The sequence below is a fragment of the Sparus aurata genome, chromosome 5 (assembly GCF_900880675.1).
Source record: "Sparus aurata chromosome 5, fSpaAur1.1, whole genome shotgun sequence".
Classification (NCBI taxonomy): Eukaryota; Metazoa; Chordata; class Actinopteri; order Spariformes; family Sparidae; genus Sparus; species Sparus aurata.
In genome coordinates, this window is record NC_044191.1 from 8257585 (window position 1) to 8320782 (window position 63198).

Genomic DNA, 63198 nt, shown 5'->3' on the forward strand with positions numbered 1-63198 from the left:
TGTCCATTAATGTGTGATTAATGATTTGTATCATTCTGTGAATGGTTGTAACCATGAGCAGAGACAGATATGACAGACAGGACATCAATAACATGGCAGTTTAGCAGCATACGCGTTGTAATATTAGTAGACATTTGTAAATGACGAAGGTATCTGATTAATGCTGATCTTAAGGTTAAAATGCAGAAACCACTTCATATGATACTGCTCCTAATTTGCAACACAATAATTTGCAGATCAAAAGCACAATACACAGACTGAATTTGTAGGTTTTTAGGGGCCCCTGGAGGTTTGCAAGCCTCTTGGGTGTTGCCCATCATGCCCAGTAGTTAATCCATCTGTGAGAATGCAGACAAAAAGCTAAAATAAAGTCAACAAAGTATTGTAGAATTTCTGATGTCACTGATGTAACTACTGCAGCTCTATGTCAAGAGTCAAAGGCAACATTATATATCTTGCAATGCAACCTGTTGTTAGATAAGACATTAACTGTTAAGATGGCACATTTATTTGAAAAAAAAAAAAAAAAAAAAAAGGAAACAAGTAAATATTGTTTTGTAATTTTTTTTTTTTTTTAATAATTAAGTAAGCAATCGTTAAAAACTGTACCGGGGTAAATAATGATCTGTTAAATAATTTCTGTTGTTTCAATTAATTAATTAAACAAGGTTGACTGAATGACAGGACAGGAAAATCAAACGTTGCCAGTTTACCAATAAGATATGATGCTGTGTATTCATTACCATATACTTTAGACATGACAGCGTGTCAGTCAACAGGTGTTCATAGCAAACTGTAAACAAAGCCACTTCTGATTGACACTGCACTCTGTACGACTCTGTACGAACGACTCCATTATGCCATAATACTGCAATCCGTGTGTGTGTGTGTGTGTGTCGGTGTGAGTGTGTGTGTGTGTGTGAGCGAGTGTGTGTGTGTGTGTCTGTGTGTGTCCTTTGACAAATAGAGAATGAACAGTTTTATAAATGTAGACAGAGCGTGTTAAGTAGAACTGTAGCAAAAGATATTAAACAAGTACAATAAAAATGGTGTGAGCCATTTTACGAGTGACAAAAGATGCTTACTTTTACAGCATCCAGAGGACAAATTCCTGTGGCAATTGTAAGGAACAATTACTTAAATAATTGGGCCTTCAAAGAAAAGATTGATTGTCTAAAAGCTGTTTTCTGTGGAGAATCCATTAGGGGAAACCATTTTTCCTGGCTCCTTGACATAGTGTTTTTATTAATTTCTACTCGCAAAGATGCATGATTCTTTGGTTTTTTGCTGCTCTGTCGCTGGCCTGTATGATGAACTATGCTGCGTGAGGAAAAGTCATCAGATGAACAATTTAGATCCAACCTCTGATTTACTGTGGCTATATACATATACATTTCTCAAGCAAAAAAAAAAAAAAAAAAAAATCCTCTTTCAACCGATGCCCTGAAATAAATGTGTGCGGTACCACAGGATCTTCTGAGTTAACCGTGATGTCTTGACTGGAGAAAAACGGAGCGCGCCTTACTGTAAAAGTGTGTGTGTGTGTCGGGTGGGGGGGGGCTGTTTCTGACTGAAACAGTATGGCATCTTCTTTATATTCACAAAGCTTAATTAGCACCTATTCAGTACATGCTCTTCACACAGCGAGGAGAGGCGAGGGATGGGAGGCTGCTGAAGGTTATCTCCCAGACAAGCTGCTCGGAGACACCACAGCCTCATTCATAGTCGGCCACGAGGCGCGTCAGGCAGGTCGTGCCCCGTCATCTTAAACCTGATTTTATTCTGTCTCATTTTGAAGAATATATTTCCTCATCGAGATCCCATTTTTAGGCTATATGCGATAGGCTCTACCCTTGACTTTAATGTAATACTGTAAGTACCCAGATGATTGATTCAGCATCTCCAGTATGGTGTGATTAGGGGCTGGGGGAGGAGGTGGATGTTGTTAAAAACGTATCACGCTGGCGGGATGATAAGGCGTCTCCCTGAATGCTGTTAATGTGAGGGGGGCCTGTGGCCATCTTGAGTCCCCCTTCTGTTGTGCTGATGGGACGGAGCCACCGCCATCTGCTTCCCATCCTCCCTGTTCCCCCACCCATGGACGCGGCCGCTCTCCGATGCCCTTTCATCCAGCACGCTCGCATTGTCTTCCATCTCTCCTTGGAGGTCATGCGGTGTGCAAAGTACAATAGCCTATAGGCTGCAAAAGTGAAACCATGTCGGCCTTCAGATCCGGCATGGGTGAGAAATTAGGACCAAAAAAAAAAACATAAATATATTTACCTGCAGTAAACACGATGTTTTGAGTGGCACTGCTAATATTTAGGAAGCTGTGGTGAATTACTGGCCAATCCCGCTGCTCCATGCATCATCACATGACTCCATAAACCTTGGGGCTGATAGAAGTGATGGTGCGCATGGTAGAGTATTATGTAAATGCGACGAGAGGGAAGTGTATTCCAGGAAAAAAAAAAAAAATCGCTTTATTTATGTGTCCTACATCTCAACTTCTATTTCAATCATCAGCCCCCCTCCCTCTGAGAAGGGACCCGCAGCTTTGCTCCGGGGCAGTCTGGTCCTCGTGTGACTGACACCCTCCACTGCTGCCCCCCCACCGGGATGCTTCACACACAACCTGGGGGGCCCGTGTAGAATTAGCTTTAAAAGTAGGGCACAGATAATTGTCTGGACAAGAAAGTGTATCAGTGCTCTGTCATGTTCAAGTTCCTGCCACTCAGCCTCATAAGGCTAATCCTGGGGAACTACCTCGCGCTGTAGGGGCAGACTCGCTCTGCTTTTTGACTTATTTCTCTGCGCCGGAACATACATGTTAATGCACTCCTCAGCCCAAGGCAGCCGAATATAATTAATATGTATGAAAGGTGAGAAAGGGAAGAAAAAGAGGTGTTTTTGATTAATTGTTCCTCCGTGTTGGCTTAACCATATTAATAACCAGGAGGATTAAGAAGGTCAGGACTGACCTGGTAAACATTAAAATTTCATGGAACTACTACACATGGCTGACAGTAAAAAGACAGTAAGCATACACACGCAGGCTCTCACGCTGGCATGAATATAAATTACTCACACAGCGTAACACCAACCAAATCTGAAAAGTGTGCTGGGATGTCATTAATAATAAACAGGCAGGCTCCCATTTATTAGAATAGTGAAAAGTCATGTTTTCTCCGATGTGGCCTATTTTAAAAGTGCGTCTGTGGGAATAGAGGAAGCGCCGTGTGCTTGTGTCAGAGCAGGCTCTCCAGGTCCCCGCTGGGAGGAGGTATGGCTCGCAAGCAGCTGAACACACTCCTCGTTCTGGTGGGACAGCGCTGGGACAAATAGCAGAGGGAATATTTTTGCAGAAGCATCGCTCTGTCTGGATTTCCTTTACACTGTGTCTCCATTCTGCTTATCATGTAAAGATCTGGGATTTTATTAGCCATGAAAATGTTCCGTATATTTTTATGCTTTAAGCTATAAAATGTAATGAAAGGGGAACACCCCACGGTGCATAAAAATTGTTCAGATTTTAGCACTGGCACTGTAGGATCCAGCTGATACAAGGCCAAAGGGTCCATTTTTATCTTTTGATTCTCGCATTAACCTTCCATTAAAAATTATCTATGTTATCATCACCCTAGATTTAGCCTAATAAATTCCAGTTTTATGAGCCATCTTGGAGGAGAATTATCATGATGTTATAGTTTAAGTAACATATGTTCCAATTTACTGACATCTACTGGATTTGACACGGCATCAGCCATCCATTCACATCATCATCATCGTTTCATGGCATGAAATTCCCTGCAATAAGTCGCCTTTGGATTTTGGTGATCAAGCAGCACATGGAGCCAGAAATGAGCACAGGCTGCTGCAGAAACAGGAACAGGACCGGAGTGGAAATGAATGGGTTTTATGTTTATTATGATCACGCAACATAATGTAGAAGAGTCTCTTTAAATAAGAAAGGAGACAACCACTGCGCTGAATAATGCGCCTCATTTTCATTGTGAGAATCCAATTAATCTGTAATGCTGAATTCTTATGTTTAAGCACCTTATTAGCAGAAACTACAACGAAATTCAAAGTGATTAATGCTGGAATGTTGCTTGAAAATCTTTTTCCTTTGAACTGTATGGTTTTATTGTCTTTGCCGATGTACCGGACAGAAGCGAAGGAATAACTGTTGTATTCAGTGATTCATTTTACAAGTGGTAATTGATGCTTGATATATAACTAGAGTCAAATATTTTCTGAGGTCATGGGAGATGTTTGGAGTCTCTAAGGTGTTTATTGCCAGGTTTACCCGGTGGAGGTTGACAAATGCAGATGTAAATCTAATTTTTAAAGGTTAATGCTTTGGAGAATTCGGAGTCATAAAAAAGGGAGTTGTACTCATAAGTTTTCCTTTTCCTTCTGGAAAGCTGATAAACGCTTCCCACATGCTCATTGGAGTCTTACTTTCTGAGACAAAGGGAAGTCCTGTCTGAAAGAAAATGTTATTTTATTGTTTCTTGTGTTAATACGAGAGAAAGTGGCATTGTCTGAATCTGTTTAACGCCGTGCATCGTGCATGCAAAAGAAATGACTCTCTGCAGAGGTAAGAGAGAAGGCTTCTGTTCTGTTCTACTTGTTTTTGTTTTACAATGCATTGACGTCAGTAGAACGCTGTGGTACTGTAGAGAGATGAGTCATAGAAAATGTCACAAAATAAAACCGGAGTGATATCACTAAATGTCTGACACCTCCACACCGTGCGAGCGGTAGCCTTTCAGGGGGTCAGCCGAGGTCGGGTGGTGGGAGGGAGACTCTGGGGCAAAAAATGAAGCTTTTCTGGACAGCTGCTGCAATAACGTGAATAGATGTCTTCCCCTGCGCAATTAAACCCTCCCTGATTACGTCTCTCTGGCTATCGATTGGAAACTTTCACTTAATAACCACTAACATGGTCTCTTATCTTAACCTCAAGGTCTAGCCTTCAAGGAGTGACTGCGCCGAGATTTATGTCCGCTTCCTTATAGTGACTCCTCCGGGACATTGTGTCATTTCTGTATTCCAAAGCGTGGAGAGGTCTGTTGATTTGGGGTTAAACCACATTATTAAACACTGCGCTTTCCCGCTTTGCAGGTCGAGTCTTTTTTTGTAGAAGTGCAGCGAACAGGGCCGGGGGTATGAAATGGCTGGAGGTTGCTCCATAGCTTTCTTTGATTGTCATTGATTATAGGTTAGGTAGTAAAATAAGCAGCATTAAAATTGTATGACTTTAGTGCTCTTAAAATTACATTTCCAGTTATGTAGCTCCAGCTCACTGAGAGTGCTGCTCCGAAGAAGAATCCTACAGAGCTAATGCAGTCTCAGGGACTCTCACATAAATGCACCCAAAAATATCCTTTGTACTGCAGCACAGTTAACACCCACTGCTCTCTCTGCATGAAACCTGAATGTGCTTCGGTATTACATTTATTTCAATAAGCTACATGAAATCCACAGTATGCAGGACCAAATACGTCGTTTGATGTAGTTCTGAAGAAGTGTGGGATCTTGGGAGTTGTTGTCTTCAATGTTAAACAGCCACAATCGCTGGTGAAAATAGATCTAGTGACTCAGGTATGCCATCAGTGTATGAGTGTGTGTGAATGGGTGAATGGGGGTGGAGGTGTTGCAAGGCGCTTTGAGCGGTCAGCAGACTTCTTGTATTCACATTGCTCTAACCAAGGTAACTGAAGAGACGGGGATGCGGAAACATTTCTAAAAGTAATCCAGTGGGTTAACACAGGATCAGTAAAACACTCAGTAGAGCGCAGACCTCAACCAATTCAAAATTCAATTCAAGAGCGCATTTCTACAGAAGAACACCAAAAGTTTACGGGGTCGATCCTTCATCCAAGTTTCATTGAAATCTGTTAATCATTCGTGTAACCCTGCTGACGAACCAACAAACAGACACGGGAGGAAACATAATCTTCTTGGCAGAGGTAATTATTAGAATGCCCAAGATGGATTGAAATAGAGCGGTTAAGATGGGCTAGCTAGCCCGTTTACTGATTGGCAAAATGTTCATTCTTGCTCTATGCTGTAGCAATGTTGACGTGTTCCCAGATCTCAGCAGTCTTGTGATCACTATCAAAAGAAATAATGGCAAAAAGTGCAAACATTTGTCCCAAGTTAGTTTACTAAACTAAAATCATACTACAGACCAGCCAACTAGCTTATTTGATAGGAAGTGCTATCTAGCTAGGAATCTATCTATCTATCGCACTTTACAATACAGATGTGCTGTTCTAGCAGCTCCCATGTTCAAGAATTCTGTGAGTAACACTAAAACAAACTGAAGTGTTTCACAATAATCAGACCAATTTAAAGATGAAATCCACTACTTCCTACATTTTTGCCATTGAAGACCAGCAAAGATGGCGGAGAACGCAGCGTTGTGTTTCCCACGTCGCTGGCGATGTTTGGATCCAGCTGCGTGGTGAGGTGAAATGAGGGACAGTAATGTATTGTCAGGCAGGGGCTGCCGCAGAACTATAGTGGTAAAAAAAAGAATACATAGGCTACATTGATAAAATGGCAAAAGCACAGAGAAGGTGATTTATGCTTCTAATCTGTGACGTCCTGAGACTGAAATTGAAATTCTCCTGTATCCAGATAATTCCAAATATAAATTCACTGATGCACAGGAACTTTTTGTCAGCGTGTAATAAATAGATAGAACTGTGACAAAAGTGTGATGCCATCCGTGGCCAAATAAGAGGCCCACCTACACAAACTGAGAACTCATCTAGAGAAAATCCAGACATCACAGCATCATGCGCATTCAAAACGGGATGTCATCACTTGTATTTTGCTTTTTTGTCCTGTTGATGAACGTGATACAAGCCAGTACTTTGCTTTTAGTCGTGATGTAGTGATGAAGTAACAATGCAGAATTTCCGCTGCCTTTGAAACAATGGAAAATGCATTTTTTGGCTTATGAGAGAAAAAAGTCACAATGCGTGTAAATGTGCCCTGGGACCGCTCCAAGCCGCTGTTTGCTCCAGAAGCAACATTGACTTGTATAAGAAATTCACCCTTCACAGCTCACGCCTCTGAATCATACACCTGTTTGGTTTCAGCGTGCCAGTCTTCCTCACTCGCTCTCTGCTCAGCCATGTGAACACAGCGCAGGTTGTCCACAGTACTGCCCTCAGGCCCCGCAATGTGTTCATAGCCCGGCTGGCTGGCTGGCTGGGTGGGTGCACGAAGGGGAAGAGAGACGGCGGGAAGGAGGGGGAATTAAATAAATAATAGCATGGCCTTTCTCTGGGTGAGTAAGCAAAGAGGGAAGCAGAGTTTCCAAGTGGCAGACACGGTGCCCTTTTATTTTCCGGAGCTTAGAGCCCATGCTCTTCATGGTAAATACAAAGCTTAAGATGATATAGTGTGTTTGCTGAGTGCAGAAAAAGCTACGAGACGACCTGCACGATCGAGGAGAAGATCCACCTCCGCTAGGGTTTGCATTTATCGGAGAAGGGGGGCGAGACTCGAATGAATTGGAATGAAATCGGCGATGGTCATTCGGACATGTTGAACATAGCCGGGTATTATCTTTTGAAGTGTATATTTCAGATGGATGGATGGTTCATTTTCTGTGCTCTATGTCTGGTGTCTGATCTTCGGCTAACTGCTGCATTCATCAAAGGCCTAGTCAGACACACAGAGACAATAGCTAATGAGTAGAAGCTCCCAGTTGGGCTGATCTGGGCTTTGGTGCTCCAGACAATGCAACAACATCTGTGCTGCTGAGTGCTGGTGTGTGCTGACAGAAGCCTCCCCAGAGAGAGAGAGAGACACAGAGAGAGAGAGAGAGAGTGGGGGTGTTGGTGGTGTCTTCACATGTCCTGGACATACAGCCCTCCCTCCCTACACCCAAGCCCTCTCATCACCCATCTGTACTGGGTCCTGACACACAGAAAGGATTGGTGAAGTGAAACCAGGATCCATTTCTCACCCAGGCACGCCACTTGAACCAAACTCGAATCCAAAACCAAAGAAGCATTCGAAATGTCAAGAGTTTTGAGTTACCACTGGAGGAGGGAGAGGGATGATTTTCTCCCGAGTGAGGAGGAGGGAGGGGGGGGGGGAGGAAACAGGTGTGGACCTCCCTGTGGATAGAGCTCCTCAAGGGGAGGCTTAGCGATGACTGGGGCTGGATGGATGCCTCCCCACAGGGAGAGAGGTGCACATAATTCAGGGAAGATGCCGGCCTCTCCCGTACACAGAATTAGTTATGTTGAGTGGTGACGGGCCAAGCATGAACAATAAGACCCCTATTCGCGCTCGAGCGTTACAACGTTTACGGGGGTATCTCATTGTAAACATGCAGGTGGAGATAAAGCAGAACAGTCTGCAGACTCACTCCCACCAAGGCGGTGACCCGTCAGGAGGACAAGGTGTACCTGGTAATTAAAATGCAATCTCTGCTGCTGTGCCCCCCGGAGTGGCAGTGGCAGCGGACTCACCCAGGAGCCTGAGGGCGAGAGGTGCCACCTGCACTGCCACACCACCTGCGCCACCACTGCCTCCCTTCATTAAGCCTGGTATTTATACGAGCGTCTGCCCCCCCGCAACAGCCCTGGTCTTCATGGGCCCTGGTAAGGCAGCGCTTTATTAGAATTAATGTGGCACTTCAGAGGAGAGTGTCAGTGTGGCGCGTACCGGGGTGCCAGGAGAAAGAGTCCCCAGCTCTCCTCTGTCACATTGAATAAAGGCGCCACAGCCAGCCCAGAGCTGAGATGAGCGTGGACAGCACATGACAGAACTGTTTTCCAGGGCCAAGGGAAAGCAAAGTATTCTTTATTCAATCTGTTCTCATGTTTACAGGATGAGCTATTATATTGTACACGGAGAGGATCAAAGCCTGGAAGAGGACGTAATAGCGCGAGACAGAGCGTCGTGTCAAGCGATTAACAAAAAAAAAAAACGGACATCGGACAAAGCACGCCAGAGAACACATGTGACAGTTAAAGAAAATTAATATCAAACGGCCCCTACAGTCGGAGGGTTTGGCGGAGCCTCCCTGTCGTTCTGTTTTGAATGATGTAATTGTCAACTCGATAGATTTAATGCATCACACGGCTGACACCCAGCTTTCTCACTTTACATGTTGTATTTTTCTCACCCCTGCCATCGGCTTCAGAGGACAGCCAAGTCCCAGCTTCCTGGACTGATGGCGTAAGTATCACATTATTAATCCCAGCGCGTTCAAACAGCGAGCCATTCGTAACCAAAATAATCTAAAACAAGCATGATTTTAAAGTTCCCACATGAGTCATAGGACTATCTTTGGCAGGATTGCGACAAATTCTTTCGCACCTCCCTACATGCCAGGAAATCGAACAAAACTGCGGCGTTTAGATGCGTTTAGCATGTAATGTCTGCATGTTGTGTCGCCGCATTTAGAGGGGAGTTTGTAATAGTGCGCTTCAGACGTTGTTAGCAGTGTGTTTGGTCATTTTCTGCGAGGATAGATGGAGAAGGAGGGGTGGCAACACTGATGCTACTTGTAGTCAGGCAGCAGGGGAGGGCATTAAAACCTAGTTTGCATCACTCAGCGCCTCCAATTAAACACGAATAACCAGATACAAGTTCCTGTCTTCAGATGTGTTTTATGAGCTCCTGTGCAGCAGGGGAATTCTCCAGGATATACTGTATGTCTCCCTGCAGTTTGGCGATCTCCACTGCATGCCTCAGTTCATTAGTGTTAAAAATGGTAAGCATTTTAGAGCCAGATGTACTTTTTAAGTCTTATTAGCTTCAGATGATGTTGTTTAAGGGGCATATGAGGCTCCCAATTAAAGCTGCAGGAAACTAAAACAGAAGTTTCTCCAACGTTTTCCTTTTTTTTCTCTTTTTTTTCTTCGAGTTGGATGCAACTTTTTTCTAAGCCATGGGCCTAACTGTTAGCACCCTCCTTATCAAAGGCAGACATCAAAGGACTTCTGCAGCTTGTGCACACACAGCTATATTAATCCTAAAGACAAAATCATACGAGCTCAACTGGAAGAAAAAAAAAAAAAAAAAGAAGCAACAGTTCGATTCTGATTGCTGATGCCGTCCATCCCCAAAGCTGCTTGAAGGTAGCATTTGTGGCGATGTAAACAAGACTCAGCAGTGACTCTACAGTTCACCATGTCAACCTCCATTTACGAAAACAGTGTAATACATAAATTGAAACCATAACTTCTATTCCGAAAAATCTCATTTTGCTCACGCCGGGTCAAAGCTTGTTTCACTCCATTTATCAGCACGACTTTTGGAAAAAAAAGACTCAAAGAATCTTTCCCTAAATATGCCCACCTCCACCCCGACCACGACACGGCTCTTCTGGCTCCGTAATTTTGCCTTGGCCCGGTTCTAATGGGTTCATCCTGAGCCACGGCAGAGGCGAGAACAAAGCCCTTTAACATCTCCCAGCACGGGGAGGTGCAGCGAGGCCGGGCCATGCTGCACTCCCAATCCCCTTACAGTGCTGTCACTATTCATTCACGGTCTGCCCTTCCTCCTCGCGCCACAACCTCAACAGGGGCATCGCTCATGATAGAAAACAATGAGCATGATTTGTGAACTCTCGCCGTCTTTGTAATTTCATCAGTGTAATGGGATTATATTTCAAATCACCACTCCTTTGTTCATTACACATTTAAACTCCTCTGACAGACAAAAACTTAAATAAAATGTGCATGTCAACCCTGGTTGACTTTGCCCGCTCCCGCACTTGATTAGACAAACAGCGCACCGGGGCTGCGGAACGGGGGGAAATAATGTGCTCATTTATTCATTTTTCAGACAAGTCACAATAGATTTTTAACGACCAGTGTCTGACCTCCCTTAGGTACTTCTTGCTTAGGGGGGTTAATAAAGCTGAACGCTGTGGCGCCAAAGCACTACGGCGAGGAACAAGCGGAGAAGATGCCTGTGATGAAATAAAGACAGGACCAAATCAAGAGTCTCCGAATGCCCGGCTCCAACCCCGCCGAGAGGGGGAGAAGGTGGGGGTTGGTGGTGGTGGTGGTGTCGAGGGGGTGGGGGGCAAGGCTGGAGAAAAGAGACTGGTATTCCACTTAGATTCCAATTCCACAGGTCTCTGAGGGACAATTAAACCAAGAGAGGAAGAAGTACTCTCTTTTCTCAATGCACTGGGGCGTGCATATTAGACGCCGCAACCATGGTGATACACTCACACACAGAAGAGTCTGCCAAGATTTAAACCGGGAAGCTTGTAAAAGCCGCTCTGAAAAACTTCACGTTGACATTTTAGAACACAGAGAGATCTCTCTGAATAGTCCTCGGATTTAATGTCAAGTTGCGCGCAGTCAAAGGACGCTCTCCGAGTCGCAGCGGCGCTCGAAGACGTGCGTGTTCGGGATCGAGAAATTGCGTAATTTGCAGAGTTTTAAGTTGCATGTATTGCCAGCCTATTAAGTGTGCGCCCGTGCGGCTTTAGATGCGGTGTAGCTGGGGAAAGTGTCAAAAGTTTGAGCACACCAAACAAACACACACACACACACACATACACACAGCGAGCGAGCGAGAGAGAGAGAGAGGGAGCCCGTGCAGATGTGCTGCCACTAGACATCCATCTTGTTTTCCCGCTTAGCTCAGTGCTCTATTTGTCTGAATCTATGTCATTTTAGCTCACTCAGGTCAACGGCAATTCAACCTCCTCTTTCGTCTGAGGCACTTCAGAATCATAATGTGATGCATGTGGGATAGGAACCTGCTAAACACAGTCGCTGTCACTGCTCAGACATTGCTGGATATAAATGATATACGCTCGGCGCTTGCCATCTCCAGTCTGAGCCACACTGCATCCTGTTTGCACCTGTCTGTGATCACTAGTTGGTGCAGACGTTCTCTTCCACGCAGCCCGGAATAAATGTGGGCGGTGTACTTTTCTGCAACACTTGTGCTTTAGTTTAGGCACAAAACCCAGCCCATTGTCACTATGTGGCGAACACAGTAGCCTGGTCAGTAGTCTAGGCTTCAAAGATTGATGCTGTAATTACCCCGACAGTGTCACTTCTTGAAGCCCGGCTATAGTGCAGTAGTATGAAGAGCAAGAAAGTCAGAGTTGGGAGGTGGTTGAGTGGATTATTAATGAGACTCCCTCTGAACAGTTCACATCACTTATTTGAGAGTCATTTCATCAGTGATTTGATTTTATCACATTTTTTTAATGCAATGCAAGTAAATGAAAGTGCACATGATGTAAGTGTAGTGAGTTGCGTCAAAGAATGATCATTTCCTAACCCTAACCAAGTATTTATTTTGCCTTAACCTAACCAAGTGGGGTTTTTTTTTTTCTGTGTGTAAACCTAACCAAACCGTGACCATCTGACAACATTAATAACACAAGTAATCAGTTTGAGTTTAACTGGACATTTTATATTACGTATTTTTGCATAATTTGATCCCAGATTCTAAACAGATGTTGCATAAGACATATCAGTACGAACTTGTCCACAGAACCATTCTCGTAGTTTAAAGCTTAAAGGGACAGTGTGTAACGATTTAAGTAATTTATTAACTCAAATCAACGTCTTCGTTCATAAGTCCTCATTGGTGTACAATTACCTCTGCCAGCAATCTGACTTATCCTCCTGAGCGTAGAATTACCTATCTGAATATACATAGCACGGGCAAGCTCTATGGAGGCCGCCATGTCTTTCCGGTTTTAAAAAAACTACGGACTGCTGAGAGGGACACAAAACACTACGTGGTACTACGTAGTAAGGCTAAACGCGTTTTCACACTGAGAGGGAACCTCTAGTTTTGTAGCCTTAATAACTAACTACATCTTTACCTCGTTACTTGAATCAGTAGAAATACTCGACGCTGTTGGGAAAGAGTCCATATTTTGAAAATGAGTTTCTTGTCCATCAGGGCCACCGTAGCTTCCAGAACTTCTCCAACGTCTTCAGAACGGGAGGGGTGAGCAAAGTAGTGTTGCAACCTCACAGCTAGATGGCGCTAAATACTCGATATATTGCACACTGTCCCTTTAAGGCTACTGAGCAAGCTGCTAAATTTGACGACTTGTGAGTGAGAACGTGTTGAAAAAACACTTGGTTAGGGTAAGGAAAAGATCCTGTTTTGGCAAAAAAAAAAAAAAAAAAAAAAAACCTGTTATGGTCGCGACAGGCTGGCAGTTGTCTCCTTAAAAGTATTCAGTGGTTTCACACGGGAAGCCATCTCGACTGTAACTCCACCACCCTCCCCATCAAGTCAGGTAATAAACATGCGACCGTGATATCACAGATGTGTGGGAAAGGTCCGTATCGTACATATAACACATACAATTCTGAAAGTATCAGTTGTCTGCAGAAATGTCAACTTTAAACATTTCCTTCTGGTGGGCTGTGTTTCCTCCCTCTATGATCACCGCTTTGTGCAAACGTTCTCTCCCACACTCTTAGGTAGTGTTTGCGATGTGTCACGCCATTAGACTATAATCACACCTCCAGAAATGGCAGAAAAAGAAATAACTCTTAGTGATGTGGAAGAAGAAATGATAACAAAAGCATTTGCTCGGAACACTCAGTATTTCATATTTTTTTCTGGGCTCAGCCTTGTTTCTCTCCTTTCAGTCGGAGCAGCTCTCCGCTGGGCGCCTCTTGGGACCAGAGAAAATTACATCCTACCTGATAATTAGCAAAGTTCAGAGCAAACTAAAAATCTGCCCCACTCTCTTAGCTCCCCACCACTGGCAGCTTTCTCTTAGCAACTAATTAAGTCCGCCTCTGAGGTTTGCAGACAGCAATGGTGCTGGATGCTGCAACAGCAGAATTAAAAAACAAAAGGAAGAAGGATGGAAATGAAGAGTGAGAGTTCATTTTTTATTATGTTTTTTTTTTTTTTTTTTTTTTCTGTTTCATCTTTTTACACTGACGAATAAAATATGACAATGGTGTTCCTGGAGGGAGTATTATTATTTCACACATGGATGCTTTCTTCAAATAGAAATAACAGTGTTGGCCGCCATTACGCGCGGTAGCAAATAGCACGGCGCCCTCTGTCCATAATGTTCTTTAATTATTATAATGTCATCATCCATATCCGGCAATGTTGCATGAAAAAAGGAACAGCGGAGCACACCGGGTATTAAATGCAAATCACTAATCTCCCCACAGCTGAATGAAATCACACTGCACAGACAGCATTATTAGTGATGTTATCGTCACCGTTGCAAATCATATTTGAGACTTCTTATATGAGACTTAGTGTATACGGCTACAGAGTGAGGAGCGATGCATGTTTTTCCTTTTTAGTGTCATATTATTAATTTGTGGTAAAATAGTTTGAAAAGACCACTATTTTTCTCATTCTAGTCACATTTCTGCAAACCGCTGATAAGTTCATATTTGTACGTATCGTAGACTATGTGACATATTGACAATTCCACAAAACTTGTCATATCACACTCAGGTTATATTTTTATAACCTGGCTTTCACATGGAGAGGTGGAGGGGATGGTGCAGGAGTTACAGGCGGGGAGGTTGTCCAGCGCTTGACTTCTGACCAGGGTCCGCAGCGTTTTTAACATTAAGCGCGACACACCATGATATTTTTAAGGAAACGTCTGGGTATTTTCGCAGTAATTTGGGCCATCTCAAACTGTTTTTTGTGACAAACAAACAGGGTTTTTCTTTAACAGAGGATTCAGGATATCTCCGTGTTTGTGGCCATAAATTCTGGTGTTTTTAATGGAAATTCAGGATATCTCTAGCCTGGGGAATTTTTTTTACAGGAATTCTAAACATCACCAACCTTGTTTGTGGCAACTAAAACAGGTATCTGAAGCCAAAACTTTTTCTAATCCTAACCAAGTGGTTTCTGTGTCTAAACCTAGGTAACCAGGTAACAAGCATGGCGCTGTGGCAAGATAACGCCGGTGATTGAAAGTAAAGTTGTGACACAAAGAAAGGTACATTTTGTGGTTTGCAGAAACGTACATTGCCAACATTTACTCCGGAGAGTGGGTTGTATTTTTTTATTCCGCGTTCCCCCTAATCACCTCAGACCCAAACAGAGGTGTTGGCAAAAAGAACAAATATGAAATTAGAATTAGTAAGACTGTGACTCAAGTGCAACAAAAACAGAAGCTAATTGTAATCTGTCATAAACCTTGAGTTAAACACTTGAATACAAGTTGCTCATTAGAGACGCTTGAGCCAGTGGGCCACTGATGACTAGCAGTGTAAATGGAGTCGGCTTTAAAAGGCAACCCAACAGCCTCCCTGATAAGGCTCCTGGTTGCACTGAGACTGTTTGTGATGTGCAATCCATGAGAGACGGAGGAAGCAGGCAGGCAGGCAGTCATTATTTTCTCCACAATTACCTGAAGTCCTTGATAACGAGCAAAAAAAAATGCCATATAATTAGAAAAACACCAGCAACACCATTATTGTCAGGAGAACACAACAGTATAATGAAGCAATTATAAATGAGCAGCTTTGTGCTTGTCATTAATTTCTGCTTTTAAGGATGCGGAGATGAAGCATGGCTAAACGTCAGCGGCAGAGTGAGCTGAGAGGATGTTTAGGTGGGTTAGGCTACGAGGAGAGCACTCTGGGGTGTCCTGTGTGTGTAATTGTGTGCATGTGTGTGTGTGAGTGTGTGTGAGGGGCTGCGGCACAGACAGAAGTGCTGGTGATGAGTCCAGCCCGTCTCGGCGTGGACAAAATGTCCACTGGGGGACACTTTAAACACATTATAATAACCTTCTATCATGCAAGTGCAACCAAAGCATCCGGTCTGAAATGTGTGTTTACAAATGTGCCCAGATGAGGAGACGCGGGCTCCTCTGCGGCCGCAGACGGCTGAATATCACCGCGCCGCACTCGAGTTGTTTATTTTGTATCAAGTGGAAAGATGCTCAAATGAAAGGTAATGAGGAAAAGTACATGCTGGGCGAGGAGCATGCCCTTTTCACACATCATCACAGAGATTGATCTCTCCTTCCCTTCCTCTCACTCGTGTCTGGTCTCAATTGAGAGATACTACATTTGAAATTCATGCATATTTTCCTTTGAAATGTATACTGTGCTCCTGGTGCGGCCGCGCAATTAGCTAACGTGTTGCATTTCATTAAAAAAATTTCCTCCCAACCGCTGAGTGGATTAGAGACACGTCTTTTTATTAATGAGCCTTTTTCCCTCTTTGATTTCCCCGCATATTGAAATGAGTGGAGACAAGCTGAAATCCCAGCTTCCTCCTGATGTGTCAGGACTCCAGTGAGCTCGGCTGTTTGCCGCCTCAAAGGCATCAAACGGCAAAAAAGGTGAGCGAATCAGAAAGACGGTGAGTGAGTGAAGTCACTCCACCTGGTAGTACGACTCCGGAGCGTTTGTCCTCCTCAGTTAAAAAAAAAATGCCAGCTTATTAACACATCCCACAGCACTCTTCATCATATTGTCTTGAGAAGGCGATTGTATGGAAGGGGCAATTAGGACAGAGAAGCTGTGAGGTTGCCATTATTTTAGAATTTAATGACCACGCAATACGGAGCTAGATGTAGAAATGAGGGCTACAATACTACAATTATGCATAATCTGGCAGATCTTAGCGCACCCCCCACACTCCTCTTCCTTTCGCCTTGAATAAATTTACATGGAAATGCATCTCTGCCTAATTTATTCAGAAAAATTAGAATATACATTACAAATATTTCCATAGACGACATCAGCAACATGCGGTTAGGAATTTAATGACTTATTTCTTTGTATTCATGCTTATGGATTAGGTTGGGAGGGCACCTCCCGTCGGCAGGCTTTTGTGAGAAAACAGATGAATAATTAAACACAGGTGTATATATTGATATTTATATTCACCTATCATTTTTTTTCTCTCCCAGCTGCGGTGCCGTTCACTCCATGGGAAAAGAAAGCTTTCTGGCCCATAACCCAAGAGAGAATACACACTGTGTATGTGTGTGTATGTATGCGTATGTGTGTGTGTGTATATATGTATGCGGTGAAATCAAGTGTGTGTGCCACTTGTAGTGGCAAGATGCATGACTCTGGACACAGCCCAAAAGCAGAGATTATTGACATGGATGCTGCACCATTAATAAGCCGCTGTATCCTTTGTGTTCGGGGTCGCCACAGCTGCAGTTAACTATAACTTGTCAAGGCTGCTCCAGCCGCACAATGCGTACCTCATGCATCTCCTGTCAGCAGGCATAATTCCTGGATGCTGGCACGCCGCTGATTTCTGCATAAGTGATGCGAGCCTTCTAGTAGAGTTAGGAGCACGAGTCTTTTGCCATTGAGAGATGTTCATCATTCTTGATCTGGCTCTGTCAAGACCTGGTGTTTTAGTGCCTCTCACGATTAGGCAGAATTGACAGGCCAAGAAGGCAGTGAATAGCAAAAATGTGTGGAACTAAGGGGGTGTGGTGCAGGCTGTAGGGTGAAGTGGAGTGTGGCCGCCATTTAATCTGCAATTTATCAGTTTAGGCTGCACCATGTAATATCAGGGAGATTACATTCTGGAGGGAAGGAGCTATCTCTCCTCCATCCCCTCCTCCTCCTCCCCTATCTCCTCTCAAATGCCTCCTAATGCTGTCTGACGGCAGAACGCCGAGGACAAAGAGGGAGGACTGTCTTTATTGTCACCATTATTGTTTCTGAAACCCTTAATTAATATATAGTATTGTGGACTCCTCTGCGAGTAAGCAATGAAGTGGCGGTGACAGAGAGACGGAGCGTAAGAGGTTCGTTGCAGCGAGACAGGCTGCATCTTTTATAGAGGCTGTTTGTCATAAAGAGAAAAGTTGGTCCGGATTTAATATGCACAGGCACACAAACTGTACGTGCACTCACACACACACACACACGGCCATTGATGTCTGCACATGACCTCTGACAACACTGATCACGTTGGGCCAATAAATGCTTAATTGCCATTTTTCCGTTGGGCTGCTTTATTGATGTCATTTCAGAAGTGATTAATATGAAGTGTTAACTAGCTGTTGCTTTTAGCACTAAACAAAACCGAAGCGACGCGCAGAAATACACTGATTTCTTTGATTTTTTCCAACAAAAAATGAAACTGTGAAAAACAATTCCAAATACGCTATAATATGTCAAACTGCAATGACATTAGCGCGTGTAGAAGATGTGTAGAAGCGGACTTCGGCGCAGCGTTCTGGACTCAAGGATCAGAGTGTATCAATAGGAAGTCATTATTTTTGCAGCGGCAGAACATAGGTGTTTTGTTTGGCTTTTTCTGCACAAATACCATCCTCAAATTAATCCAAAATATTTTCTCAACATTAGTGTTTCTCGCACCGTGTTAAAAAAAAAAAAGGAGAAAAAAAAAAAAGGGCCATTAACAGGGTCACTCCATCTTTTAATATACACCAGTAGAGCGGCAGCATCTTTAGCACTCCAGTTTTTATCTCTCGTTCTGGGAGGGCAGAAACAGAAATATGAAGGCGCTGGCTTACAGGAAGGAAACCCATGGCAGCCTGATATTAAAATGGTTCAGGAGTCAAGTAGAACGAGTCAAGTAGCTCGAGGGCAAACAAAAGTGAGAGAAAGAGGAGGGAAGGAACAGGTCATTCTTAAAAGCTAATGGACTGTCAATGGTCATATTGTACTTTATCGAATATTATAAAATATGTCGGCTTCATGAGAAGACGGTGCTATAAGTCACTGGCTGTCTATTGACTTACAATGATAAAAAATTTTTTAACTGAACAGAATTAACATTTGAATAATTACAACCACAACAGATCGCTTTTGCGCGACATAATGTTGCTTTTCTCTTCAAAATCTGTTTTTATTTTTTAATCCGATTATTGGTACGCCTCCACACTCTCTCTCTCTTTTAAGTCTTTCTCCTCCGTCTTCCGGTGTGAAGTCTGTCTGCCAGCTGTTTGGATCAGAGCTCGGCGCTGCTGCAGCTTTCAGTGCTGTCCACCAGATGGACTGTAGCCTGAACACCAGACCATGCAGGACTCATACAAAACATGTTCCCCTGACTAGACGTACGGAGAGAAATCAGCCAAGACTCACGCAGCAACGTACACTTCAACCTTTGATACACTGTTTTTGTACATGCAAAATCTAGTGTTGTAGGATACGGAGTGCGCACACATACTGGGGCAATTTATTGCTTCATGATCACCAATAAAGCAGCCGTTATTAAGCACGCCTGCATCCCGAGGGTTATTTTCTAGACATTCCCCGGAGAAGGTACTGTATGACCCGCTACACTTATCTGCACAGCCTCTCTCCAGCGACAGAGAGCTTGATCCATCCTGAAAGGGGGATTGAACTCTCACAAGATGAAGACATGACATCTTCGGCTTACTTGATGTCAGTGATAGGACAGCTCACTTGTAGATCGGGCATGTTGCCAGCCAGCTCTCCCTGGGTCCTGAATGCTGTCTCTGAACAGAGGCCAACGACACAGATGACATCCGGGGAAGCCCCGTCACCTGTTGCTTAAGGACAGAATAATCAAAGTGGGTCATATTGGGACGCTGGCCTCAGAGCGTGTGCAGGAGGGCTGATGTGTTCATCTAACGCGTGTGTGTGTATGCCTGTGCGTGTGTGTTCCGAGGCTTGTCAGGGCAGTAGTCAGAGCTGAGCCCTGAAATCCACCCCAGTGACAGAGATCATCAGCATCAGCAGCGGATCTTCAGCCTGGATCATGTTCACCATGAGAGCTGTGCCAGGCACTGACACCACTGCACTGTCCAGTGGTACCAAAAGACACATCCTGCCAGCACGTCTCTGATTCTGAAAGGTTTAAATCGGCAAACGCGTAGAAGCAATGTGAACATTTAGCTCGGCAGAAAATCACAGGCCATTTTAACCCTTTGTTAGAATGGCGGCCATTTTTAACAAAGTCTGTCCAAATATGGGTCGACCAATATTGTCCTGTCACAGATATACACGTATCGGCCCAGAAGAAGATGGTTTGATTTTATTTGTTTTGCATCGCCGTATCAGTGTCAGCCTTGCCCCAAAAATCCAGTATCGGTCAGGCTCTATTTTTTCACCTTTATACTACATTTTAGTACCATATTTGAATGACCAGACTGCAGATCCCCAAAGCCTTGTCCACATTCCAATTTGACCATTGTCCTTGAATCTCTTGTTCCTTTCATTTTAGGATATGGCATCATAAATCCAAAATGGCGGAGGGAGGAGGAGATGGACGATAAGTGTATATTCTGCCCGTTTAGATTCCTCCAGTATTTTCAGACACAAAAAAAAGGATGTACAAGAACAGAAACAGGTGACACTTGACAGCCTGCCCACAGAGAGGTTCACAGAGCGTTTCTAACATTTCAACACTGAAAAATCCAGCTGCTTCGACAGGCCGTGGACATATACCTTTATATGGTGAGAATCATTTAGTTGAACCGTATGCCATACAGATGTTGGACAAATGATATACAAATAATGAACAATTAGGAAACCGTTCCATCATCAAAAACTAATGTGTCACATTGTATGTATAAATGACCCACAATGCAAATGTTTTTTTGTTGTTTTTCTATATGTTGTTCCTTGTAAGTCATTTGAAGGCTCTACTTTCATGTTCCTACACTGGGCAAGTAAACGTTGTCTTTTTCCTTCCTTTTTTTCACAAGAATGTCATTAAATATTCTCACAAGTTGTAACGTCTGAGTTAAAGGTTAAACTCGCTCCAAAGATAATTAATGTATGTACTAATATTCAGCTGACTCCAGTCAAACCTTTAATTGCTTTTTTAAAAAACTGCTATGGAGCATCATTTACTGACTACACAAACCACCAGTGGACCATCGCCTCGTTCACGCGGGGCATTCCGCACCTCAGCTTTCACCTCAGAATTTCAGCGACGTATCTAATGTCTATGTAAACAAAGTCGACCGAGCAGCGGCCTCTGTGGTGGGTCTGTTTGTTCATGAGTGGTCACAAACACGCTTTGGATGATCTGTTTAACATCTACAGAAAATAGGAAACAGTTGACCTGTTGGATCTCAACTTAGATGGTGAAATGTTACCGATCCTGTAAAATGTATTCAGGCTACATCTGTTCCCGAGTGTAAAAGTATTGTTTTTTCTTAAGGGTTTAACAGTTATCCCTGCACCACTTTTTATACGGCTGATGCCTTGTGACATCTATGTAACTCCTTCAAATTAAAACATATTAAAAAAATAAAAAAAAAAAAAAGAAAAAGACAGTTATTGGCATGATTTTTCGCTCGTTTACGAGTAAAAACAAACATGTGATTTAATAATTTATGTACGAAAGGGTTAACATAAACAACGCTATTGATTTACATGCATGCAGGTAAAATACATGTTATTGTTGCCCTTAAGGGACTTTTCTTTTTTTTTTCCCCCCCCCCTCACGATCCACACTTGACACTTCCCTAACAATACTGCTTAATTGCAACCCCGATGAAACATGCATGCTCAATCAGAGCGGGGCTTTACTGTCGAAATTTATGGAAATGCGTGAAAGAGGCCTGCGTTAGTTGTAGGGTACACCTGCACTTGTCAAGGTACTCAAGTACGCCGGGTAATTGGCTGTTGATTGCTGCCATTAACATGTGATGGCTAAGTGCATCTAATTCCTGTTCCATTTCCACGGTTCAATTTGATGTCACCACCCACTCCTTCCCTCGTAGGTGATTAGCCGCGCGCAGCCTGTGAAAATTGTTCTTTTTCTAATGATATAAGAACAATATATGAAGGAGAGGCAGTCTCGGAAGAACCATTGTAACTGACACCTTTAGCTTAATTGATATCCTTTGTGGTGAGCAGTAAAGGAAAACATGGGGGTGTCATTCATTCATTCATTCATACGGTTTCAGACTGTGGCTTTAATGGCACAATAAAATGTGGGGAGGGATGCAGCAGTCCACATATCTGTCCTTTTGGAGTGATGCTGAAACGCGCCTGTTAGGGTTAGCATTCGCTGTGTTTCCATTGTTTAATATAGATTCTCATAATGAACCGCAACTTGTTACGAGGCACACATCTCCTTTGTCTGTGTAGTTTAAGCTGAAATCATCACAGAGAATGGTGCTCACTTTTACTATTTGCATCTCTTACAGTATCGCCTCCTCGGGGCACAGAGACTTGGTATCCCTTTGAGTTTTAATCTCCTCCTCTGCCTTGCATCCTTGCGGCTATTTCATTTAAGTTTTAATATGTGTATTTGACGTTTTTGTTCATTCAGACCTCCCTCCTCCTCCCCCTACACTTAATTTAATTGACGTGCTGCTGCCTTGTGTTGTTTATTCTGTCCTTAGTGAAGATTTCCCGCCACCACCAGCACATCAGACCAGCTGGATATGTACATACAGACCTGTAAAATGCAGTGGTGTATACACGCGAGGGGTGGATAGAGGGCGAGTGCTTGTGTGATGTTTTTTTTTTCACATCAAGAGAAATGCCACGAGGAAGCTCCAACAACAGTCAACGAGAGACCTTTCTCATGGGCTCAGTAATAAAAAGTATCAGCAGGTTCTGTCTGTTTATTAAGCTTGAAGTGTGTTTTAATGTCGTCCTTCACCTACTGAAGCAAGAATAAGAATATTTACATCAGTAAGAATGATCAAAAATAATAACATTAATACTAACAGTTTTAATTTGAGGAATATCCACAATAAACCAAACAGATCCAGTTCCAGACAGCGAGCCCCACTGGTTTTAAATGTCAAGCCGTCGTGCCCCGTGGTGTTCTTTGTCTGAGCCGCTCTCAGATCTGCTGACCGTCGTCAGGAATGGTGTGTCTGCCATCTGCAGGACACCGAGGGAGAAACACACAGCTGTACAGTGGCTCGCAGGTACAGTCGCTGAGGAGAACAGTGCTGCTGCAGCTGCTGCTGCTGCTGAGGATGATGATGATGATGATGATTTTCCTGCAGCTGCATTGAAATCCTTGATAATGAATTGGAATGAAGCTTACATTATTGTAGAACTGGGGTATAAATGTGTCTGTAGACATGAAGTCAACATGGTGGGGGACCACATCTGCAGGGGCGGTCTGGCACATTTGAGAAAAAATCATTAATTGGAGACTCATATATGAAATATTTCAATCATTCACTATCACATGGGATTATTTATATTTAAATTTGATCAAAAATATCTAAGAGTGTATTGTGTCACACTGCTGCTTTTGTCTTTTCTCTGTTTTCTCATTTGCTTGCATGTAATAAAGCACAACCATAACTATAATCATCACTACCACTTTTATACTCCATGATGGAATGTAAGCACATTTACTCAAATGTTGTACTTGAGTACAGTTTTTAATTGTATTTTTCTTTAGTATTTCCATTGCCACTTTAGAATTCAGATCCACCACAAATCTATAGGTAAAAAATCTTCACTTTTAAATCCACTACATTTATTTGCTCATTTAAGAGCATAAGTTTTTTGATTTTTCACATTTTTGAATTAATTTATTATCAGCAATCAGATTTTTTTTTAAAAACTGATCATAAGAGTAATAATGAATATCAGATCACACCCTATACTGTATATACATTCATGTAAATATGTGCATGTCTCATAGGATACAGTATATACTGCTGAAGTACTGAAAGACAGTAACATACAGTAAGTATTATGTCAGATAGGCCACTTTAAGACTTTACTCAAGTACTACTTGTATGGGTGATTCTCACTTTGACCACAGCAGTATTTTAACACAATGTCTTGATTCTATCATCTGAGTAGTTCTCATTTTCTAACTGCTCACAACTTCATTTTCTTCTTTTCTGAGGGTTCTCACAAACCTGCTGAATGTTAACGCCTTCCTCTTGTTCATGATGACACGTACTGTGAATGAAAGCTGACTGAAAGAAAACTGAGTGCACTTTAGTCAAACAAAGCAATAATATTATTTGTCATTAGCATGTAGAGCCGAGGGCACACAGCACTGCGGTACACACCAACACCACAACTGGCGGCAGTTCTAACGCCACTTTACTTTCTGAATGATTGCATTTGCTCAAGACTAGTTCAGATTGCAGTGTGTGTTGTTTTTTTTTTGCTCCTATCTTTTACATCAATGTAGTGGGGGGATGCTTTAAGTGCATTTGCATGTTAGTGGGGGAAGTGTCCTCCAGTATATGTATTATAGTTACAGCCTTGTCTGTATCATATAACGGTGCGCCTAGTCATCTTATAGTGCCGTATTTTAATCTTTCCACTCTAGGATTACATCAGTTTCAGCCCATCGTTAGGGATCTATTACTGCCCAAACTTTACAATAGATTATGAATTATTTATCATAATTATATGAATGGCAATTTTATTGTTCTACTGTAAGATTAACGAGCTCCTCCTGCAGAAGTGTTTTAATAACTTCCCATTGTTGTCTAAAGTTAGTGGGAGCTTTATAGTGAGGGCTACAGGAAGTCAGTCTGGGATAAATTTATGGGATTTTATCAAATACAGTTAAATGGGGGTGGGGGGGGGCTCATCCACTGCTCGCGTACGAGTGCACGTGGGAAGTAACAAACCAACGTGTGAAGTCATGCACGAGCCCCACTGGACTGATCATCTGTCTCTCCACAGCCATCTGGGTGAGACCTCAGGCCTGTTTATGTCTTCAAGCAACAGAATGACATCAATATAAAAGTCAGATGAGTCCAACAACCCCCTCTTCTTCTTCCTCTTCTTCTCCGTCATCTTCGTCCTCACTTGATCCATCTGCCGTCACCTGTAAAACAAACTCCACCGCTTCAATACCTTCTATAAATTAGAAGTAATAGAAGACTGCGCAGCCTCATGTTGCCTCTAGTTCACCACTGAGGAAGGTATCGGCCAATAATAATACAGCATGTGAAGCAGCGTGATACTAAACAAAACCCAGCCTCCTTGTATCTCAAATCAGCTAAGTGCCACATAGTCAAAAGATCCAATCTCCAAATCTGGCCTATCTAGCCATTGGCTTATGCAACTAATTAACTTCACACACCAAAATTTGAATTTAAATTAACAATTGCGAGATATCATCAGGGGACACAAAGCACCCCACGAAGAAGTTTATGATGAAAAAAAGATGAGTATTAGAGAAGGCAATCGGTGAAGTAAGGAGGGCTTTTAGATGAGGGGATATCTCCAATTACAATCCGCCGTACACTTGTCAGCTGTAATGAAATGTTTGCTGAGAGGTTGCTATTTGTGGCTGCTAGATTGGATGATGCTGCTCCACTGCCCCCACTAACAATTATATTCCTCGCATAAATTTCCCCGCCATCTCTCCCATTGTGCGAACAGTCGGCCAGATATACCTACAACTGTCCGAGGAGCCGCGGAATAATGACACACTGTTGTGAACAGTAGGCGCGACATCGGTCCTGCTGCAGTGCACAGTGTGTCTGAAGAGCCGCTGAATAAAAGGAAAAGGAAGAAAACTTCTGCTTCTTTTATTGTTTTTAAAGAATTACATAATGCATTAATCACAGTAAAGACAGACCGGATGTCCCCGCATGTCATAATTGTGCAAGCTTACAATTAAATGTAAAATTAGATGTTAAGATGTAAAACTCTATTTTTTTTTCTTTCTCTGCTTTCAACTCAATTGCACAGGGAGCAGAGCAGTAAAGCTTTGAAGAACAGGCCGACTCAGTCGGTTTTTCTTGACACCACTGTCCAGTGGTTTGCATACAATCAGAGCTAAAAGTACAGTTGCTATCACAGTCAGATGTGTTTTTGTGTAAATAGTGCAGTGTTTTGATCAGTACTTCTCCGGGATCACATGGAGCGGCTGCGACCTGCTATCAGAGGGAATGCAGAAACATAAGCCAGGTCCAAATAATTTCATCAGATTTGTGGAGTATGTATTTCCAATTAAAGTGACATCACATAAACCTAATTAGTATAGATGCAACCTGCAACTTGATTTTCCAGTGCATGGTTTTCTCATCAAATTGATTACACAGACTCCGCAAGGAAGCACACTGCACAGACACGTACAAATCTGGCGCACGTGCTGCTGTAGACGGATGCGAAAAAACGCATTTGTGAGGTTGCCCATAAATGCGGGTGTTCATCAGCTCGAGAGAGTAACAGTCAGGTGCTTAACTCAGCTACTCAAATATTATTTTAATCACAAAATGTTTTTTTACGCGAGAAGTAATGACATTTCAAAATGCACTGCTCCCTGTCAATTTGTTCAGGAAAACACATCTGTTTTGTGCAAAATAAATCGTCGAGTTCTGATATGCAAGTATCACGGACACAAAGAGAAGCTTTGCGTCCTCTTGCAGGTTCAATTACTGGCCTGTGGCAGATACTAACCCTATTCTACTGTTTATCATGAATGAGAATGTACAGACCATCCAATGACTTCATGCAAGAGGAGGCAGAGGGTCAAGCAGTCACACGATCGTCTCACGCGCGCTCACTAGATAAAAACCACGCTCACTAATACACCAACCACTTTAGCATAAACTGCAAGTCAGTAACAAGTCAATAGTGTTGATTATTTGCTCTTCTATCCTACTGTGTATTGTGCTGTCAGGTCATTTACGGTGAAAAGTCAAGGGGTTATCAAACTATAATACACGTGGCACGTGTGTGCGCAAAAATGAAGCAGAGGATTTCAAGAGAAGATGAGTTTTAGTCATTTCTGGATAATTAAAGACATGCTTGTATTATAATTGGAAAGTTACAATGACACTGGGATATCACAGCACGCCAATTTGGGAAAGAAAAAGAAATATAAGTGCACATAAACAAGAGTCCCTTTCTTGAACTTGTGAGGAGGTAGAGAGCTAATATCCAATAATCACTAGTCTGCCCATGTGGACACATGTGGCATCTCAGGTCTAAGATTCAAATCTAAAATGTCTTTGTTCGCTAAGAAAGGCTTGTGTTAAAGGAACAGTTCACCCAAACATGAAAATTCAGGCGCTATCTACTCACCCCCATGTTAATGGGAAGTCAGGTGCAGTTTAATAGTCTACGAAACATTTCTGGAGCTTCACAGCAAAACAACATTGCAATATGCTCCTAATCAACTGATGTAGCTGGAGACTTGTTTAAATAATCCCTAAATCCCAAATTCATTCCAAAAGACTGTAAAAAGACTTTACAGCCTTTCAATGTAGCTGCTAAGCTAAAAGCCTTAGAATGAACAGCATCTTAAGTGTGTGTGTGTGTGTGTGTGTGTGTGTGTTGAGGGTGTTAATAACGTCTTTTCAAATCAATTTGGGATCTCAGGGCTTCAGTAAACTTGGATTATGCTGGACAAACTGTATGGAGCCATTTTGTGTGGTTTTTTTTTTGTTTTGAAACAAATCCCCATTCACTTCATTTGTTTAGGAGAATGCTGTAATGTGGTGTTGCTGTAAAAGCTGCAGAAATGTTTTGTGGAATACAAAACTTCACCAGACTTTCCATCTGCATGGGGGTGAGAAGATATTGACTGAAATTTCATTTTTAGGTGAAGTGTTCCTTTAATTAAGGGTGATGTGACCACAACAAGCATAACAGCAGCATAGTATCTATATTTTCCTACCTTCCCCTCACTAATTTTTAACCAGTGCAAAAGTGATCCAGTACCCTGTTGTGAACCAATGCAAGACAGTTACTGTGTACAGACTGATATCAGGCTCATTGGTTTCAACTCTGAGGTAGGATCTAGAACACCAGAGGGGAAATTTGTTCAAACTCAAGTGCTTTAAAGGGACTGAGCCATGACAATCAGCGATGTGGTGGTGCGTGGTTGGCCTATTGGAGTGTTTGGCGGGTGAGGAAGGGTGGGGATAATGCCTATGCTAGGTTAAAAAAAAGAAATCTACCTGTACAGAGCGCCCCCCACATCAAAGGCACTATTTCAACAATATTTCCAAAAAAATGCCACCACTGCTCTGTGCACCAGTTGACCCTGTATCAGCATCCCCACCCATGGGCCACTCATCACTAAGGTGCCTTCCTAACTCGAGCTTTTCTTGCAAGCTTTTTTTATAATAACACCACTCAGCCTCAGACATCTTAAACGGGCATGATATGCATTTGCATTTTTTTTTTTTTTTTTTTTAAATGAGATAAACAAAGCATTAAATAGAATTACAGAAATAAATACATTTTATTTCATATAAATATGTGGGCCCTTATGTCCAAATTGTCACTGACACACTTGTTTTTGGGAATCAGATGAAGTAAACAATTCATGTAATAAGCTGCCCTACTATTTGATACACTAACCTTATGAGTGCTATGGTTATTGTGAATTGATCTCAGTGTTTATGAGCCACTAAATCCCATCAGTAACTATCACGCACTGTAAATCCCCACGTTACAATGCATTTAATCAACATTATATTGTAATTTAATTGGAAGCCCTTCCCTCTCACTCAGGGGGGGAAAAAAGATCAGTGATCACATCAAGGAAGTCTGGTCCCTTCATATAGGATTATCTTTTAGTTTGATTTAATGTCATATCAGTAATGGTAATGATAATTGTGTGTATATATATACAATTCCTAATACAGACCCCAAAAGTGAAATATGATTGAAGAGACAAAACGAGAAGGAAAAATCCAAATCAGGTTCAAAGTTAACATCTTGCTAATTTTTCCCCAAGGCCGTTTTTTTCAGCACGGCTAAAACCTGGATTTGTCCACATACGTACAGTAATATATATTTTGTAATCTTTCAACGTCTCTGGCTATGTACAAGCTATACAAATAAAGAGCAGGCTGAGGGCCAGGTTTTCTAAGCTGTGCAGAGGGAGCAGTTGGTTGGGAAGTCTCCCAGTCTCCCGGCTCCTTCCCCCGCAGTCTGCCCATACAGGTGGCTGTTCTGCTTCACTTGCGATCGTCGATGGTCTTAATGAATTCCAGCGCCGCGGTGAACTGCATCCACCAATAGCACTCCTCCCCACTCAGCCGGCTGGCATAGAAATTATTGATGTACTGAACGGTGGACAGCAGGCAGGGCGGGTTTGCCTGGAGGGGAGGAGATGTGGGGATGGGCCCACATTAGCCACTGAAGGAACCTCACACAACGCCGTACAGATTACAATTATAAATATGTAAATATGTATAATATATCCACACAGGTCTGCAAGCAGAAGCCTCTAGGGTGCCTTGAAGTTACACTACAGTCATTTAGGGAAATATTTTCTCATAATTCTCAGTTTGTGTTTATAAAACAAATTATCAGTAAGGGATCAATACTGGCAGTAAAATGAATGAAAAGTTGACTGTGGTGTAAAATGAAGAACAGACTTACCCTAATGAGGACAAACACAAGTACAGGGACAAAGTCATCCGCCCCAGGGACTGAGTCTTCATTGGCCAGACTGAGAAGGTTCATGATGGTGGAACACATGCGCAGTATACACTGAACTTTGTCACGTGGCGTTTTGTACGCGTTGATGGTCTTGATCTCAGACTGAGCGGAGGGCCAGGGGGCCTCCTTCAGGTAAACCTGCAACCAGAAAAGTTACAAACAAACAATGTCAACACTTCTTAGACCTACATGCACCAACAAGTCTCTTCGTTGGGTTGAAATGCAGAGATGTCGTGAAAAGAAAGTCACAATGAAGTTACCTCTGGGACTTGAAGAGCTTTATGATTGGCCGTCACCACTTTTGAGAGCCGCTGGATGTGTTCATAAAAAAGTCTGTGGGAGATAAACAGGTCAGTATATGACAAGAGAGGCACAATCAGTCCAGTCCAACAGTGCAGCTCTTCTGGTAACATATGACGTCTAAGTACTTAGCAGATAATTTAAATATATTTAAAAAACACTTAATCAATCCCTAGAAAAGGAGAGGAAAAACATTTTAAAAGTTGATGCACAATTGAACAGACCGGAAACTTCCTAAAATAACTGAAATAAAACATAATACTGTCTGCTGAGACTCTGTGGCCCTGGTGTCATTCCAGCTACTCACTGGTCTCTGAGAATATCTCCATCCTGGTTGGGGTAGAAGGCCAGTTTGAAGATGCGATTCATAACGCTGCGCTCGATAGCCATCTGGGCATCCTGCAGCTGGTCCTCGCTTGCATACTGCCAAATGGCATCACGGGCCATGGCACCGTACAAGTAGCGCAGAAAATCCTCCACTGCTGCTGTCTTGTCATCCGCTGCCGTGCACCCCTGGAACGCTGGAGGGGAGCAGAGAAACAACAGATGTAGCACCAGAACAGAACAGAACTGTTTTCAAGCGAGTCAGGCTTGGAAGGGATGTCGTGTAAAGACTTACAGGCCTTTTGAATTCAAGCCCAATTCTGTTATTACTCTCTGTTCTGTCATTATGGTATTTTTAATAATCCAATGCTAAATCATAACAATATTCCATTAATTTGTCCCCAAACGTCTGCAGTCATTTTATTAAATTCTCAATGTAATCATTAAGATTTTTAATAATGCACCAGGTGAGAGAAATTCTTGCACAATTTAAACAATTAGTTCTCTCAGAATTTCTTTCATATTTGAGCAAAATTGGTATCGTAACTAAAATATCCTTCACTGAATCAATACTAAATGAAGTGGAAATTGAACTGATTCAGGAAATCGGTGGTGATACCCAGCTCTGATGCAAAAATTGTGAGATACCTTTAATGAAGTCAAGCATCTTGGACTCCATGTGTTCCAGAAGGAGTCGAACACAGACGGTGGTGAAGTAGCGGTTAGCCACCTCCTTGTCTCGCAGCACCCTCTGGAGGAGCCTCTCCAGATGGGCCTGAGAGGTCTGAAGTCCCTGACGACACCTGGTTAGATAAGCTATGTATGGAGCCCGCTTTCTAAAGGAAACACACACAAACATTTGTATTTCATTATCGCTGGCTACATCTCTGTAGTGGCCTTAAACAACATTAAGCAGTGAACAAAGAAACAATAACAAAATGAAGGACCCATGGGGTGCTTTAAGTGGGCTTGCATCAGCTACCCAGGCCTCCATAGTTACCTGTAATCCTCCGCAATAGCAGCCAGCAGCTTCCTGCAGGTGCGTGGATCGAAGCGGCTGACACAGCGCGTGGTCTCCTGGATCTGGGCCATCTGGTTCTTATCCTGAAGGTTGATAGCCTCTGCTAGCTGTACCTTCAGGAAGCAGACGATCTCATTGTCTGCAGGAGAGGACGATAAGGAGACAGCATTAGACAACACTGCTCGCTGCTCACAAAGGACCGGCTGGTCGCTGTAATCTGATCAACCTGCTGCCTCCACATGACAATTTGACTGATGACCACAAAGATGGAGTCTTATGGTTTTACTGTTGACCATTTTACAAGATGTCACTCGATTTTGTGTGCAATTGTCCCACTTCAGGGAGTGATGGTGAGCTTTGAGGGAAGCTTGAGAACTCTGACTTTATTTTGTGCAGTATCAATATACCTGTAATTTTCTGATAAATGTTGGACAAGTCATCTATGTGGTTACACAAGTATTTCTATTTCTAATATGTGCAATGGTCTAATAATGGGACATTTTACAAACACCATATGGGAATTCTCTTTTTACATCCCCCACTCTTCCAACCTTGCCCCAAACCTTGGAAGGCATGTCAGAAGGTGAAGGTGGTACAGATTTGGTGTCTTGCTTAAGGACACTTTCAGCAGGTTGGATGCTTGCCAACATTAAGGGCTTGTACCCTGCTCCCTACAGAGTTTTGACAAAGATGCTTGAAGTCTAGCAGATAATACCACATTTTTAAATTAATGCACTCTCTAAAACACATCCTCAAAAATTATGTTTCATGATCAGTTGAAACTGTTAGTTGTCAATGTTCTACCTCAAATAGAAAAATGCTAGAAACAAAAAGCTCCCTCTTTTCATAGATGCATAAGAACTGCCTACCTTCAGAATCCATGTGATCAGGAAGACCATTTCTTGTGGTTGCAGGAGCCATGATGGGCAGAGCCACAGAGTCCGCAGAGCACAACGCCAGCCTCAACTTCTTCTTTGCATCACTGGAAGACATAAACCAAAAGTTTCGAATTAACAGCATTATTTGAGAAAGTCTGCCGAGAGGTCTTGAGTGATTGTTTGTATATTGGTTTTGTGGTTTTCTGCAGGACTGTGAACTCCAGACCTGAATGAGAACTTGGAGTCATGCTGCTGTGCTGTCTGGCTGGCTGAGTCCGGGAGGTCATCTGTGGAAATGTTCTGCAGGGTGTCTTCTCGAGGAGAGTCGTGCACGTTGTCATCCACACAAAGATCTGTCAACATATACAAAAAGAGGGTAATAACAATTTTTTCTTTGTGTTTTAACAATATTTTTTTCATATATTCTATGGTATATGGCACCAAAACTCCAAGGCAAATTCCTCCTTTCTAGAAACCAACATGGCAATAAACCTGATTCTGATGTATCTACTGCAAATGTGTGTGATGGCTATATATACACACAATAGTTTTTACTGACCTCCTGTCCCATCATAAGAAGCTCCACCTGTGGCTCCATCACTCGGGCTGGTTCTTTTGATGTTCCTGTACTTATCAAGGATGTCTTCAGCTGCCTGCGCCTGACAGCTCTGTCTGGGCAATGGGTCATCTGATAAACCCAACCACACATGAGATACATTACAATCGAACCCACTATAATGGATATCCACATGTAGTATAGGATGTGGTTGGCAGCATTAGGGGTGAATCCAAATGTCCACCATCTGGACTTGTGGACTGAGCCCACATAGACATCAGTTGTTCATAATGTGACGTGTTAATTGTTGTTCACGTCAGCTGGTGAGTGCCAGAGACTGCAAGGCTACACAAACCACTGATAAGACAGCCCTATATGTCATGTATAGGGATCTGTATTGAATTGAGATTTTTTCAGAACCAATTAAAAGTTCCTTGCAGTACGTTTAAAACGTTAGTCTGGTGAAATCTGCACCCCAAGCAGACTCTTTGCGAGTCTGCAGAAAGTACGCTTGAGCTCCCATGTGAAACTGGACGAATTGTGAGTTTGGACAGCCATCAGCACTCGCAGACTTCCCAGCAGTTTGGACATTTGGAGACAGTCTGGGAGTAAAATTACACCAAACCAGGACAGACCTTGTGGGATCCGCTCCGGGGTAATCTCGTCTTTCTCCTGCTTATCCCTTTTCCGAAATGCTGCTATAGGAGCTGTAAAGGAGAGACATGTGATTAGCGAGCTGACACGACTTTTACTATCAACGGATGGAGCTGATCACGAGTCACCTGTTGACAGCCATTTTTTTTTTTAAATCTTTGGTATTTTTTGATGGTTTGTATTGAGACCAAAAAGCTCAGTACAGGATGTATGGTCATACAATACTAAACAAAAAAAGTCTAGTGTAGAAATTTACTTAAAAAGCAAAAGAATATTGAAATGGTGAATCAAACCATTGGTTCATACCAGAATATCACAAAGGTCCACTACAACTGATTAAGTCCGGTCGATATAGATGTAAATTAGCTTAATGATGCTTATCCTATTAACACAAAGGTGCAAACAGGACAAACAAGAGAGACAGAGATTACAATTTGATGACACACACAGGAAACACTGGGTGAAGTGTCTACATTGATATTCTGTATTCTCCATACAGGAAAATGTAACATATTGTTGCAAAAAAAGGAAAAAGGGTGGTAAAACAGATGCATGGATGAGGAGTGTGCACTTAGGAACTCAGGCTACAACATCACATCACAGCTCTACAGCTCTAAGGCGACATCTATAAAGCAGCACGGGCACGCAGCCGCTGGCTCCAGCAGGAAAGCTAGCTCAATGACGACAGCATGGAAGCGTTACCTGGGACATCACTCTCAGCCGTCCAATACAGCACTGTGAGGAACACAACAGACAGGGTTGGCCTTTCACACACAGCCTGCTGCACCACCGGACAACTGACTGTGTGTCACCATGCAGAGCAACAGGACAAACACAACGGGTTCTACAGACATTTGGCGGGTGGTTTAAGCTTTGCGGGTCTCTACTTGTCCATGTGCACACAGTCCTCCATTTTATGAATATCAATTCAATGTTTACTCAAGAAACATCATTATCTCTAAGAGTAATAAGCAGTCATTCTGTGTGGGCACAGCTCATTATTTCCCAGACAGATATATGAGAGATGGTTGTAGAGTAGAACTGCAACAAGAGATGTGTCATCTATCAGTGCTGATGACAGAAAGGTCTATCTAATGACCATTAGCCACTGGCTGACAGCACTGCTGGGAGGGCTACAGCCATACAATCTACACAGCTAAAGCTCCTCTGATGACTGATTAGCTTTGAAAAGTCTCTATAAATCTGCAGCCAGTGAGACGTGAGAGAAAAGGGACTGGACACGTCTCTGGAGTAACTTCAAACAACAAGAAACATAATTTTCCAACTGGAGCATCAGCAATGGAGTGGACAACATGGATCATCATTCTCTTTCTCACATTATAAATTGGTTTTTGCGCTGCTCTTTAAAGTGTGATATTTCCTGTCAGTAGCGATTAAGATAACTTTTTTTTTTTACACAACACAAACATAAAAGGAGCAATCAAGGAGCACAGCAATCAAACAGATCACTTTTAAATCTATAAAAGGTCATTTTTCTGGTTACAAGAGGGTGTGTTCGGTTTGCTTACCTTTGGGAATGGCCGACACAAAACGCTTCTTCCACCATGGTCTGTTGCGATCAGACTTCTCATCGTCACTGTCTTTCCTGTCCTCAACCTTTAGACAGAAATGACCAAGACACACTTAGACACAGGCAGGTAGATTATTACGCACAACAGCTGCAACTCGTACAAAATAAACCATTTACTTGTTTTTAGTTTGTTCCCCAGCAGCATTAGAAAAGGAAGAAAAATGATTGACACAGCAGTAACTGCACTGCTGTAGTTGCTTACCTCTCCTTTCAGGGAGTCTTTGCTGGGGGACGAGGATGGTCCTAAGGCGAAGGCTCCGGCAGGGTCGCGCTCTTCGACTGCGACCCGCCGGTTAAGGCCAGGGTCACTTGTTGGCCGCCGGCCTGGGCACACAATGTCAGAACTGCGGCTCCGGACTAGCCTGTCAGGGAAGGAGTGACGCTGCTTGGTGTGCTCCAGCTCAGCCTGGGCCAGGCAGTGAGGCATGAAGAGAGAGTGGCGCGTCTCCTGCCCCAGGGCACTAGCTTCAGGGATGGGTGGATCCGGGGGAGGGTGAGGGGGCCTGGCGTAGTGCACTTTAGGCCTTACTATCGTTCCAGTGGAGGATCCTGAGGTGATAAAAGACAGATAATAAAATTCTTGAGTTGATGGAATTTTTTCTGGATAAATATGGCTCACATTTAAACATCCCCATACACCTTGTATGAGCAGTTTTCATTACATTCACTCTAGTATTTAAGTTACCAGCCCACTGCACAAGATTCACAAAGACTTTTTCCCCAAGTAGTTATTTCTTTTTAACTGTTTTTAAAGCCTTAAATATACTTAAGAAATTCTACAAGTAGGTATACCAAGATGAAAAATCTCACTTGTCTCTAAAGAGAAGTTGTTAAACATTATAAAGCGAGTGGAGAAAAACACCTCAAAAGTGGGGGTAGAGTGCTAAAGAGAGATGTTGGTGGGAGATGAGCCCTAGGTATAGGTAGGCCACCTGTTCCAAGGGTACATTCTCTCTCCTGAAAAGCTTCCAATGGCAGCTTTGTGCCATGAGCACAGTGGGACAAGGGGACAGTGCCAAAGAGCCTGGGGTGAGGTCTCTCAACCTGTCGTCCCTTCACCTTGCCACAGACACACAGCAGCGACCATTCCTCACTCCCACTATTTCCACCTGCGCTACAAACAAAATGCACGGGGACAAAGAGCGCTAAGAATAATTTGGGATCTTAAATGGGCCAAATGAAATGACATTTCACTTGCACTTATTATAAGTCCGGTAATTGGGGTAAGGGCTGTATGAGGCACTCATACACTCACTGGTTAATTTCACAGAGCTCAAGCTGTTCTGTGAGCCCACGACATTAGTGTTGAGATTTAATGATACTCATTTCTAGCTCTGATTGGCTGTAGAGCATTCTGGGAGTGTAGATTACCTTCAGCAGAGGAGAGGGGATCGAACATGGCCAGTAAGGAATCTGACTGTGAGGGTGGAGATGTTAGATGGTGTGCTCCTGTAAAAACACAAGAGGATACCAAACAATTAAGAACATTTACTAAATTAACCACCGTTTCACAAAAGCACATTGCTGTTATTCAAAAGAAAATAGCTAATCATTTTCAGTAAGAATGAAAATAGTCTGGCCTCCAACTGTGATTCCCCAACCAGGCTAACAATGAATATTTAACACTACACTATAACTTTATTTAACAATTACAACTTTTTAGAACTAAAACAGTGATTAAACTCAGTGGCAGCTGTGAAGGTGACAAGGATTGATAGTTCTGGCTGCTGCTGTTTAGACAAGATAAACACTGGACTGATGGCTTAGCTAGCCTAGCGGGGATGTGACACTCTCCTACCATGGCCTGACTCCTCCCCATCTGGACTGGTCACAGAGTCCTTCCCTCCAAAGTCTGAGCTGCACTCTGACCGCAGGTCCTCGATCTTGTTGGGGATGTCTTCTGAGGTGGCACTGATACCTGCAGCAGGAAAAAAAAAAAAAACAGTTCGGTTGACAACCAAGATCAAAGCAACAGAAAACAGTAAAATACTTCAGCTTGGCAGCAGTCAAAAACAGGAGCTGCATGTGCAATGTCTCTCAAACAAAAGGGGATCTTTTTCTCTTTATTACACTGCAATGTCTCTCTGAGATTGAAACCCAGTGGGAACTCTAAATTGGTAGTGTAAGCTCCCATGGGTGAGGGGAAAGACAGAGATAAGAGTGATCATCAGATGCAGACTATCCATCGGCCAGATCCCGCGGGACGTTTTCCTGTGAGCCGAGCCAGGAACATCACCGCTGGCTTCTTAATCTAGGATACTACTTCATGCATTTCCACCTGAGCCCACAAAAAAGACAAGCAGCAATAGCCTGTGTCATACAGAAAAATTCACACCGACCCCATTACACTGGTTAACAACCCTCCCAGCGACATGACCGCTCTACACAGAGTCAAGGAGGGTGAGAAACAGGCAGTATTTGTCCGTTTATTTAACAACACAGGTCAATTTTGGACTTTTTCAACTTATGAAAGACAAAATGGAGAACAGGATCAGAAACAGAAATAGGAACAACTGTTTTAGAATAGATGTTAGGGAGAGGATGTGGAGGAGGGGTTCTGTTTATACCTGAAACAACACTGAGGCCTGGTGTGCTGGGTCTCGAGCTAACTTCTCTGACCTCGGTGTCATCCGAGGTGCTGCCAACCCCTGAGCAGCTCTCCAGCTCCTGCAGACGTTCTTCCTGTTTCAGGTCTGGGGCTTCTGCGAATGTAAAAAGATACATAAAAATTCCCTCTGAGAGAAAAATGTGTACTTTGCTAACCTTAAGTGTGGATTAAGTGCTTTTTAAATGAAACCCATAATCCACTTCACTTGTGGCAGTTTACAACAGATGATGATCATTCATTGTTTCAACTCCCCCCCCGCCCCCGTTATGATTATTGGGAAACCAAATGCGCACATATGCACGAAATCAAACAAAGCATATATTATCATGTCTTCTAACTGCCAAACCAAACCATAAAGCTAGTATGGCCAATTCTTCGGCGACCCAATGGAGCTGTTGGGTCGAACCCAGAGGCTCCATACTAACAGCAGTACTCATTTGCATGCTCGTTAGTAATAATGTGTTGGTGAAGTGCTCTTCAGAGTGTAGTTTTCTGCTGCCTAGCCATGAAACAAGCGCTGTTCTCCAAGCAAGCCTCCGATCGTGCTATTACCGAGCAGAACAGGGGCAGCAAACGGAACAAAAAGCAATCAAGACACTCATGCATGTCATTTCTGCACTGCACATATTGAAGTGGTGTACCACTTCAATTAACATAAGGCCCAGGCTTTTCAAAGAAACACTTAACGCTGTTCATAAAACAGTCTGCTGATTTCCTCAAAACACGGGTTATCAAAAGGGGGAGTTAAGAACATAATCTCTTGATTAATAAAAGGTTGGACTGTATGTTCAATTAACAAAAACAGCCAAAGAGGGCATATGCTATGATTTATAAGACGGTATTTGTATTTGTGTGATTGTTGTCCAAAAAATATAAGATGTAAAGACCAGTCTCACAGCTATATGTTAAGTCGAGCTGGATTAAAAAAAACTGACACAGTAAAACTGACTGAGGACAGCTGCTGTCCCCGATCCTCCCACCACACAGCTCCACCACAGGTGCAAACACACCTGGTGGTCCCTCTAAGGAAACCATGAGCTGCCTTTTACTGGCACAGGCAGATCTGCCCTGAAAGACAGGCAAGTGCACACAAATATGATGACAGATGCACACACACACTTCTGGTATGTATTGCCGAGCGGCCACACCTGGTGTCCCAACCCCCACTGTATGGCACAAACATAAATATGCATGCAAACAGACATCTGAGGCTGGCATGAAGATGAAGACGATAACAAAAGCAGAGGACCAGTCAGAGGGCGTCTACAACAACTGAATGAACCTACCTGAGTCACTGGGAAGGACTTCAACGCTCCAGGCCTCGCTTGTGGTCTCTGAGATAGTGGAGCCATAGGGGTCGAGCAGGACTGAACCAGAGCCAGGAAGACACAGCAGGCTGCCAAGCATGTTCTCTGCAGCTGCCCCTGAGAGCACAGAGACAAAGAGTTAACCTCCTGCCACAGCACGAACAGCTTTTTTTTGTCTTGAAAAGTGTTGAGACCAGCAAGAAGTCACCTTTATAGTGGCAAGGTCATCCTGAAGGCACCCTTTTGTTCATAATCAAGCCTCTATGTGTTGTTAAGGCGCTGTGTGTTGATTCATATTCTGTAATTAGTTCTTATAAATTATTCAGGTCTTAAATATGAGCAACATGTGAACTTGAGAATGCCAGTACAAAAATGACTCCTTTGGTAAAAGGTTTAAATATTTCAGTTACATGCATGTTCATATGTCATTCTCCATTCCACACCGTATAAATGTGTATTTTCATTTTTTGTACAAGGGCTGCAACTGACAACTACTTGTATTGTCAACTAATCTATCAAAAGATTTTTCACTTAAGGAATATATAATTTAGTTTATTAAGAAAAAAAGAAAATTGTAACTTATGTTAGCCTAAAATAAAGTCTTCAAATTGCTACATTTGAAAAAGAAAGCACATAAAGTTTATTCAATATTACACTTTTCACTCAGCAAAGTCACAAAGTGCTCAACAAGTTAAATTAATCAAAATATCAGAAAATTATAAGCGCAAATCACCCTTTTGTTTTAAGTGGAGTGCACTAGACAACCAATAAGCGCTGGTCAGAAAACCCAAGTGACCTGCTGGTGATATGTAGAAGGATGAAGCAGCTTAGATATATACTCAGATGCGTGACCATGCAGGGTTCTGTGTGTGAAAACAAGAACCTTTAAAATGAATCATGAGCTTAAATGGAAGCCAAAATAAAGAACATAAAATCAGAGTGATGTGAGTCATCCTGCTGGACCTGGTCAGCAGCCGGTGTGCAGAAGCTTCCTAGACAGTCCAGGAAGGACTTGCAGGTTAAAAGGGAATTCCAATCTTCCAGCAAGGATAATATTAAAGCATGAACAATCATTTCTAGCTCAGGCTGTGATACAACAAATCTGTGTTTGGACTGTGTATCAGATTGAAGAAAATGCATGTTAATGATGTGACATGTGTGTCACTATACATAACATGGTCAAATATAACACCAAATTTCTAAGACTAAAAGCAGAGAAAAATAGCACATCTGAAGGAAGCTAGAACCAGCAATACTTGGCATTTGTTGCTTGATGTATCACTAAAATGAATTCATGATGAATTAAAATCAGTTTTCTTTTAAATCACTCATCTATTTAGTGAGTAACTGTTTCAGCACTATATGCATGGCACAAGCCAAATGCCTTTAAAATATGAAAGCTGCTGGTAGATTTGCTTCACTCAGCAGCCAAAATATTGTACCTAATGTATTGAATTCACATGCTATAACTTAATTAAAACCTGCTCCATCACCTTTACATGATGCCTTCGGGTCTAACTTTTTTAAACACCACAGTGGATTGGCCTGAGATAAGCAAAAACATGACATAAACCCTGTGTAAACGTTGTGTGGATGGGGCTTCAGAGACAGTGAGCTTTGCATCCAGAGACACAGAGTTGGAGGTCACATGCATTTCATGCTGGGGCCCACAGGCAGATATACCACTGTGCCAAAGGTCAGAGGTTAATGGTAATATCTCACCCTTCCCTGGCCTCCAGGGCCGTGACTTTGAGCTGTTGATTAAGCCTAGCATTACTCACAACCAAATTACCGCTTTGCCCCCCCTCCCACAAAGTCCTCCACACAGTGTCCCTCCATCTCCATTTGGGAAGCCGTGGTTTAACAAGGCGGAAGAATGCGGAGGAGGGGGAAAAGAGCTAGCAGGTGTGAGTGGGAGTCAGTGGCCAAGGCTCACGACCAAGAAGTCAACCTGTGGTAGCCGTGCCCCCTGGTATGTCATGCTTCCACTTCATGGCACACGCACACCATGAGAACGCATGCATGCCAGCACCGAGGCAACAGTGTGCACTGATATTGGCGGGGGCAGGGCTCTCATTGACGGTGGGAGAGCTCTATCCCGCTGTCCGTGTTTACAGTCTTCAAGGTAGGGGCGCAGAGTACTTGTCTTTCAGGTGGATGATTAAATGAGTGGCACAACAAGAAGTGAAACAATTAGAATTTCTGCCTCATTATCATGGTAATCTTATCAGTGGGATAATGAGGTATTAATGGATATTTAATGTGCATCTCATAACCCAATCCCTTGGAGAAAACACATAAGGAAATCGCTGTAAATTCACTTAATGATGGAAAAGTCCCCCAACGCCATATTCCGAAGAATGAAAAATGGTGGATGCAAATGAGAAGGAACCAAGGTCAATAAGACTGCAGGGACTGAGTGAATGTCAGAGAGAGAGAGAAGGATAGAGAGATGGGCAGGAGGAGAAGGCTGTGACGAGAAAGACTGAGGCAGAGGGAGATGAGAGTCTGAATAACACTCAAATATTGTTGTTTCACATTAGATTAAACCATTATCTTTATGACCTGTGTTTACTGTCATAGCTTTGGCTCGACTGAGTGCAGAGTCCGATCTTGCCCTCCACTACCTACAGAAGATATCTATCTCATATATCATTATCTTATGATTATGCATGTACTTATTAGCTACTGCCACTTTGATAATGCAAGCCTTCTTCCGATTATGCTCCCAGAGATGGGCAGAAAATGACTTGGTTTGCCCATTTTAATCAAATGCATCCACTTCACTCATGTATACTATCAATTGAAAGATAATTACATATTCAGGCAAATCTAAGAGGTGATGGCAGTAGATGAAAACGTTTTGCTTTATCGTCAAAGTTTATAATCAAAAGAAGAATACATATGTATTTTTTTCTTCATCTGCAAATGTGTAATAATAAGATACATTGTATTCTTCGAGCTAGGCATCAGGAAAATGTTTTACAGCTATGGCACTGAACCTCAGATGCAAAAAGGTACATTTCATACATCTACCAAACTGTAAAACTAATAACACTATCGTAAACCTTGTTCATAATAGGACTACAGCTAGAAATAATGTTCAGTTAGTTTACCGATACATTTTACAATTAATCAATTAACTGCAAGTCTGAAAAAGGTAACAAAAAACGTGAATATTACTCTTCACAATTTCCCAATGTGACTTCTCAAAATAGGTGGTGATCTGTGTTCTTTTGATGGAGCAATCGATTAATCGGCCAGAGGCAACTAGAAACTTTGGCCTGTTTGTTACTTTCAGCTTAACTGGGTACCACATATATTTAAATCCTATTGAAATTCAATTGGATACATTTTTTCACGAGGAAACGCTAACAAAGTCAATGCATGGGTCGAAGCAGTGCCATATGACCCGAGCTGAACTGATGACCTGCCTTTTGATGCTATTTCACCCACATACCACAAGGTGATGACATTTCCCTGAATCTATTTAATCAGCAGTTTGAGAAGGTCCCTATGTGCAGAAAATTCATCTCTTACAATGTGACATGATCCCATAGGCTGCACAGATCAGTTCATCTGGTTACTGATCATAGCTGCACAATAAATTTAAATATTATCAAAATCCCAATATTGCTAAGTGCAATATCCAGATAACAAGAAGCTGCAATAATTTTGATAATCATAAAATGTGTGACAAAACAACATGTTAATAAATGTACTATAGTGCAGAAGAGATTTCCGGGCCAAAAATCTTATTCTCCAGACGTAATGAAGCCCTCTTGCTGATAAGTATGGACTGAAGTTGACAAATACAGATAGAAGCTATGCCCCACCTGCTATTTCCTGCAGCCGATCTTCATCCATGTTGGGGTCAAAGTCACTGCCAAGGACATCGGTGCTCCAGGTTTCGCTGACCGTCTCAGAGATGTCCCGATCATCTGTCAGACCCATCATATCTCTGATCTCAAACTTGCGCAGTTTGTCATCCAGGTTGTCCTGTGTGGTGGCTGAAGGAGACATTCAGTATTATGTTAGATATTGATAAGCGGGCACAGTCTTTCATGTTTATAAAACTGCTGCAACAGAAAAATATATATTCATGCTTTCAATTCAACTTTTTGGTGACATTCAGAAATACACACACATACCTTGTTCATGCTCCAAAAGCTGGAGGGCCTCCACCCCGTTACTCCCTGATGGTCCAGCCCCCAGCTCAGAAACAGACTCTCCTTCCAGGTCCAGCGATGACACAGAATTTGAACGATTGGATGGACCTGAGGGAAAAAATAAACAGACAAAAACATATATTAGGTATTAAGGTCAGTCAGCTATTCAGTCAGCTGTAATTAATAGACCAGTTATGACCCTGTGACCTTTATAAATATATAAAGTATACTGGAGCGTAAACATAAATTGTATCATTCTCTTTTTTATTATTATGTGGTTTTTTTTAAAACACTTTACTTTCTGTGTTTTTTTTGATATTGCTTGGAAAATTTTTAAGAAAAAACTTTTTTTTTTGAGTTTATCTTTGTCATTAGATCGCAGACTGACCCTCTGAGATTCCTTCCAAGTTGTCACTGCAGAGCGAGAAGCGCAGGGTTTTGTCTGGTTTGCCATGCAGCTTAGTATCATCAGCATGACCATCCCCCTGGGTCCCATCAGCCATCTGCAGGTTCAAAACCTACAGAGCAGGAGAGAGAGGACATCCATACATTGAAAAATATGTTTGGTTATTACCTCATGAGCATTACCTCATTCAAAGACTGCAGGGGATGAGAGAGGTGTTGTTTATACATGAGATACAAGGTTTCTTATCAGTTGCATAACATAACAAGCACACACAAAGCACATGACAGAGACTCTGAGAAGTCTTACTCCCCTTCAGGGACAAGGAAAAAATATGACACTGGATTCATCACATCATCTCTTCTGCAAATTAGGGCATTAATTCAAGTCACATTACCTCATTCTCTGACATCATCCCAGGGACCGTCTGAGGACCAGTTCCCAGTGAAATCACCAGCACCTCCTCTGGCATCAGCTCCTGTAGGGATTCTTGGGAGCTGGCCTCTGCCTCCCCCTCCTGGGCGATGTTGGTACGGCTGCGGCTTCGAGCGGCTGCTAGTTGGCCAGTTGGAGGGAATTCAAAGGGAAACACTGTTATTCTCTGACTGTTACATTCACAGGATACTGAATACAAATTATTTTTAGAACTAAAAATGTTGTTGGGTTTAGGTGATACATTCAGGAATTAATGCATCGCCAAACAACAGCATTTGTGAAAATGAACAGCACAGAACCAAGGCCCTCATCTGGTATGTCACACCAATGTGTTGTCTATAACTGTAATTCATAAGTATTGAGAATGACTTTTGCTGTAGGGCTACAACTAACAATTATTTTCATTAATGATTACTCTCGCAATTATTTTTCATGATTGATCGATTAATCATTTAGTTTATAAAATATCAAAAATAGCAATTTCCAGAGCCCAAAGTGACATTTTAAATACCTTTTTTGTCCAACCAACAGTTCAAAACCCAAAGACTCTTAATTTACTATCAATAATGGCAGAGAAAAGCTACCATTTATTTCATTTAAGAAGCTGAAACCAGCAAATGTTTGACATTTGAAACAAACGGTCATATAACAACAGTTTTATGACAACAATTTACTTTCCATCGACTAATGGATGAAAGTTGTTGCAGGTTTATGTAGCAGCTAACACATCAACACGCCGCAAAGGCCTTTATTGGTTTCACAACAAAAGAAGTAAAAATGATCTTTTGACTATTTTATATATGTGGCTAACACTGGTGTGACATCAAAGACAAGTTTATCACTTGTTTCTCAATGATAGACAATTAGTCAGACAGTTATTTAACAATAACAAGGGGCAAGTTTTCTTTTGGCATGAAAATGTTACTGGAATCTGAAAAATGTTTTTTACCACTGTGCACTACTGACTGGTCAAGCTGAAAACAGAAACACACACATGCGCATACAAACCTCTTAAGGCCCTATATCTGCCATTTTATTTGAATGAAATCATTTGAGCACGGTTAGTGTATAAAACTTCAAACTTTAAACATTATCAGTTTAAAATCAATTGATTTAAAAACATTCAACTTCACAAGTCACATTTACTTTATCATTTGGTATGACCTTTGCTGATGCATGATATTCCGTGCATGTTTAAATACAAAATGACCTGCTTGCACAGTGTTCCTGGGATCATAATGTCAGGCCTGAAATAATAATACTCAAGCAGCACATGACTTTCATACCACTCTACAGAGTTTTGTGGCTGCAGCACACAACATTGGTCCTTCAGCGCCATCCAATGGCTATATCAAGAAAATTAAAACAAGAAGCTAAGTATGGACACTGCCTGGCACCGACTGTTCCAGTCATCTTAAGAATATAAACAAGACGGCTGACCACATGACACTGATCTTGAGTTTCCTTTTCAATTCATGTGTTTTATATGCAATGCTTCCATAGCATTAGAAAGTATTAACAATCTGAAGACCACAAAAAGGAAGCTAGTTCTACCACAAACTCTTTAATTGCGACACATACCTCAGTTGAGAATCTGAAACTGAAACCCTATAGGTCAAACAAAGAGCTAAAAGAGTCACTCAAACTCCTTGACATTGTCACTATAACTGGTTCCGCCCCTGCTCTCTTAAAGATAAGGTAATGCCATATGTACTATTAAGAACATAACTATACTATGGCCATCACACTGTAGCCATTTTCCACTAATTTCACACTCAGGGTAAAAGTCTTATGAACGTAAGACTACTGACAAAATGTCAGTGTCCCACTTCCTGATTGATTAGCAAATGAAAAGACAATGGATAGCAAAAATTTTGAAGGACAGTGATATTTCAACATTAAACAACATAAACCACTACATAAACATAAACCACTACTGCTGTAACAAAATAATTTCCCTGTCTGGGATCATTAAAGTAATCAATCAATCAATCAATCAATCCATCCATCCATCCATCCATCCATCTATCACATTTCAAGCCGATTAGCTACATGTTAGCATTAAACCAGACCCTAGCCAACACTACTGTTGAAAGTGTTACACTATATGAAAGGAAAGGCATAAATGCTTTCTAAAATGTCAATGCACATATCAGATAGATTTCCTTATGCCTGGAAATGCTTAAATTAGCTGACACTGTTGTTGATTAGTTGTAATAAGGTTGAGGTAAATGGAATGGTAAAAGGACTTAGCAGCACTTGTCAAATTCACCCATAAAGCCTTCCAATTCCCTTAGGATTTTCACTATTCTCGTCTTTTCAGTTGATGATCAAACAGAAGTGTTGAAATGATAATGAGATTATCAGATTATCTACTTTTATACAACTTTATACCTGAAACAGCAACAAGACATTTGAGCATTTGATCCCACCTGAACATGACATCAGAGGAAAATGGCTGCCGTGTGAATATGGTGTATTGTACAAATTTCTCATTTATTTTGACCACAACTCAGAAACACCAGAAGGAAAACAGGTGGAATAATGATTTTTCCTCACTCTACCTGGTAATGAAAAGCCATAATCCGCTGAATGAGGAAGCAAAAAGGGAAAACTTAGAGAACGAAATGAGTTGAAAAACATCTCAGCTCTAATCATGAGCCATAGCAGTGTGCAAGGCAAAGCAAGCATGGTGAGAGCACATGGACAACAGCAGAGTTGTGTAAAAGTGGCGAGGCAGGGAGGTTACTGTGCAGCTAGGAGCATGGACTAGATGAGTGTCAACTAAAACGCAACTGGGTGAGACGGATACATGAGTTAGTTTCACTCCAGCTCTAACACTACTGACAGTCTACCCACCAAAAGGGGTTACTAATGGAATGTGTGCAGACAGAGTGGTGGCTGTGGGGTCCCAGGATGTTAAGGATGCTAAGTGTTGTCCTGGTCATTCATTGGCAGCACGGGAGGAAAGGAGAAGGACAAGGTAGGGAGTTGGAGAAAGAGAGCAATAGAGAGCACATCTCAGAACTGAAAGTTGTTCAAGTCAAGTCAAGATTTTGTGTATAAACGTCATATTTCAGAGCAGCAAGCACAAGTGGTTCATTTCTAATTAAGGGGGTGTTACTACAGCATCATTTGTCTCGAGAATGCTAATGAAGGTAGTCTATGCATCTTTTCCATCCATTCCAATTAAAATGAGTTCATTTATATTTGGTAATTTAATTGGTTGTCATTTCTGTAATTGAGCCTCAATCCAGGCCATGCTAATTATCTTCATAACAAGCTGAGAAGAAGCTCATTAGCTTCCTATGAAACGCAGGCCTTTCACTAGCCATCACCACTCAACTCTACTTGTTTATTTTGCTTCTCATTAGACAAAATATTACACTCCTACTTTTAGTTCATGTTTCAACTTGTGCTATTCCTATAAAGGCAAAATATTCTTTAGATCCTCACATTAGGAAATTACAAGAGGTTGCATCACTTTGAGCGCATCAATACATCTGTCTATTAAAACCGAAGGGACAGGAAGACAGAGGCTTAGAGACTGCCAAGGTAGGTACCTATGGGGAGTCTGTTCTTCTTGTTGGCAGGAGTGGTAGCTGGAGAGAGCTGGGGAGTGTTGGAGGGAGTGAGCTCCAGACTGTTGCTCTTCACAGTTCGATTCTGGGGCACGTTGGCAACCAGGGTCTCCAGAGCCATGTGCTCCTCCTCCCGAAGATGGTCCCCTGCCATCACACTCCTCACAAAGTCCACCTGTGCCGGAAGAGGAAGACATTATTCTTCAGAACATCACAATGAATCAATGACTGGAAGTAAACTGGGTGAGAGATGACAAGTCTGTACATGCTGAGATCTTGTTTGACATGAATCTAAAATGTTGCCAATACAAAACATGGGATTATACACAGCTTTATGAAGAGCTCACTGACAGCGAAGTTATTTCGCAATGAATGGAGGCAAAGAAAATCACACACAGCTTTCATACACAAACAAAACAAAAGGCGCTCGAGCTTCCTTGTGTCCTGACCAGGGTGGGAATTTCGTCATTTTAGGGGCAGGGCCATCTTTTTTTTTTTAGGGGCACCAAGGCCACATGACAGGGCACAAAGGCCATTGAGTAAAATTTGATGATTTACCTTTCAGATTGATACCATAACATCTTAATTTATAATAAGACATGGATTATGTATTAGAACATTTTTAATACCGATATGAAGTTAATTTTACATTAGAAAACAGTTTGTTTTTTTTTTATAAAAAAATTCTGGTGACACTACACTGAATATTAGTGAAGGTATTGAATATTTCTCCCAATAGAAATTCCCCCAAATTATGCCAAGGCATATTTCTTCAAAACAAAAAATTGTAGAATAACCAGCACGAGACCACTGCTGTGTGGAGTGATTTTGGTGACGCAAACAGTGAATAATAGAGAAGTTATGGAATATTTTTTGTAGTATCTCTTTTCGGTGTTGCACTTTGTCGACGGTCTCCGCGCCCTCGTCTCACAGACGGCTGACCATAGAGACCACTGTTAATGTCCAGCCCAGAGAAGCTTGTTTTGATGAAAATACGGTTGTAGCTTGTTGTCTACCTTACTACGGTAGGAACGAGTTGTCGTTTGTGTTTTAACAATCTTTCGTTTATGAGTTATTGATCCGGGAAGTTCGACTCTGTTTCCAACTTTACCGAACTAAATCCTACCACATAAGTCAGTTACATATCATATCAAAACCGGCTGAGCTCGCTTGCTGTGCTGTAAGTATCGTTCTTCCATTTTGAGACGCTGCTGCTGTTTGACAGGCTTTCAGGTGAGATCATCAGCCACTGTGGCTGTACGATGATTATTTTTTTTTTTTTTTCACCGTGAAATTCCCACCCTGGTCCTGACTCAAACACCATATGAACTTATATACACACAACGTGCGCTCAAGTCAAACTAAGGTCACGAGGTAAGTTAATACTAAAGCCTCTCCTCTTACCACATTCTTGCTATGTTTGAAACTGATTGACCTAGAATTCATGTAGAATATCCAGCCTTTTATCACCTTTGTGTGGGTTGCCCAAGTTTTTGTACCCTTTATTAAAGTTTCAGATACACTTGTGTAGTTCCCTTTTAAAATATGGCCTAAATAGTCATGTTTGACTGCCAGTAATTTATATGTGAACACTGCACATTTTTGTAATATGACAATAGGTTAAGAAACGTTAGTAGATATGTAGGATTTGGACATTTTTAGCCATTACAAATATCTTATGAATACCCGCTTCCAATGGCTGACACTAATAAGATAATCAATAGCTTCACTGTTTTGTATTTTTAAAAGTTCATAACCTGTAGTATATGCACATGTGAGGGTAGGAAAGGCTAAGTGCAAAGTTGGATTATTCAATATTCCATAGCTCCAATAGGATTTGTTGCGTTATAACTCTACTTTTTCCTTCCTCTCTGATCTTTTTGTAGAACATGTTTTGCAAATTGCAATTGTGTTTTCTTCCTCCAGACTGGCAAAAATCTTCCATGCTCTCTAGTCTAAATTTTATGGCTCTGCATAAGTGCAGCACTTTGAGGTCATGAGCGCCAACAGTGTGCTGCACGTCTTCTTTTCTTTATCTCCTTCTTCTCTGTAGCCCCTTTTAGGTAGAAAAGGCGGCACATTTGCTGCAAGGTAAAGGCAGCAATGTGCCGCCCTGTCTTTCTAAAACGGAGGTGTAATATTGCTCCTTTTCCAAAAGCCGCCACTTGGCCGCCACTGGGGTAGGCGTAAACATGTGACGTGACGTGAAGCACGAAGTTGGGCAGTGAACAGTGACAACGAATTTGTCTTCAAAATAAGAGCTTAACATTGCATCCCATTGGAGTTTAGAACTGGATTCTTAGCGGGGGGCTTTTAATTTAAAAGTAGCGACCGTTCATAGCTTGCCGCTACAACAACAAGCAGACAACGAAGACAGCTACAGAGACCGAGGAGACGCTAGCATCTCCCGGATCTCAGCAGCAGTCCAGTTGCCCATCTTGATGTCCGCGGATGAAGTGATTGACTGACAGCTATGATCAGCTGTTACCTGGTTTTAAAACTCCCCAGTTGTGGGTCGCGTGACAGTGCAGGTCATCGACACCTCCGCACATCTCACACATTTGCCGACACATTGATGCCTCGGATTTAGATAGCAGTTGAGGCGTAAATAAGCGTACCCTACGAGGTGGCAAATTGGCGGATCAAAACCAATTTACCGCCTTCTGTCTAAATCCGCAGACCTAGCCGCAAAGAGGACGGCCAAATTGGCAGCTTGCTGCCCAGTATAAAAATGGCTTGTGTTTATTGGCAAATTGCTGGCCAACTTCAAGCTTGCTTACCATCAACTATGGCTTATGAGGTCAATGAAAGCAATTTTGCTTTATATCATCAGTTGTACTTATCAACTTTAATTCATTTATCGGCTGTTTAATGATGTTTCCCACCATCTGTCTGGTATGTATTGTGTATCCCTAGTTGCAATGGCATTTGGTAACAAGAAAGTCATAAAGAACATTGACTGGAGACTCACTGTGCAGTAACAAGATATTTGCTCGACAATACAACAAACTGTACCAGTAAAATTTGATAGACCTGAATAAAAACATCCCTAGCTTAAAAAAAAGCTTTATACATCCTGAAAATGTTAAAAAGGATGTCTAGTGCACAGTGGTATTAGACATTTGTGTTATCTTATCCACTGGCTATACATGACCTCTGTATTTGAACATATTAAGCAGAACAAGGAGTTTCAAGGAATTCTGCAAATGTATGCAGCAAGGTGCTCCAAAATCTTATCACATCACCTTGTCTGTAGGGAGAATAAAAGATACAAGTGTGGTAGTTTTAGAATGTGTTGGTTTCAAGTTCTACTCCAGTCTTTCCCATTAATTAATGAGACTCCTGCAGCCCGCCATAGTCTAAGTTGCTGCACCATAGTGTCCAAAAATGTTTTTAATTTGTCATAATAGCACTGAAGAATGTTTTGCACCGTTGCTTCAGCAAAGCATCATTAATTCTCAGTCAGTCAAACTTGGTCTCTAACAGTAATGTTAAGTTGATGTGCTAGCTTGTAGGCAATCACTCACCAGTCCGTTTGTCTTGTTAACCCAGCTGGGCAGTACATAGCCTATATCTCTCTGTCTCTCTGAAAAGAGTGAGATTGAAATACAACTCACGTCATTTATTATGTTTGATAAATGCCAATGTGCAGCGTGTGAAAGAACCGCGGCTCAGAAAGATAACCATATGGCGCATATGTACATACGTTAGACCAGACAATGACGATCAGTGAAGATCGCACTCATGGGCGTTCAGAATTTTAAAACCAGCACTAATAGGCTTCAAGATTAAAAGTCATGGACTGATGTTGACTACTGACTAAAGCTTACAGGCTTGTGTTAAATCTGTATAGTCAGAGGTGCGTAGTAGAGTAAATTGTGAGGACTGGACTAATTACCAGGCAGCAGAGCAAAGCTTAATGTTATATTTGGTTATTTTCTACATTTTATATTCTCCACAATTTCCCATTTATGGTCATGTCATTTATGAGATAGCCTCTGAATCTTTTGGCTTAAAGTGCACCAGATTGATACATTTACCTTAAAAATGTGCAGAATTTTCTTCTTTTCCAACATGCCCCGGACCCCCTAGTGCGCGGTCCTATAGTCTTACAAAAACCTTTGAGAAACACTATACTCTGTATATGGGTAGTGCCACAAGTCAAACTTTCAAATGGTACTAATGTTGCACTTGGATAAAAGTGTAAAAGAGCCTACCAGCACGAGCAGCTGATTATGTGTAATATAGACCGCAGTTCTACTGAGGCCTTCGAGAAGGTTCATTGAGGACATGGGTGGGGTCTCAACTGCTCTTCCTCCAATGACCACATCGAGAAAGGCAGCAACACAACTCTACAGACGGGGAAGAAGGAAGGTACATTAAATGTATTCGAAGGATAAATATGTTGTACTTAGGCTGGAATTAATAAAACACTGCAATGTTTCACACACCTTATCAAATTTTGACAAACTGCTCTTCCGTCGTGGGTCTGCATCATCGTCAGCCATGGCCAACTGCTGCAGAAGCTGCCCAACCTGTATAACAAGAAGTATGCAATATCAATCTAGACCGTGGTGTGATATGGGAAAAGAATACAAGCTTTGCTACTGACCTGCATTAGATTGAAGCGGGCCACTTCATTGATGGGAGCATCCGAGATGATACCATACTGCTCTGGGTTAACGATAGCTGGGCAGATGAAGCAGGTCAGCAGTAGGTCTGTACACATGGTGCGCACCTCGCCCACTTCAAGACGCTCCACACATGACAAAGTCTTGTACATCTGTGACACAATCCAGCGCAGGCTGTGGGGAAAGCAGTAGGTGTTCTGCTTCAGATAACCAATGAACTTATTGACCAGGGCTACCAGTTTGGCTTCATTGGCCTCCACAGCGGCCTGCACCCGCTGTCTGTAGGTCTCAGAACCCTTTTCTCCAAAGCGTTCCTGCTGGGCCGGAGTGAGGCGCTCTGTCACCTTGGCAGGATCCGTCTCCAGGTGGTCTTCATCTTCCACCAGGAGCTGCATAATGGGTTCATGGAGGGTGGCAGTGAGGAAGAGCTTGGCTGAGTACAGGCCCTCAGAGAAGAGCTTGAAAAGGATGCTGAAGGCACAGGTTCCCCGGCGCAGTAGACGGCGAGGGTTGTCACTCTCCTTCAGCTCAAACTCTACCAGGTATCGCAACACCTGAAATTTGGCAAAAAAGAAAGTCACACCAGTTCAAACACCTTATCTTACCGAGAGGCGATTAAATAACACAAGACCTAGGTATGATCCCTAACCTGTAGCAGGTAGCTCTCATCCTCCTGCATGATACAGTTGCCATAAAGTGAGGTGAAGACTGTATGGATGACTGCCTGGGTGTGCTCCTGGTTAAGTCTCTCTCCTGCCACCAGACAGGATGCCACCAGTCTAGGATTCTCCCTCAATCTGGCCACAAACTCGCCGTAGATCGTCTCCTGGAAGCCCAGAGTCTTGTAGCCATCGACAAACTGTGTGTCTTCCAGCATTTTTGCATGTTGGCAGCACTCCGCCGGAGAGGCCTCCGCACTGTAGAACAGAGTTGTTTCATATACAATCACTTGGACCAATAACTACTATCATTAGTTACTGTAAATCCTTCTCACTGTGAGGACCGAATCTCATCCCACCTACAAACACAGTAGGTCTACAAGAGTACATATATGCTTTGTCCAAGATGAAGACAAGTCATCCAACCTAGTTTTGACTGATGTAGATCCAATTTTAGGCAAGCAAGTCCAGTATCTTGGTGCTGGGAAATATGTCAGAAAGAGGCAGAAATCCGATGTGAAATCTTGCCACATTTATGATTTTATAAACTTTACAAACTGAGCTGGACAAGCTGTGCATAAAATCTGACTCACAACAATTACAAACCATGTTAGTGGTTTTCTCCAGAAAGTAATGTCTGCAACCATAAAAATGCAGTGAGCCCAGCTAATTCAGCTAGGAACTGACGAGGCTCTGTCAACTTTGCAGTCCAACTCAGAGAGGTGAGTGCAGCAGGGTCCTGTTTGCCACATTCAGGAAGTTCCCTGTCATAGAGCTGTTATGTGGTAAAACCTGATATAGGATGCTTCATTATTGTTAATGTGTGGAGATGGGTCACAATATACTGGTACTGAAAAGATGCAGATTACACTGTTGTACTCATTCATTTCATTAATTTTTAAATTTAGATAAATTTAGATTTATTCGACTGCTTGTATTAGTTGATAAAAAAGCAACCATGTTCAACGAAATAGAACACTGATGTTGTGATACATTGAGATGCATCAAGATGCTGATCCCTGTGCATTTGAATCATGGACAGGTGAATTGTAATTTAATCAAAAGGTGACTCCAGTGAAGATTCATTCCTCTAGTAAATGTATTAAATCACATGCTCAAATAACAAAGGGATGCTCCAGGTCTGCAGGGTCCCTTTTAGGATATCTGGTCAAACTAGTGACTCAAGAACACTATACAGCATCAAACCTGACCTCATATTTGTATTCTTGATTTAGTATCTTAGCACAATTTCTAGCCCAGAACTGCATGAAAGCGAATTTCACATTTTAAAAGTCTAGAGCCTCAAATTTAAAAACAAAAGTTGTTAAACTTCAAGCTCCAAGATGTAGGAACAAATTTGCTTTTAGCAATATTTTTCCCAGCCAACATACTAAATACTGCTCTCTGCCATTTTTCATAACAGTTACTCATAACAGGAATTGTTAACTTTCAAAACGCCCTGTAAAACCACAAAATAGTCAGTTTCATGTGAGTTTCAGAGGTGCTGGTAGACATATTAGGCCAGAGCATATCAGTATTTTAGGCCTGACCTGGTGAGAATGAGCCGATCAAGATTGATCCTCTGCTGTTTCGAAATCCATGCAGCCCGGTACAGCCTCTCAGCTGTCTTCAGCACATCACTGTTGAGCCTCTGGATCAGCTGCTTCTCCGATGCCACGTACAGCCGCTCCTGCTTCAGGTGGTGGGCCAGAGTGTGGATGTCTGGCTTCACCATCTTCACCAGCTCACACAGGCAGAGAGCTAAATGACTGAAGAACAAAAATGACAAGATGGAAGGGAAACAGACAAAAGATGAATATGTGGAACAGAAACTAAATCAGAGCTTAATTAACCTTTAGTCAAATGTAAGACCACAGTCACACGAGCAAAAGAAAAAAAAAATGTTTCTTAGGTCAGTTGTGTTCAAGACGAAATTTTGTAAAATTTTATTTGTAAAATTTTGCTGTACGAGTGCTAGTGCTGGCCAATCAGCCCCAATAGGGCGGGTCTCGCCAAGAAAAATGATTGTGGTGCAATAGCTCTGCAACTAGCAAAGTTTATTTAACAAGTACTTTACTGGGAACAGCGGCTACAGCTACTACTGCGCCCTCAGTGACCTTCAATGAAAACTGATGAAGCCACCAATCTCAACATGGACCAAATCATGAATGTTCGGCTCCTTTGAAGATGACCTGGCCAAAGTAACAACGCAACATTTCTAAATAAGTGATAGTGGCCTTCATCAGTTTAGCAGTTCTTTAAGGACATGCATTTTCATGTTCATAATTTATTTTCAGTTGTTTAAATCGGTTTTAAGGAAGCACTTCATACGTTTTTAAATTGATAACTTGTCAATTTAAAGTTACTACAGAACTGTTTACAGTTGACATTCACATGTATACTGCAGAGCACATACTGAGACTTGACATTTTTTAAATAAACATTTTTCATGTGATTGTATTTTTGTTGTTTGTTTTTTTTAAACCAAGACAAATTTTCAAAAAAAATAATGATTGCAAAAATGACTGATGGTAAAATGGTAATATTGAGTGGCTGGTAGAATTCAGAATCCACCTGCCACTGTGGCTTTCCAACACTGGCTCAAGATGCTTTCTCAAGTCTGATAAAATTAACCATGATGCAGTGGGTCATTGTTGTTACTTTTTAGCATGTGTATTTCTAGGATCTGTGACATATTTGTAGAATTCTTTACTAATGGTTGACATTTACAGTAGTTTACCTTACCTGATCACATCCTTAATTTTTTTTTTTTAGTAAACAGTAAAGCTAATATTATCAGATATCATTATTCAACTTCTGCTGCATTTTTAAGTAAATGTATTTACAGGAAAAGTAGGAAACAGTTCCCTTTTCTGTAAAGGTTTGGCTGAACACAAACTCACACATGATGCTCGCGTCATGCAGGGGAAGTCATTTGCATTCCATTTGCTGCACACACCGGCCTGACGACAACAGGCAAAGCACGCCTTTTCACAAGCTTCAGGAGACGCTACATAGCAGAATATGCAAATCCCTCTCCATTTTCCAAACATACACAGCCAAGACATACAAACCAAGCGGAGGGCATGAAATTTGAATGATTTCGTGGTGAATCCTTCGCACAAAGGCCTCTTTGTGGCTGGTTGCTAACATAGCAAACACAGATTTAGCTGTAGAGCTATGGCTCCGGGAGCAGAATAAGACTAGACTGGAGAAAACTGTCGCAGAATGGGAATGACTGCAAGGTAGTGTCACTGCCTGCAAGCTAACAGACAACCACAACGTTGAAGTTGATATGCCTAACAAATCTAATTGGTTATGCAGATTTAAACACATAATGATGGCTCTACATTAAATTTCCTGGGCAAACCAAGAATAAACAATGATTACTGAAATGCAATTACTGTAGTAAATTGTCATTATTTTTGTCAAGTCTTAGGTCTAGTTTAAAAACCAACAAATACAACTCTAGTACAAATATAGTATCTTATTTTATGGTTGGTGGAGAAAAAATGCATATTCACAGCATTTTTCAAGTTCTTTGTGAGGCACAGCTTCCTCTTACCACGTGAGAAACGTGATGCCTGCCTGCTCACCAGCAATTGAGCATTCAGTCAGAACTCAAAATAAATATCAAACATTCGACGATTACAGTGTTTTGGTTTCATCGTAACGCAGCATGTATGTATTTATTAATGTATATCTGTGATGGCTCTGACTTGTTTTATCTTGAATTAACTTTGACACAAAGACTAAATAATTGACTAAAAATACGTTTCCCAATATAGGGCCTAAAAGTTGTCAGCATGTGTGAAATTATAGAAGATAAATATAGACGATAATAACACTACATCTAGACACTCCGATCCAGTAGGCGGGGGTAGGCATCCTTACAGTCGCTTTGCAATCTGTCAATAAACAGTTATTGGTATCAGCTGGAAAATGTCTGTGGTGTGCATCACTAGTTTATCTCACACACACACACACACACACACACACACACACAGAATGTATCTGTCATTTGACCTGCTATGAAGTGAATGGAGACAGCAAGTAGGGCTGCGAGTAATAATTATTTTCATTATAGAATAATTCAATTGTTTGGATTGTAATATGTCAGAAATTACTGAAAAATGTCCGTACAATTTTCCCTGAGCCCAATTCCTTTCAGTCAAACCACCAGTCCACAATCCAAAAATAGTTATGCTCACAGAAGGCTGAGAAAGGCAGCAAATATTCAAATCAGAGAGGCTAATAACAGATTTTTTTTCCTTCAAAATTTATCATAAAGTTCATCACGAAGTTGCCAATTAATTTTCTGTTGATTAAAAACTCAATAAATCATCTAATCATTTAAGTTACATGCCAGTCTCTACAAGTAAGCTAATCCCCAGAAAATGTTTTGGCCTTCTGAATCATAAGTTTGTCAGCGGAGTATGTTTGAAATTTTGTGAACTAGTATGGTCACGCATAGAGTTTGAGTTTAGCGTCTTGGGAACAGAAGCTGGCTGCACTAAAACAGACAACTTTGTGAGGTCTTTAATTTGTTGTCAACTGATCTACATTTAAGACCTTTCTAGATTAATAGACCTGAATATTTAAACAAATAATTATAAAAATGTATATCTGAATGAACGGACAGGTAACTGGCTAACAAGTACACACATGGTGCAGTTACACACATTACACTTGTGTTCTCAAATAAGCACATTCCTCACATACCCAGAAGGAAGTGAAAAAGCAACTTGGCTATTAAGCGGCTAGCACAGAGGTTAACTGCCATTTGTCATGGCCCCCTGTGCCCATCCCCTCCAATACAATCTACTGCACATAGCTACCTGGTGAGTCAGTCATGGAACACACTGAGGAACTCTAAAGCAGAAGAGAAACCAAAGAACAGACAGCATCAGGGACATAATCTAAAACCTTCTGAGTTATGTGACAATGATCATAGTTTTGGCAGGACAGCCAGTGAAAGCTGTTCATATGACAGACAAGAGGACCAACAGTTCAACCATAACATCTGTGTAATCACCATAATTATAACAAGGCAGTCTAGGAGACAAGAGGCAGGGCAAAGATAAAAACAGAGGATTTAAAATTCCCTGCCCAGTCCAACCACCTCAGTCATATAATCTAAATATTTTAAATTTTGACACAATCTCTAAAATGTGGAGCACAAAACAACAGTGTTATACCACAGCAACACAGTAAAGATGTTTGGAACACAGCCCTCTCCTCCCACTACATGATCCAACACACACATACACAGTCAGAGACACACCGTCCAATGGAACAAAGTTCTTTTTATAGCTAGATATTCAAAGGATTTCACTTTCTACAAGGTATTCATGGCCAACAGTTAACATCCTCTTCACACTTCCTTTTCAGATAATTTAACACTGCTCAGAAAACAAATACTGCCCCATGTCATATATCGTATGAGGTTTATCAGTGACTATTCCCACATTTTGGACTCTGTACAGAACCTCAATAGTTTTCCATCACCAGTACAGTATAAAATGTTTCCATAACATTTGGGCTGAACAATAAGGCAAAAAATTTTATTATTTAAAAAAATATATATATATATCTCAAAATAATATAAAAATATTATTTTTAATTTCATTTAGATATTGCACATTGGCCATGATTTTCTTTCACATTTTGATTAATTGTGCAGCCCTACGTACCACTGATTTCTAAAAAAAAAAAGAAAAGGAAAAAAAGGGTCAATAATTGAAAGATGCTTTTCAGTGTTTGGTCGTTATTTAGGTAAGGTGAGGGAGTCTTTCACTTTCCCTGTTCAGATTTATCATGTTGGTCTCGGAATCGAATAAGCGACCTTCTGGCAACACACTTCCCTAACCTTCAGGCGACCACTATCCCCAAAAGAATGTTCCAATCATCCTCTGGCTCTAACAAAAGAAGCTCTAGTCGTGAAAAAAAAAGAGAAAAAACTAAACATACATTACAGTCTTGAGTCTTCCTGAGTACGTGTTTTTATGCCAAATACAGCATGAGGTGCCAACAAGATCCGTTTTATGTCGCTGCTCTATGTTAGGTTGAGAAAACAGTCTAACTAATGTTATGCATAAACAGCACTTAACATTAACATGTAACATTTACTACTTGTCCATCATGTGCGAAAGTTAACTGTCACACTTATAAACTGGAACATAACCCAGTTAACCATATGTGTTGTCGATTTATCTGCTGTCTGGAGGACAACGACCTGGAATCATTAAGTGTTTGACACGATCATGTGAACTGTGAAAAAGGTTTAGGTTCAGGCCTTTTGACAGACCCAAGAACATGGGTTGAACCATGGCTTGCGGCCCAACACACTCAATCTACACTTACATGTGAAATGGCTTCAAGGAAGTCTTGACAATTAAATTGTGGTGTGCAATATGAGGACACAAACATTTTACCTGATACAAAATCCTACAGACAAAGTGAAGCAAACAGCACAAACATATACAGCTGTGAGGTTCAATATCCTTCTTAACTTGTAGTTACCACCTTCAATTACGACAATTTCTCAGGAATTAAGCAATAAGGACAAAATAATGAACCAGTGCTTCCAACTCAAATATATCAATCATAGACACCACAAGTAGAAAGGAAACAGATGGTGGCATTGCAATTTCTGAAGAATAATGTTGTCATAGGCATCAACTGAAACAACCATCACTGTTCTCGGTTCTATGCTAAACTTTCATAATTGTGCATTCTGACAAGGAATGATGAACCTACTTTGAGGTAATGAATGAATCGAGGAACTACTATGAGTCCGGTTTCACGGCAAATATGATAAGTTTGTCACATGTGAATTTCAATAGTCATTCCGCCTATTACCACCAAGTCAAGTGACTCCATTTCCAGGCAATCTTTCGTCATCAGTCCAGAGGAAAGAAAGTCTGGTTGACAGATCAGATTATGATTGAAGTCATAATTACAAAATAAGTGAGTTACTGAAAGTGACTTTTGACATTGTAAGGAATGATTTGCGGCATAATGTGGAATCTAGCCCTGGGCGAAAATGTTTGTCCTTTTATAGCGAGCAGATATGGGGCAGATACTGGACAATTCAGGACCAATTCACTATGGCAACAGTGACTGTCAAAGTGGGATGTAAAGTCTGTATATTTGGGTTGTAATTAATTCATATTTTCACCATTTCAGCTATTAGTCACAATTTCACTTAGCCTGCCTGGTAAGAGGAAAAATTTAATAACATTTAATTTAAAACATGAAAAAAATAAATCCACATGTGATAACTGACAACCAAGTGTTCAGCATTATAGCTTCATACAAATACTTCAGTGATTCACTTTACTGACTACATTTTGTCTGCTACTAATAACAGCAATATCGGACATGGTGGGGAGATAATGCACTTCTATATTATAAAGGGTTAATGGTAATATCCCGTGTTTAAACATTTATGATGTTAATGACAGTATGCCATTATATCCCACGGCCTCAAACGCTTAATGTAACAGATATAATGTCCGAACGGTTCTGTTGTCAGACCACAACTTTAGAAATCCCTGTCACAGGCTCCATGGGTGGGTGTGGGCACATTTGATACAAAAAGTTGCAAGTTTATAGTGCCCTTGATTCATTAGCACTGGTCAGTCTAGATTCAGCCAGATAGATAGCCAGACAAATTAAGATGGGTTGGGTTAAGCTGAGGTCTGTTGACGCTAGCTAGGTAACGTCAAAGTTGTCTTGCATCAACTTACCACCAGACAAGATGAGAATATCAAATAAACCACGTAACCAGCATTAGGTAAGCTAAACGATTTGAGGGAAACCGACACACTTCAAGCAACCTGGCGCTAGCTTGGTACGAGTCAACACGGATTTGTGTTTGCACTGATTTGAAGAACAAATACTAAACTGGCGAAGAAGCTAACCAAGAGGAAGCCCGCTTACGTTAACCAAGTTAAACTCGGCTAACGTTTGCTAGTCAAACAGGGTTAAGCTAACGATAAGCTAGTTAGCTACGTTAGCTTAGCTTTAGACTGCAAGCTCCTGGATGGCCAAATGAGACCAACAAAACGTATATTTAGCCACTTACCAAATGTAATTAGCGTCTACTGGTCGTCCACGGTTTCTCTAAACACGGCTGTTCATAAGATTTCTCGAGTCAGTGGGGTTGTTTGTTGGCGGTTAGCCGTCTCACACTGGTTTCTGCAGGAACGAACAGTGCTGTCATTTGCTGTCATCACGAGGAGACCTGCGCAACACGCATGCGCAAATGACTGTTAAAGGGACTTCACACTGGTAGAGAAAAAAGCTTCAACATAATTCAGAACCAAAAAAGTTCGATGTTACTTCTAACAAATCATTCAGAGGTTTTAAATTAAAAAAAAAACTGATTCACAAGCATAGGTGCTACCTCACTGGATAATATCTAAAACTCAATTTCTCTGTGAACACAAAAGTCCAAAAGTCATCATCACTGTCAGAAATGTGTTGGGCTTTTCACATTTTCAAAGTCATTTGGTTCATTTTATTAGTTTGTTGTGTTTCTTTGTCTGACACATAGAAATATAAAACACATGATGGCAAAGTAAAAAGAATGAATGAGGGTGAAACCTGTAATGGCCGATAGCCTATATACTGTATTACAAAAATGACACCCGGAAGAATAACAAGAGGTAAAATAGAACAGACAAGATCACAAATACATTTTTAAATATTAGTGTTCCAAAATTGCACATTAAAGATGAGTGTGGAACAAGAATGGGAGCGAGCTGGTGTAATAGTCACATCTGCAGCATGAACAACAGCTCCTGAGAGTGATCATTATTGTTCTTAATGAAATCATTTTGACAGCAGGGTAAGTTGTTTTTCATATGTAGACAATGACATGTTTATTTTTATTTTTTTATTACAAAGGAAGATTAATATTCTTAGTCTGTCTAACTGGGCAATTATGTAGTTAGGAATTGTCAACAAGTATGTGCAAAAGGACAAGTATAAGTAAATCTGTCTTTCTTATATCTCACATTAAAGGTAAATGTTCAGAATTTGAGGAATATAGGCAATATTGATGTCAAAAATAGTCATGGCAATTTTAAAAAAGGGGAGCTTACATCTGACTCCTGGCACCTCTGCTCTCCTCACCTCCACTGTTCTTCATCTATCATCCCTCTTCATCTTCAACTGCTTTCCCTGAAAGCTCTTACATCCCACCTTACTCCTCATGGAAAAACGTTGCACAGTCATAATGAGTGAAGGAAACAAGACACACACAATGGAAAACAACCCTCCCATGACAATGCTAAGGTTGACCCATAGAGGGCAATATTTCCCAGATAATACATCTTTTCCTCCATTCACAGTTGGTGCAACGCATTATAGCCTGACATACTACATCTCTGACAACTGTTTGTCCACAGACATATAAACCCTATAAATGGGATTAAAAGTATTGTAGCTAATTCTGTTGGATAGGAAACATCTATTGTAACGCACTACTTACAAAACATAATACTATACAGGTGTGCCTGAATGACTGAATCACAGCAAACTGCTCACAAAATCACCAGGACTGAGCTGCCATCGATGGAAGACCTCCATACCCAGCAGTGCAGGAAGAGGTCCAACAGCAATAACTAAGAATCCAGTGACCCCTAACACAGCACCTGGTCCTCCACCACCAGGCTCAGGGACATAAGACTGTTCATCTCTTCACCTTATCCTGGTATTCATGTCACACTGCACACTGCTGGTACATGTTGATGAAGGTTTTCAGTCATCCAGGTCATGATAATTCTAAGTGCTAATTCTACGGAATCCAAACTATTGATTTTTACTCAATGGACTTTGTGCCCTGTCATGTGGCCTTGGTGCCCATAATTTTTTTTTTTTTTAAAAGCGAAGGCCAAATGGCCTTGCCCCTAAAATGACAAAATTCCAACCCTGGTGCTTCTCATCATAAAATGTTTTCAGATGTTCTTTGTAACACAGACACAATTTGGTTTCACACACACTGTACCTCTGTCACTGTTCTCTGCTGGATGAAGCTTCTGCAGGGTGCCAAGTTGAGATCATTACAGGAAAACAGTTAAGGATGGGCTCACATCACTCGTTCAAGTCCATCTAAAATGAATCATCATTTGTATGAACATTGAATCAACTTTGTTGGCTGGAATATTTCCTGCTATTCATACTGGCCAATAAATCAATCTCCTCTTAATGCCCTCAAGTGATTAGGAATCTGCAGTCTTTTTAATCCAAGTACTAACGATTCTGGTGTTTGTCTAACCATAATATGGGGATTTGGGAGAATGAATTATACAGATCAAGTGGGTATTTTCTGAAGTTAGAGTCTTTTTAGTCAAAAATTCCCAAAAGATCTTTGTTTTACAATCCCCTTCACATCTCTTTCAGAAAACACCATGAGGAGCAGAAAGAGAGGAATTTAAACTAAAAAGACTGGAATTTTGGATTATCTACCTGAATCAAAAGTCTGCTGAAGCCTCATAGTAACTTCACATTAATTGAAACATGTTCATGCTATGACCTGTTGTTTTGAACAGACTTCAAACAGTGTTTCAGAAAATGCTATATTAATGCACTCACATGCAGCTGTCTGACAAAAATCATATTTATCTATACATTAACAGGTTAATCCTATCAATCTATATATTATCAGGTAATGAAAACACTTTCAGGTTATCTAGATCTACACTGGTTAAAAAAATCCCTAAAGCAGGATATTTAGCTGATGTCCCCTCTCTGACAGTACA

The 63198-nt window shown here is 41.6% G+C and overlaps 1 protein-coding gene across 8 annotated transcripts; it reads right to left on the reverse strand.

The window, feature by feature from the left end:
• Positions 1–28036: 28036 nt before the first annotated feature.
• Positions 28037–60694, reverse strand: gapvd1 (GTPase activating protein and VPS9 domains 1). 8 transcript variants are annotated; one of them, XM_030417144.1, is made up of 29 exons: positions 60519–60694; positions 53980–54198; positions 52420–52687; positions 51752–52324; positions 51591–51674; positions 51357–51491; positions 47122–47314; positions 46418–46498; positions 43521–43675; positions 43109–43238; positions 42703–42828; positions 42388–42561; positions 38531–38668; positions 37204–37338; positions 36435–36554; positions 36008–36085; positions 34839–35185; positions 34575–34662; positions 33748–33780; positions 33027–33098; positions 32395–32523; positions 32062–32188; positions 31827–31939; positions 30937–31096; positions 30585–30772; positions 29920–30133; positions 29573–29645; positions 29253–29450; positions 28037–28966 (listed from the first exon to the last, which is right to left on the reverse strand). In XM_030417144.1, exons 2-29 carry the CDS (start codon positions 54162–54164, stop codon positions 28826–28828), a joined length of 4458 nt encoding a protein of 1485 aa, XP_030273004.1. In that variant the 5' UTR covers positions 54165–54198; positions 60519–60694; the 3' UTR covers positions 28037–28825. The 8 variants fall into 8 exon arrangements, with proteins under 8 accessions (XP_030273004.1, XP_030273003.1, XP_030273002.1 ...); XM_030417143.1 differs by having other exon boundaries at positions 43521–43678; XM_030417142.1 differs by having other exon boundaries at positions 43521–43687.
• Between the last annotated feature and the right edge of the window lie 2504 nt (positions 60695–63198).

Bases quoted from the DNA above. Each gene is read 5' to 3' on its own strand.
- gapvd1 (XM_030417142.1), bottom strand. From the start codon at position 54,164: ATGGTGAAGCCAGACATCCACACTCTGGCCCACCACCTGAAGCAGGAG. The intron at 36,555-37,203 runs GTATAAACAGAA...TTCCTGCTGCAG, and splicing joins AGGCCTCAGTGTTGTTTCAG to GTATCAGTGCCACCTCAGAA. The intron at 34,663-34,838 runs GTAAGCAACTAC...TTCTGTCTAAAG, and splicing joins AAGACTCCCTGAAAGGAGAG to GTTGAGGACAGGAAAGACAG.